The 72,089-nt window shown below is 47.8% G+C and overlaps 1 long non-coding RNA gene across 2 annotated transcripts; it reads left to right on the top strand.

The window, feature by feature from the left end:
• The first annotated feature begins 25,763 nt into the window (after positions 1-25,763).
• LOC105607413 (uncharacterized) lies at positions 25,764-32,805 on the top strand. Of its 2 annotated transcripts, XR_009595158.1 has the most exons (4): positions 25,764-26,192; positions 29,176-29,420; positions 30,114-30,161; positions 32,118-32,805. It is a non-coding gene; the product is annotated as an uncharacterized LOC105607413 (long non-coding RNA). The 2 variants fall into 2 exon arrangements; XR_003590512.3 differs by having other exon boundaries at positions 25,764-29,420.
• The last annotated feature ends 39,284 nt before the right edge of the window (positions 32,806-72,089 follow it).

Here is a 72,089-nt window from a genome sequence, read left to right as displayed (position 1 = left end):
AGAAGAAAGTCATGTTGGGACCAGTGGAGAGACAGGGAAGAAATAGAAAGATTACCCTCTGTTCTGAAAGTGGTGCTGTTTGTGTGCGTAAGGAGACAGAGGGACTTTGTGTGTGTGGCTCAGGAGTGCTCAGGAAGCCTGGACGGCTGAGGGCGAGTGCAGTCCGCGGCTAGCTGGGCTTTGCCGCCTGTCCCTTCTCCTCTCTCTGCACCACTGCCTCCTCCTCTTCCGCCCCAGGCAGAGGCCAATTCATAGGTCTGGATTCCAGCTCCATCACTTCCTGGCTGACTGTGAGGTGGGTCCTTAACACCCACTACGACTCATTTTCCTCAGCTGAGGAATAAAGATAATAGCGCTTCCTGCACCACACATATGTGGGTGAAATTCATTCACGTGAGATATGCCTAGAAATCACGGCACTCTGTGCCTAAGCACCACTCAGTCCACGTTAGCTTTGCTTTCCAGCTTATACCCATTTTTAAAGGATTTATTTGATTGAAGTATGGCTGATTTACAACGCTGCGCTAATTTCTGCTGTACAGCAGTGAGTCAGTTATATGTATAAATGTATATATTGTTTTTCACATTCTTTTCCGTGGCAGTTTATCCCAGGAGACTGTAGTTCCTTGCGCTGTGCCGTAGGACCCTGTCTCTCCACCCCATGCACACGCTTGCATCCTCTAACCCCCAGCTTCCATTCCATCCCTCTCCTCTGCCGTCCCCTCTGGCAGCCAAGCGTGTTCCCTATGTCTGTGGCTCTACTTCTGTCTCACAGATAAGTTCATCTGCGTCCTGTTTAGACCCCACATGTAAGCGGTATCACTCGGTATTGATCTTTCTCTGTCTGACGTACTTCGTTTAGGATGATCATTCAACTTACATCCATTTCAATGAGACAAACGAGAGCGCGGACTTGACCCTCGAGTTCGGTGGTCAGCAAGGCCCTAACCTGTGTGGGTGAAGGGTTCTGATTGTCCGAGTCACCGGCTCAACAGTGATCGGAAACAAACGGGGGACCGAGTCAGAGATGAGTCAGCGATAACTGACCCCCGACTGCTGCATGACTGTCTCCTCACGGAAGCATTTATGAAAAGGTGGGGGGATATTAGCTTACAAAAGGCAGAAGGCCCCAATACACTCCCCAACACTGACATCCTTGAAAACTCTAGCCAGTCACAAAAGAGCCTCTATCGTACGATTCCATGTATGTGAGATGTCCGGAGCTGGTAAACACAGTCAGGAAGCAGCAGCTTCCCAGGGGGCTCAGTGGTAAAGAATCCGCCTGCCAACGCAGGAGACGGGGCTTCCATCCCTGGGTTGGGACGATCCCCCGGAGGAGGGCATGGAAACCCACTCCAGTAGTCTTGCCTGGAAAATTCCAAGGGAATAGGAGCCTGGTGGGCTACAGTCCACGGGGCCTCAAAGAGTCTCATCCACAGATTCGTGGTTGGCAGGAGCCGAAGGGGCTGCTGAGGAGTCAGATCTTACAAACTTGGTTTCTTTGGGTAGGGAGGAGAATGAGGGAGCTGTGATGTTTACCCAGCTCTTTGACAGTCGTAGGAACCACACGAGGTACGCTTGGAAAGCATGGATCTTATGGGATGTGAATTCTGTCTCAATAAATCTGCTCTGGAAAGTATCAGAGCAGGGCCACTGTCAGATCCTGAGGTTCCGTGCACGGATGGAAGCTGCTGCTTCAGTCGTGTCCAACGCTTTGCAACCCCGTGGTTTAGAGCCCGCCAGGTTCCTCAGTCCATGGAATTCTCCAGGCGAGAATACTGGCGTGGGTTGCCGTGTCCTCCTGCAGGGGCTCTTCCCGACCCAGGGATCGAACCCGCGTGTCTTCTGTTTCCTGCATTGGCAGGTGGGTTCTTCACCTCTAGTGCCACCTGGGTATCTAAGCAAAGATCTTTCCGTGGTTTGGTAACTAATGAATTGTGTAATGGTTTTTCTTTCTGGAGTTGATTCACTAGAAATAAATCCAAATAGCATCCACCTCATGAACCCACATACAAATACACAGGACATGTGAGGGGCAATGTTTTCCTTCATTCTTATCTGCTGGCAAAAATCTTCCAGCAAAGCAAGACACCCAAACAAGTATTGACTAAGATAACACCACAACGAATTTCAGTACTATAAAGTATTTGAAGGATCAAAACTCCTGAAAGTTTTTATCAAAAAAATGTTGATGAAGCAAACAGAAATAGAGTGAACCACCAGAATTCTTAGCACTATTTAACAGTTAGAAATGATTGCGTGTTTTAGACACTAAATAGCAAATAGAACTTTTTAAAAGATTAGCATCAATAAGAGTGTTTCATTGAAAATTAGAGCGACGGACCCTGTTACCACAAAACTTTGATCTTTCCAAATAAGACAGTAAGTTTTTTGAATATCATAAAAATCAAGGCAGTAAAATTTCAATCATTATTGATGGCAAGTTTTCACCTAAAGCTCTTTTAATAATTTCATGTGAAATTCAATATTTTTGAACTTAGTGATGTTTTCCAGTGATCTTGGGAGCTGTAAGTGATGTTGTCGGAAAAAAAAAATCAAAACTTGTTCTTCGTACGTGGAAAAAATAAAGAGGCTCACCATAAAAACTTACTGGATTTTGTATAGATGTTGTCTAGACAAAGTAATAGAGACAATCTGAAGTCTCAACCAAAATTTAGAAACATACACTTTAAACTTCGGTGACATCAAAGTCATGATAAGATCACTATTCTGAATGTGTTTTAAAAGGTGCAAATTGTAAGTCTCCTGTTTGCTACTCCAGATAAATCTCATATTTGTCTGATGTGCCAAATAAGCGCTAGAGAAAATTCAGTAATATATCTGAGACAACTGGGATTTAAACAAGGAAAACTGGAAGACAATTCAATGTTGATAGTATATTAGGTTTAAAGTTGCAAAACTAATTTGAAGGTTGCATCACAATTTTTATACTCACTTTAATAGCAATTGAACGTGGAAACAGGTAAACATCAGAAAATATTAATCATTCCTTTTTAAATTTGACTTTGTTAAAACTCCTTATGAAAAAGATGTTACTGTCTCTGTTTTTTTCTTTAAAGCAGTAAAACCATCTCTTTCTGTTAATAGCCATCCAAAAGCATTAAAGCTACTCTCTTTGACTTCACAATAAAGAAGTGTTTTCAGTCATCAAGGCCGATCTATTTCTGCAAATCTCTTTGGATTGAGAGTCATCTATTAATAAAATTAAGTCAGCGAATGGATGGAGCATGCTGATAAACAGTGTCTGTGACTTGGATAACTGAGATATTGAATGTTCTATGCAAACCTCAGACTGTATAACCGAGGCTAGAAAATACTTTGGGTGTAGTCACAGTTTGTGAAAAAAAATCTGAAGGAGTAAGGATTGAGCAGTGAGATGAATAACGCGGATGATAATGTAACTTCTCTGCTTGCTGAAGCTGCAAGGAATCTAATGACTGTCCAGGGACCGGAGGTGTCAGTGGAAGATTTTGACGCATCAGTTCTGCCACGTCACGACAGACTAGGTAACTCTCGATCTGATGACTGCAGTGTCGGAAGATCGTAGAAACAATTCCTCACCTATCAACAAATAATCTGGAAATTAGTGTGATCATTTGGGAGAAAGTTATGCTAAAACATCATGTGATAAGCACTTTACAAATACGTGTAGTTTAATTCAAGCAGTTAATGGATAGAGAAAGACGTGTTTTTCACTGTTTGATTTGCATGTGGATTCATATGTATGTAATTCATACGATCGTGACAGTTTGAATTTGCAATGTCATTCACCGTATGACTCAGGGAACCTAGAGGGGTGGGATGAGGTGGGAGGTGGGAGGTGGGAGGCAGGGTCAAGAGGGAGGGGACATATGTAACCTATGGCTGATTCACGTACGGCAGAAACCAGCACGACATCGTAGAGCAATTATCCTCCAATTAAAAGTCAATCCATAAAATACCATTTCTCCAGAAAGAGACATCAAACAAACTGATAAGAGCTGAAAATTCAGAAAGCTGAATACGTTATTTTTTCTTCTCAAAAATTTTTAGTTTAGTGCAATCTCAAAGAAAATTCCCTATGGAAAATTTGGGCTGGGGTTATAGGCAGAGTGAGTCTGAAAATGATCAAGAAGATCAGCCACGTGAAACTGAACAGTGAAATTTTGAAATAAAGTAGCGAGAAGCATTTTTGCCTAGACATAGAGCTCTGATAGGCAAGTCACTTTGGTCCTGGAGAAAGGATCAGTGGATGAAATAGATGAATAAGAAACACAGTGGCATAGTGAGGTGGGAGGCAGGGTCAAGAGGCGGTCCTGGCGGTCCAAGAGTTAAGACTCCACACTCCCACTGCAGGAGGCCCAGAGTCAGATCCCTGGTTGGGGGAGTGGGATGCAGGGCGCAGCTAAGATCATGCACGCCCTGCAGAGTGGCCAGAAAAATAAAAGAAACACAGGGACATACTGCAAAAGCGGTAAATAATAGGAATAGCATCATGAGGTTATGAAAAACTGAAGGATCACAGTTTTCCGAAGCACTGTATTATCTGTTGAGAAAACAAAAACAAAACCAGATCAGAGTCTATCTTCACACATGGTGCAGAATGCAGGGGAAATATTTCTCTGTTCTCAAGATGGTCAAGAATTTTACAGTCAAAGCAACGGAAGAGAGCGTGATGGTTAATCAATACCGTCGGCTACATAAAAAGCTCCTCTGTTTCACAAATCAGCATAAATAATATTAAAAGGCAGCAACAACCTAGGAAGAACTGCAGCAAACACGGCAAACATTAGATTAATGACCGTTATGCAGAAAAACAGAGTATAAATCAATAGATGAGACAGTAATGCACCTAGAAGGGACGTTGGCAAAGAACGTGAGCCAGCAGTGTGTTAGAGGAAAAGCTTAGAGCCAATATATGTGAAGCCATCTTACCTTTGCTTGCAAATGAGCAACTTTTCTATCATGTTAATAAGATTGTTTTCCCCTGAGGACATTTACAAAAATATGCTGTGATTTGCTGTGCTTTCCACTCTAAAGTTGCTATTATCCCCCTTTGTGATCAATAAGTATCACATAGGGAGATAATTTGAGACTATGGAAATAACTCGATTCTCATCATATTTTGGGAACTACTTTTAAGATCCAGCCATGATTTTTGCTCAAAACAGTGTCTGCTGTGGTGCTTGTCAAATGGAGATTTTCTTCATTCATCATTTTCTCCCCCTATATTTATTAACTGGGGTTTTACTGAAAGGTCAGACATCTCCACTGGTGGAGAAACCTCCCAGACATCACCACCTACACAGTAGCATGCTGCGTTAATGGCTTAGGCATGTCCCAGTCTTTGGGACCCCACGGACTGTAGCCCACCAGGCTCCTCCGTCCATGAGATTCTCCGGGTGGGAATACTGGAGTGGGTTGCCATTCCCTTCTCCAGGAGATCCTCCTGACCCAGGAATTAAACTCAGGTCTCCTGCATTACAGGCACACTCTTCACCATCTGAGCCACCAGGGAATTCCCAATGGGGTCTACCGAATGGTGATTTTCTATTTCTAACTTTCCTTCTCCTTGTAATAATTGGATTACAGATTTTTTTCCAACAGTGGAGAAACCAGGCAGAAGCCACATTACCAAATGATCAAAGTTACCATCAGCAATGGAGCAAGTAGACACGTTTCTAGGCACCGAGCACATAGTGTCTCCTCTGTTAAGAATTTAAAACAGATATACCATTATGGGGAAATGCCAGGCACACCAACATAGAGCAATATTAGATAAAATAACTGACCACTATTCCTCCCAAGTGTCAAGACCTCTGAGGACAGACCCAGGAAAGATCCAGATTAAAGGAAATTAACAAAACACGGCAACCGACTTGCTTTCTTAAATTTTATCCTGGACCAGAAAATGGACATTGGTGTGTAACAACTTGTGAAATTTGAATGAAACATGAAAGTTAGATAACAGTATTGTAGCAGTGCTCTTTTTTTCTAATTTTTTAAAGCTATTATCATAAGAAGAATTGGGATGAAGGATATACAGGAATTCTTTAAAGTATTTTCCAACTTTTAAAATTCAGCAGATAAAAAATTAAAAAGGAAATGAAAACATAATACCTTTTTGAAAATAGTTTATTGATCTCCTTTACGACACTTGACACTGTTTCAGCATTTTTCCACGTCACTCTTCTGTATAATTTTCTTAAAGAAATAATCAGAGTTGCAGGCAAAAAACATATTACATACATTTTCAAAACCGTATTTTTATTTTTATATAAATGCAGTAAATTTATATCCAGACTGCCATTGAAACAACAAAAATTGTGTCTAAATATTATTTGATGGCTTGATATTTGGGAGCTGGGTGGAAGAGGTGTTATACACAGAGAAATCCTAAACCAGTCTGACAGCCTCAAAAAAACACTCATCCAAAGATAAAATATAAGTTGAAAATGTTCAGATCTGTTTCATTAGTAAACAGGCCTCTGCTGAGTTGCTGTTCAGGAGAACACCAGTGCCCGTAAAGCAGCCCAGGGCGCCAGGAGGGCCTGTGGCCGGGGCGGAGGGGTCCTCAGCCGTCAGAGGTGCGCAGGCGGGGCTCCGGGAGCAGAGAGCCGCCTCGCCCTCCCCACTCTCTCGCTGAGTCCGTGGGCGAGGAAGCGCTCTGACCGGGTCCATCCGGGTCACCCTCGATGAGCCTCCAGGCAGAGGGTGGGGTGGAGAAAGGCGGACAACGGGTGTCTCTGCTTCGCAGCTGTTTGATTCTCTCCATTTTTAAAATTTTGTTGAAGCACAGTAGATTTACAGTGTGTTAATTTCTGCTGTGCAACAAAGTGACTCAATTACACACGCACATATCCTTTCCCATCTTCCTTTCCCGTTCCGCTTAATCACAGGATATTGAACGCAGCTCCCGGGCCTCTACGGCAGGCCCTTGTTGTTTGTCCATCCTTTGTGTAACAGTTCACATCTGCTAAACCCAGGCTCCCAGCCCCCACCTCCCCACTTGGCAACCACAGCTCTTGGATCTTTTGGTCTTCCACTTCTTTCCCCATGGACCTCACCAGAAATTCCTGTTTATCTGGAGCTCAGAGAGCTCCACTGTAAACCTGAACCCCACTCCACCAAGGCTGGCACTTGACCTGTCAGAGGAGGAGGAGCCGGGAGTTAGCAAACCCTGTCTCAGGGCGAAACACTGATGAACACTCCCGGGGAACTTGTGAGGAGGGATTCACTGACCTCTCTGAGCCTGAGATGAAAACAAACACAATCCAAGTCTTTCTCAGCAAGGTCTCCTGGGGAAGGGGTTCCATTCTGAATGTCGGAAGCTACATTTTTTTCTGGGCATCTCGGATACAAAATCTTTGATTCCTCAAGGCAACTGTGTCTTGGGGAGACTCCAGTGCCTGTCTCACTGGGGAGATGAGAGATACCCAACATGTTTCTGTTTATGATTTTCAGACTATTCCTGTTTCTCTAGGAACAAATAGAACTGGAAATAACGTGACGCATTAATACTGGGTTTTAGTCAAGGGAGGGTATTGTGAGAAATTCTCACTTCTGTTACACCGTTATTTTTTTTCCAAAATGTTTTTACTTTTATGCTCAAGGAAAGAAACCTTTTTTCTTTTCAAGTGACCAGAATCATACCTGATAGGACACCGCGTTAGAGAGGTTATATTTGGGAGAAACAAGGCACGTGGCCCGTCATTGCCTAGGTACTCAAAAGGTGAGTGTTAGTCGCTCAGTCGTGTCTGAGTCTTTGCAGCCCCATGGACTGTAGCCCACCAGGCTCCTCTGTCCATGGGATGCTCCAGACAAGGACACTGGAGTGGGCTGCCATCTCCTTCTTCAGGGGATCTTCCTGCCCATGGGATCAAACCCAGGTCTCCCCCATTAGAGGCAAATTCTTTACGGTCTAAGCCACCAGGGACGCTCACAACGCTGATAAATTTTTATCTTTAGAGGCACACACAATTACGCTGTATTAGCTTTTTGCAGAGTCACAGTTTCTGAATTCTGTGACACCCTCACCTTTTGTTCAATGTTGCTACTCTTTGACGATTTATGAGACTTCATATGCATATGTTAAAAGATATAAAATAAAATTGCTCTTTTCTTTGGAACATCTGTCTCCCTTATGTGGCAGTTATAGGACAATTTCCTGGGAAATTTATTATTAAAAGAGAAGAAGGAAAAGAAGTCTCAGGATAAACTATGAAAATTATGTTGGGTATGGCATGCTTAAAAGATGAGGTGCCCTGAAACGAAAATTCTGGAAAGGCTTTTCCTTTCGCAATGTTTTCTTGATTTTACGCAATAATTTGAGCTCCCTTTTTGACTAAGTTTCTCAGGATGGGGTTAGTTTAAGCATGTTCTAAGACAGCCAAGCTCGAGTACACACGAATATTTGAGAATTTTAAAATATGAAGATACCCACTTTCTTTCCCAAACTGTCAGCTAAACTGATATTTTCTTCAAGACAGTGTAACATGTGCCAAATTAAAAGGCAGTTTCTGCAAGAAGCTGTTTTGTATCCCTGAGATGTCATTTTGTTAGACCAAATGACAGTGACTAGCCAAGAATTTGCTCCTTGGAAAAACTGGCCAGCAACTGCTGTTAAACAGTCTCCATCTTTACTTCCCTCCCTCCCTCCCTCCCTCCTTTCCTTCTTACTCCATGTCCCACTTCTTTCACGTGAACACACACACACACACACACACACACACACACACACAGAAGCAAGCAATTAAATGCCAGCAAAGTGCAAAGAACAACTCAGGACAAGAATACTTTTTCAGTTCAGTTCAGTCGCTCAGTCATGTCTGACTCCTTTCGACCCCATGAATCGCAGCACGCCAGGCCTCCCTGTGCATCACCAACTCCCGGAGTTCACTCAAACTCATGTGCATCAAGTTGATGATGCCATCCAGCCATCTCATCCTCTGTCATCCCCTTCTCCTCCTGCCCCCAGTCCCTCCCAGAATCAGGGTCTTTTCCAATGAGTCAACTCTTCCCATGAGGTGGCCAAAGTATTGGAGTTTCAGCTTCAGCATCAGTCCTTCCAAAGAACACCCAGTACTGATCTCCTTTAGAATGGACTGGTTGGACCTCCTTGCAATCTAAGGGACTCTTCTCCAACACCACAGTTCAAAAGCATCAATTCTTCAGTGCTCAGCTTTCTTCACAGTCCAACTCTCATATCCATACATGACCACTAGAAAAACCATAGCCTTGACTAGACGGACCTTTGCTGGCAAAGCAATGTCTCTGCTTTTGAACATGCTATCTAGGTTGGTCATAACTTTCCTTCCAAGGAGTAAGCGTCTTTTAATTTCTTGGCTGCAATCACCATCTGCAGTGATTTTGGAGCCCCCCAAAATGAAGTCTGACACCGTTTCCACAGTTTCCCCATCTATTTGCCATGAAGTGATGGGACCAGATGCCATGATCTTCGTTTTCTGAATGTTGAGCTTTAAGCCAACTTTTTCGCTCTCCTCTTTCACTTTCATCAAGAGGCTTTTTAGCTCCTCTTCACTTTCTGCCATAAGGGTGGTGTCATCTGCATATCTGAGGTTATTGATATCTCTCCCGGCAATCTTGATTCCAGCTTGTGCTTCTTCCAGCCCAGCGTTTCTCATGATGTACTCTGCGTATAAGTTAAATAAGCAGGGTAACAATATACAGCCTTGACATACTCCTTTTCCTATGTGGAACCAGTCTATTGTTCAATGCTTATTTTCCAGATTAGACAGAAACAAGGATGTATAGGTTTAGGATGTGAACAAAAAAGTTGCAGTCTTTCCTGTTCTTTCAAACAGGTTGCATAATCCTGAGTCCTAACCGTGTATGTCTCTGCATTATTATCAGTCGGATGGGAGTAAAAAAAAAAAAAAAAAAGCAAATGACTTCATGTTGGTATCTGCAAGTATCAAATACTTAAGAAGCTGGTCAAACCTGTAGTGTTCACATTCATATGTGAGAAAGACTAGCTAAGAAGATGGGTAATTGGAAAGGGCAGCAGCAGGTACCCTCCTCACAACTGAGGAGCAGGTCAAGGCCTTAAAATGCACCCATATGGTGATATTTTAAAATTAATTTTGCAAATGTAGAGAAGGAATTAGATACCGTAGATCTTATTGGGCTGCACGTTCTTATCCTTTCCTGACATAAAGGTAGCTAGTTGGCTCTTTTTTCTAAGTGAAAAAGAAAAGACCTCTCTTTAAAATTTATTCTCTAAGAAAAATAAATGAGTTCTATGGAGTAGGTTTTATTTTTAGCTCACTAGGAGCTATAACAAGATGTCTTATGCCAAATATCTCTTCAAAATGTACCTTTTGGGGAATATTAGTTAGTTCTTTGAAATAGGAACCTATGATGAGTTCAAAGGGAACAGGCCATAGTTTCTTTTTCCTGAGAGATCCTTTAAAAAGTCTGAGTTCTGAATTTTTGTCTAAGTACCATGAAAACTAAAATAAAAACTCTTTCACTCTGAACAGTCAAAAAAAAAAAAAAAAGCAAGTTATTCGTCCCACGGTGTCTGATCTGGAAAGTCTGTTAGCCACGGGGCATTTTCGTTCTTTGAAGATTTCATTATAGCAAGTGGAATAACACGTGACAGAGAGAATGCGCACACAATGTAGGGAGCACGCAGCATATAAACTTTTATGGAGCTAATTCCCTTCATTAAATCGGAGAAGGCGCTTTGAACGGCTGGGTTAACACCTGCAGAGTCATAAGCTTCACGTGGATTACAATATTTCTATTTGATGTTTCATGGTTTTTGAAATCACGGGGCACATCTAAGGTTTTGACTTTTAAGGTTAAAGCTGGTGTATTTACAGCCAGGCCTAATTGGGAACTGGGCACCTCGAACTGTGTTAAAGCCACCGTGTTTTACCTTCGCCTCTGTCTTTTTTGGATAATCAGGCTCACTCTCCCACCCAACAAGGAAAACTGTGCTCATCGCTTGCAAGCAAAAGGCTCTTTCACAGATAACAGCGGTGCTGCGGGAGGCTTTGCAGGCAGCCTGCCGCTCCCTGGCGGGCAAGGCCAAGTGCTCTGCGAAAGGAAGGGACGCACACTGCATATGGGATCCCACGGCGACCCTCGCGTCATTGTAGCCACAAGCGCTTTTGGAATTTAAAGAGTTTTTTTTTTTTAAAGGACGTCTCAGTGGAGGGTTATAGGAGGCCGCTTCTGGTGTTGGGAAAAACAACCAAAATATGTGTTCTCTCCCTGTCTAGACGGAATGGTACTGTCCCAGACAGAAAGGTCTCCACAGGCCAGACAGTCCATGTAGCAGCAGTGCCCGGAGCACTGTGATGCCCTGGTGTGAGGCTGTGTCCTCAGGACAGTTAACAGGACCGCCAGGGAGACAGCCGCGAGCGTGTGTGTGTGTGTGTGTGTGTGTGTGTGTGTGTGTGTGTCTGTGTGTGTGTGGTTCTCAGCACGAGGCTCACGTTCTTGGACATGCATTCAGACATGAGCCCAGGGCGACAGCGATCCACGTGGATGTGTAGATGCTGTGAGTGCACGCAGAACATTATTTTGAACCCCAGATTGGTGCTAATGGAAAAACACAATTTGGTCTCACTATTTTATTTTTGAAAAATCAGTTTTCAAACTCAGAATTTCAGCCATGGTATCATCAACATCTAACATTTACTTGGATTTTGTGTCCAGAAGAAAAAAACAATGGTTCAAAATCCATATCATTTGGAGTGTGCATGTTTTTAAATCTTAACGTGGTAAATTGCACACTTCCAAAAAAAAAGCTTTTCTCCTCATTTTTCACCTGGTTCCCAGCCACAAAAGACAAGGATGACTTAGCTTCCTTGTGGGGGTTCCCTGGTTTTCCTGGGACACAGGCACCCTTTTATCATTCCAAATCACTATTTGATGTTAGGAGGCCCAAAAGAAAGTTTGTGTGAATTTGGGGTACATTTAATTCTTAAGGTCTTACTTTGTTTTAAACAGACCCCTCACTGAAGATCAGAGAGAATGGCAATTTAGTCCCTTTTTGCATATTTTTCTGCTTTAAGAGCACAGTAAAATGCACCTGGCTTTAAATAACTGAAGTGTGCTGCTCTGTACATGGAGAAGAAAGTCACAGTGTATCTCAGAGTTTACTCTGATTGGTCCCTTTAAATGATGGAAACGGCTTCCTCTGCTTACAGACCAGTGCAGTTCACCTCCTTTGTCCAGAGATGACAGGATTTGAGAAACACTGCTGGGAATAAGGCCGTGGGGCTCGGCCAGCGTCCCAAAGACGCTCGCTTGATATATCATCAGATTTCAGAAGATAAGAACTGTGATTTCCAGGTGCAATTCTGAGTCTTCACGAGCAGGTGCTTCTGCTGAAAGCTCCCTCCAGGAAATCTTTCCTGATGTATCCCAGTGGATGCACTTGGTAAAGAAGCTGTGTCCAGGAACAGAACTGGCATATTGCCATCTTGCGGCTCTGTGTCCAGGGACAGGAGGGAGCCCAGCGGTGGCTTTTGGTGGAAGGTGGCCTTCTCCCCCCAGCAGTCCTGGAGTCAGTGAACAATTTCATCACCAGACAAGCACAGGTTCTGTGATGCAGAGCACGGAGGAACAGGCCGCTGCCTCTGAGATGAGGTGGTAGGTGTGCAGACTTGAGCCCACCAGGAAGGCAGCCTCACCAGGTCCTGGAAGAGGTGACCTGGGGGAAGCGGAGTGGAGGGTGTGCCCCACGTGCCCAGGAAGCAGCCTCAACTCGGTCCCCAGGAAGAGGGTCTGCCTCCACGCCTGCCCCACGTGGCAGCGTTGTTTCCTGGCCTTTGGGCTGCCACCAGGTCTGTGTTTGTCCTTGGTCACCTCGCCCTCCAGAGTCCAGCCAGGGACAAGCTGAGGATGTGCACAAACACGCCAACGGCTCCCTGAGCTGCAGATGGCTACCAGCAGCCCAGAGTCTACTTTAGTCTACTCTGTAGACTCTGGACGTGTGGACCAGCACTTAATTTTATGCCTGATGTGTAATCTGAAATTGTCCTTGCAAAAGAAATGCCTAGAGGTAGGTTATTAGAATGGGGAAAGATATAAAAACAAACAGATGGATGAAAGCAGTGGAAGATCCCCAATAACAGCTGTATCCCCCAAATCACAAGAAAAAGCCACTGGACTGAAACTGAACCTTCAAATACCAGTTTGAAAAGTACAGAAAGGTTATACCTGACTCAGAAAAGCTGAAAAATTGGTTTCTTTAAATCTCAGTCTACAAAATTTAAACTCTATTTTTGATGTTTATATCTTTAAGAAGGATATTTTAAAGTATTTGAGTAGAAAAATATCCACTATCAAAATCAGTTTCTACAGATAAGAAACAAGTTCTCTACCATGTAGCTTTCTACATGGAAAGATTTCTCATTGAGCACTAAAATAATAAATGTATTTTCTCAAAAACTATACGTGTCCAGCAGTGTATGTCAAAGTACAGTCATTAAACACAAAACCCTAAAAGGCAAATCCTTCCCGACTTGGATATTTCAGGTTTTTTCCAAGGTCTGTACTAGTTTGAGTTGCTGTTTTGCTTTTTAGCTGCTAAGTCGTGTCCCACTCTTTCGTGACCCCACAGACTGTAGCCCACCAGCCTCCTCTGCCCGTGGACTCCCCCAAGCAAGGATACTGCAGTGTGTTGTCATTTCCTCCTCTAGGGGATCCTCCAGACCCCAGGGATCAAATCTACACCCCTGCATTGGCAGGCGGACTTTCCCACCGGGCCACCGGGGAAGCCTGTACTAGTTTAAGGGAGGCATCTAATTGGGAAACTCATGGAAAAGTGTGCAAAGTGGTTATCCTGGAAGGATAGGGTTCTAAGGAAACTGTACTTTCTTCTGTATGAGGTTTGATATTTTCTAAGTTTTAGACAATAGACTGTGTTCATTTAGAAATCTTAAGAGTACTTATTTTAAACAGAGATTGTGTGTTGCTGGGCTGGAGAGGAAGCATCCTCCTCCCTCCCTCCTCCCCTGGTTTCCAGGCTGCTTCTTTCCCTTCCCCTTCTCACTCCACGCTTTTGGGCAGTCCTGGGCTTATTGCTCTTGGGATCCATCTCTGGGGCTCCTCATCTTATGCCCTTGATCCCAGCACATTCAACTGACTCTCTGTACCCTGACCGCCTCGATGACGCCTGAATGGTCAGCCAGCCTCCTGCACCGTCCAGCCCCTCGGTGGAATCCCTTAGGCACATCACTAGAACCCCTGAACTCCAATTTCGGAGCGGCATTCACCTGCCTCGCCCTACCTCTTTCTAAGGCAGTGTTCTCATCTCCACTCGCCGGAGCTGCCGTCCAGTGGGGGGACTTTGATGCGGAACCTCACCGTCCCTCTACGTCTGCCCTCAGCAATGCCATCAGTTCCTGCCTGTCCACCAACTACAGGGCTTTCTCCCGTCACCGTTGCCAGGGCCCCCAGATTGGTTTCCTAGACTTCGGGCTCATCTTCATTTGCCACCAACTTATTTCCTCCCAAGCCTGCCAGAGTGACTCCTTTAAAAAACCACCTCTGATCACGCCATTCCTCTCTGCCACGCCCTTTGATGGCCCCGGATTGCCCCTAGATGAATTCAGACGTCGTGGTCCAGTCAGCGAATTTCAGCCTCTGCAATCTCCTCTCCTCACGCTGGACTTCCTGAGCCGTCAGGTTATTAATTACTTGCTGTTTCTATAATGAGCCTCATGTTTTCAAACCCACGTTTTCAGGGAATGCAGCCCCTTTCCCAGAATGCCCTGCTTGACAAAACTCCCACTTCTTATTTCAGAACTCAGACCTATTGTCCCCTCCTCCGAAAAGACTTGTCTGAGCAGAGTTGGGACCCTCTCCAGGATTTATCACGCCCAAATAATTCCCTGCAGCCACTGTTCTCTGCTCCCCATCTAGAGCTCTTTAAAGGCAGATTTTTAAAAAAAAAAAATAATTCACTGTGCTGTTTCCAGCCTTGTTCATAGTGCCTGGCACATAGCTGACACTCAATAGACACGTATTGAGTGAATGAATGGCTGTTGTTGCTGCTCAGCCATTAAGTCCTGTCCAACTCCTTGCAACCCCATCGACTGCAGCATGCAAGCTCCCCTGTCCTTTACTATGTCCCAGAGTTTGCTCAGATTCATGTACATTGAGTAGTGACACCATCCAACCATCTCAGGGATTCTCAATACATGTTTAAGACTACAAGTAACTAGGTTCGGAAACCATTAAGGGGACAAATATGACCCCTTATTGTGCATTTCAGGACACACCATGTGTTTCCTGAGCAGCTGTCCCATATTTAAAGCATCTCAGGCCTAAGGTAATAATAAATGACATGGAAAGGCAACTAAATTTCAGACAGAATTGTTGGGCAGGACGGCCGCCCCCGAAGAGACTGAAAAGCTTAAGTCTTGAGGGTCACACAGGGCTCACGGGGTGACTGACTGCTAGCTGACTGTAGCCAAACTGTTCAGTCTTTTGGCCTCCGTTCCTTCATTTCTGAAACATGTCTGTAAGGTTTATAAATAAAATGCCTGCACTATGTGGCCATCTCTTTGGCTAGGGTGGGAACCTTAGAGAAACCAACATCCATTTGTAACCACTCTCAGCTTAAGAATTTCTTCTTCCCCGTAAACAGGTCATCTCATCTCAACCTTTTCCTTCAGATTCTCAGTTTCACTGAGTACGTTTTGTTGGGGACTTTTCTTCAAACAGCTCAGCACCTTTGCGTCACTTCTTGTCTCAATGCGGCATAGTTCCAGGCTGCTGGCATCGGTATTTCATTTTCCTTAACTTAATGTCAGCTATCTGCGATGCCTAGTTACACCTTTTGAAACGAAATCAATGTTTAGAAACAGTCACCAATAATCCTGAACCGGTGTTTATCGCTTAAAATCTGAAGATTCACTGAAAAAACCAGTAACACAGACGGAATGTCTCCGTCTCGCTATTTAACATTTTTTTTTCCTTTGAGACTGGTCTACTGTGCACTTAATTACCAATAATTGCCCACCAGGTATGAGATTATAAGAAGTAAATGTCAATAATTAGCAATCGTGTGAGACAGTTTAATTTTTTCCTTCGGAGAGATTTATTTCTAACTGTCTCTCTGGTGCGTAGCCGTTGAAATATTAGATAATGGATTTTTATTGATTTTTAGCTGAACACGGAAGAGGTATGAAATACATTTCCATAACTTTGATGGTCAGGAGACTCAGAGTATATTGATTGGATTGATGTAATACATGGGTTTGTTTAGAATATTCACGTCAGGAGAAGAGAAAGCACGTTTCGGCAGTTAGATGCCACGCTCCGCCCCAGAGGAGGAGGAAGACGAGGGGGAGCAGAGGATGAAGGCTGGGCGGGGGGGTGTTCGGGATCTGACGCCAGGCGTCAGCCTGACTGTGTGTTTCAAAGACCCGCTCATCACGCCCACTGCGCTGTCCTTCTGGGCAACCGGAATGCATCGCACAAACGCTCGGTAACCTTAGCCTCCTCCCCTTTAAGTGACCGAGGCCAGGAAGCAGCAATTGCCTCTTAATGCGTTTGTGGGAAGAGAGCTTAGGAGAGCGCACGACAGCTGAGCCTGACGGCAGTGCGGCCAGGGAGGCTGTCTCATCAGAGTCACTTTCAGAGAAATGGTCCTCCCAGTGAGGTGCCAAAGGTGTCCCAGGGGCCGAGTTCTGTCCACATCTTTTCTTCCCCAGAGACACCTGAAAAGCTCATTCAGAGGTGACTGGGGCCGGCCAGAAGTGCGGTGTTAAAGCATTTATCAGAGAGACGGTTTGGGCTGGATCGTTCAGGCCTCTTGTTGCTCAGTCGGGGAGTTGCGTCTGACTCTGCGACCCCATGGACGGTGGCCCGCCAGCCTCCTCTGCCCATGGGATTCTCCAGGCAAGAGTACTGGAGTGGGCTGCCGTGCCCTCCTCCAGGCGTCTTCCCGACCCCGGGGTTGAAGCTGCGTCTCCCGCACTGCAGGCAGATTTTTTACCACTAACGCCACCTCGGAGCCCACAGGTTTCAGACACGTGACTGTACCTTCTGTTCGCTGTGTCCTGTCTTAGGATTGGGCTTATCTCAATATGATGATTCCAGGCTCACGCGTGGTTCTATCTTTGTGAATCTTTTCTAGGAAAATGCACTTTCCCACAACTTCCAGAGGCACAAAGTAATAATGGACTTCGGTGTTGCCGAGTTCCTTGAAGATCTAGTTCAAGCCCTGAAGATGGGGTAGCGAGGTTCAGGGCTTCTTGGAGGCGTCTCTTGATACTTGCTGGCAGAACGGCTTCCCTTTGGTGTCCTTAAGTGTTGTCCCTTCCATGGGGTGCACAACCCCTCGGGCCTCTCTGGGGTTGGTCTGTCGTTCTCTGCCTCTGTGCCGAGTAACGCTGGAAGGCCAAGTCACACGATTCTGTGTGGAGATTCGGGAAAAAGAGAAAACGTCGTGGGACGTGTATGCTATCCTTAAAGCCTCCGATTTAGCTCTGGGTTGCCTGCTTTGATGACTTATCTTTATTTTCTCAGAAAGCGGGTTTTATTCTTTCCAAAGCCTTTAGGAGATAATAAAATAAGGATGGAAATAATAAGAATATATTTAGAAACCTAAAGTGACCCAATATCATCAGGGTTTAGTCATTTCAGAGGAACATATCCAAGAAATTCAGCCCAGAATTAAACTTGGGGAACAAAAATAATATCTTAAACATTTGTGGTAGACCAGGGCAGGGAGTATGATTGTTAAGATGGCTCTTCTAAGGGAAGTATCCCTGCATTGCATTAAATATTTTATTGTTGTTGCTCTTTAATCTCTCAGTCGCGTCCAACTTTTGTGACCCCATGGACTGTAGCCCACCAGGCTCCTCTGTCCATGGGATTCTCCAGGCAAGAATACTGGAGTGAGTTGCCATTCCCTTCTCTATGGGAATCTTCCCAGCCAAGGGATAGAACCCGATCTCGTGCATTGCAGGTGGGTTCTTTCCTGCTGAACCCCCAGGGGACCCCTTGAGGAATTCTCGTGACCACTGTTTCCCACAGCATAAAGGAGGCGATGCAGGTATAATGCTGTGATTGAATCAAAGACCTATCTGCTGACCTGTATGCTAAGTGGAGCGGCCCTGATGGATTTAACTAAAGTCAAATTTGAAAACACATGAACAAAAACATCTGTTGGAGTCCTTCCCTTTGCCTTCCTTCAGTTTTCCTGTGTCAGGAGGGGAAAAAGCAATAGACCCAAGGGCTCAGCGTCGGATGCTCGCTGCCTGGCCCTCCCCTGCTGTGGCTGTGCACACGTTGCCGTCTGGCCTCTCTGTTTGTTTTGAAATTTCCTACTGTTCATTATCGATTCCTTGTTTATGTGACTTCGCCTCTCATTGGACGATGATCCATACCTTTGGAAGCTGTCTGCAGCTTTCTATCTGAGTTGACTTACGTCAACAATCAGAAAACAAATTGCCACCTAATATTGTCTCAAGATGAACCAAGGATTAACATCTGGAAAGACAGTTCTGTGCGCAGCGTGTCAAGGTTGTCATCCCCCCCTGTTGTTTGTAGAAATGTACGAGCCCTGCACGCCAAGATGAGGCTCTAGGCGGTGGGAATAAATTACTCGGAGCCCGTCATCCTTTCTACCGGGAGGACCTGTGCCCTTGCTTTTTCTGCCCTGTGGTTGCAGCGGTGGCCCGTTTCCAGAGGTGTTTCCTTTCCCGTTGCTGGCCTGCTCCTTGGCCTCTGCCCTTACTGCATCTTCGGACCGTGCGGCCCAGCCTGTGGGCTCCACATGAGTTTGTTTTTCCACTAGCTGTTTCACGGTCACATTATTTCAAGATGTCTCACCATACCCTTGTCTTTCTTTTCTTCGCTTGCCCATGCATGCTGAGTCGCTTCAGTCATGTCTGGCTCTTTGCAACCTATGGACTGTAGCCTGCCAGGCTCTTCTATCCATGGGATTCTCCTGGCAAGAATTCTGGAGCACGTGGCCATGCCCTTCTCCAGGGGGTCTTCCCAACCCAGGGATCGAACTCAGATCTCATATGTCTGCCTTGGCAGGCGGTTCTTTACCACTGACACCACCTGGGAATAGTGTTTCTAATTTCCCTACTGGAACCTTCCATGGTGCCTACAATAGTCCTGGCTTCCTACCTATTGCCTTATTGTCATTACCAATGGTCTTCCCTTTCACACTGAAAAGGGAAAGTGTTGAAATGAAAATTATAGTGGAGGTGTCTCTACCCCCCAGATCATGATGTCTCTCAGATTTTATAACCATCTTCTGAGGATCTTTATTCCAGGTAAAGACTGATTTGATAGGTACTTAACTTAGATCCACCATCCTCTGCCATGTATGAAATCATAAAATGGAGCCAAGCTCTGAACCTAAGACTAAGTAAGTCCTAACGGGTGATTCTAAATGACAGACAGGGCGGGAGAAACATTTTCGAGCCTGCTAAACTTTTCTAGTCATTGCTGTTGACGCAGAAGCTGCTAATGGTTCTGGGCTTGGCAGCGTGATCACTGGTAGTGATCATGTAGTGATCACTTTATTTCCCTCTTTCCCCAACACATTTATTATATTTGCAGAGACTGCACCAAACACTGCTCATAGCATAAAGCTGTATCCATGAGGGTATCAGATAAATCCTCTACTGTTCATTCTGAGGGATGGAAGTAGAGTCACAAAAGACAGGTTCAATAATTAAATCTTGAAACAAACAAAAAAATCAGATACTATTAAGGCTTGGGGAAAAAAAAAAGTGATATGATAGAAGCTGAAAGCCACTATGGAGCATAGCTAAGGATGAGAGACCCAGGAAAGGTCCTCAGAGATGGAGGTGGCATTTAAGAAGAGCACCAAATGGTCCATCCCCTTACTTGTAGCTGGACAGGGCTCACCCATCATCACCTACATTTTTCAGACTTCCCTTTGGCTAGCGGTGGTGTGTGAATAAGTTCTAGTCAATAGTTTATAAGATGAAGCATCATGTGCAGCTTATGGAATGCAGCCTTAACGGGAGGCATGAGCCTCACTGTTTATCTTTTCTGTTTCCTTATTCTGCTGCTTAGAACAGAGCCTTGGCTCCCGGAGTTCAAGCAGCCATCATGCGGATCAGAGCCCAATGCGGAGTCTGATGAGAGGAAGGTCCTAGAAGGACCCCGGCTCCCTGGTTCTTCCCTATAGCTCCCTGGCTCTCTCCAGCTCTGCGCTGTGCTGAGCTTAGTCGTTCAGCCATGTCTGACTCTTTGCGGCCCCATGGACTGTAGCCCGCCAGGCTCCTCTGTCTGTGGAACTCTCCAAAGAAGAATACTGGAGTGGGTAGCCCTTCTCCAGAGGAACTTCCTGACCCAGGAATTGAACCGGGGTCTCCTGCATTGCAGGTGAGTTCTTTACCAGCTGAGCCTCCCGGGGAGCCCCCTGTTCAGCTCTTGATGCTTTAAATAAAAAATTGATGGTATTAAGCCACTGGCATTTCAACTTTTTTGCCACACTCAGTTATGTCTGATTAAAATAAGCGCTAACAGCCCCAAATGCAGAACACTCTTGCAATGCATCATGTCACCAGGCCAGCAACTCAGAGGAGATTATCTGGGGTCAGAGACTTGGACCTGAGCTCAGGAGAGGATTCCGGTGGGGTGGGCTGGGGGCAACAGTATTTTGAAGACTCTAAGACAAGAAAGAACACATATCATCAAAAAGCCCAAAACTGTGGCTTGAGCAGAGGAAACCCGTGGTTAGCAGGAGCCTGGAGAAGCCGGCAGGGCCAGATTATCCGTGACCTTGGAGGCCATGGAGCAAATGTTGATCTTTATTCTAAAATAAAATGGGAAGCTACTCCAGAGTTGTATGCAGGTATTTTGGCGATCAGATTGGGGCGTTTAAAATATCACACTTATCGCTGTAGGAGAACTTACTGGACTTGAACAAGAATGGGCAGAAGAAGACCATCTAGGAAGTTAGTTGGGTCACGTTTGGTCCATGGGCCGGGGGCGGGGCCAGGAGGTGGCATGGGAGGGTCAGCAAGAGGGCGGGGCTCCTGGCTTCATCTGAATTTCCCTTGGATGGGAATGGCCTTCTCTGTTCCCTGCACATCTCCGTCTGTAGCGTGCCTACTGTCTTCTTTCCATCTTTGCATTTTCTCTCCCATGCAGCAGAGTGCCTTGCTCACAGTAGGTTCTCAATGCATATTTACTGATTTAGTTAAAGGGTGGGTGAAGAAAGCACGGTTGTAAAATTCTCCCCAAAGAAACCCAAGGATGCTCACAGATCTTGCTGCAAAGCTCCTGGGAGCCGTTTTTCTTTGCTGACTCTGTCGATGTTGGTCGCTATGGCAGCATCGTCTGGAAGAGGGGTCTGATGTTGCAAGCCCGTTTGCCTATGAAAACACCTCCTGTTGCAGAGCTGTCAACATGAGCAACAAGGATGGTGCAATCCTGGCGCTTTGGCAAATGGAATTTCTGGAGGGAAAAAAAGAAAAAAGCACAACTTTAACCCACTTGCTCTTTTGCAACCGTGTAGCAATATCTGTAGGAAGCAAGTGGCTTTTCTCCTTTGGTAATAAAGTAGGTTGAAGTAACAAGGTTTGAGTAACAAATGATTTCGCTCTGTCTGGTTAATTATTATGGGTGGTTTATCCCTGGAATGAATGCTCTTTGCAAGTATCAAGAAATGAAAATGGGAACAGAAAACTCCATCCTGTATTCTGAGAATTGCTAGGGGCTGGGTGAACCAAATGTTCCGTCTGTAACAGTGTCGTCCCTGGGCAGTGTGGGCTTTCAGGGTGAGACATCCAAACCACAGAAGCTCAGGATAAGACAGGGCCACTTTCAGAAAGGCCCCCAGTGTGATGTCAGCGTGACCCACCAGACAGAGATAAAGGAGGGTGCACAGACCACCACCGGGGGCTGCTGCAAACCATGTCCTCACAAGATCTCAGAAGGAGCCCACTTTTAGGGGCTCCTTCAGCACCCATCAGCACGTTCATGGAAGAGAAAAGTCAGTGACCCTGCTAAACTCTCACAGTGACCCCGAAAGAGGCTGACACTGCAGAGCCCCAAGGGTCAAAGACACCCACCAGAGGCCTCGGAGCAACCTGGGGGGTGGGGGGTGGCGTTTCCTCCCAGCAGGCCACTTGGTTTTCTGCTTATGCATAATTGGTGACAGCTCATCAGGAATCACTCCGACTTCAATACTTCCTGGAACCAGGTAAAATGCACTAGTTAAGAAGAAAACGCACAAATGTATGTGTTCTCTCTCTTTTCCACACACACGTGCACACACATACACAGCTTATCCCCAATCCATACATTTGGGGAAGTCACAATGTCTGAATCACGCAGTGTCCAGCTATTAATCAGCAAATTTAAATAACTGAAAACATCAGAATAATTGTCATCCAGTGAAACGAACAACCTCTGAAAGACAATCGCTCCATTTGGAGGCTATATTATGGCTTTTTTTCACTGCATGCTTGCTTTGGTTCTAAATCTCATCTTGTGAATGTCAGAATTCATCCTTTGTCATTTAAAAAAGAATGTGTAACTAAGCAGATGCAGTTCCCCTTTTTTTTGGTCACAAATTTTATTATTATTATTATTATTATTATTTTTTACTTTATTTTACTTTACAATACTGTATTGGTTTTGCCATACATTGACATGAATCCATCACGGTGTATACGAGCTCCCAATCCTGAATCTCCCTCCCACCTCCCACCCCATATCATCTCTCTGGATCATCCCCATGCCCCAGCCCCAAGCATCCTGTATCCTGTATCGAACATAGACTGGCACTTCGTTTCTTACATGATAGTATACGTGTTTCAATGCCATTCTCCCAAATCATCCCACCCTCTCCCTCTCCCTCAGAGTCCAAAAGTCCGTTCTATACATCTGTGTCTCTTTTGCTGTCTCGCATCCAAGGTCATCATTACAAATGGCCTATAAACTCACTGCAGCAAATGTACACAACACACAAGAATAAGAATACTGGAGACGCTATTTTGAAGACTTTGCTTCACATTCTGGGTTTTCTGAAACGTGCACCTGGGGACTGGCTGAGATGACAGTGAACTTTGATTGAACACGTGTCAGGCATTATTGTGATATTGTACCGGCACCAACTCAGCTCTTTATCCACTTCTGCGTGACTTTGAATTTTCTTATTATGACTTTCAGACGTTCTTCTGAATATTCTTTTCTATATCTTTAAAAATTCTTAGTAAACATAATTTTTAACGCCTGTGCCTTTTATGGGGTAGATATATCAGGGCAGGTTTGTGTCATGCAGACCAGTAATGTTTCCAGTTTTCCATTAATGTGAATAATGTGAACACTGTCGTTTACTATAACTGTATTACAAATATTATTCTGATGAAAAATCACAAGTTATTTTTTATATAAATCCTCAAATGTGTTTCTGATTGTGGAATTAAAATAGATTCCCAGAAGCAAAATGCTGGCTCAAAGTCTTGGAATATTTTCTATATATAGTATTTTTAAAAGGGAATTTTCACAGCAGAAGGTATTTCAGTTTGACCAGATTGGCTAAAGTGCAAGGCCTGAATATCAGTTAATTACTCAGTTTCTCCCCAAACAGGGGAAGTGGGTGATTTGGAGCCCCTGGTGGGCTGGATATTTGCTTCTAATCCTGTTCTGGTTTTATTCAAATTCCCTAAGGAAAGTCGAAGAGAGCACACACAGTGCTCAGTGTTCCAGCGATTTCTGATGACTGGGGCAAGGGGGCCCAGGCTTCCACGGTGAGCCCCCAGAAAGGCATCCCGCTGGCGGGGCCTCGTGGGAGCCTGGACGGGACGCCTGGGAGCCGGGCTTGGGCGTCTGGGGCGCAGTCAGCCCCGCCTCACGCTCTATGCCAGAGGACAGGGTTTCCAGGTCCGCCCCCCTCAGAGCACGCTGGCGCCAGCAGCGCTGGTCAGGCCCCGGGGAGCATCTCTGAGTCATCGCGCCTTTGAAGCCTCATCTGCGCCTTCCACCGAGAGAGACCAGGTTCGGGGTCCACGTGCAAAGCCGCCGGCTTCCTGCATTGCTGACGCCATCTTCCTTTTCTGCTGCTCTTCCTTGAAAGTCAGGACCGTGCTTAAAATAGAAATGAGTCAACTTGATATAGATGCAGCGCAACCGAGTGAGTCTTCACACGGGAACCGAGACCAAAAGGAAATGAGATGGATGTTCATACACAGAAGCCGGTTTGTTCACTGCGTCCCACGTCGCGCGGACGAAAGCCTCCCGAGATAGTGGAGTGGTACTGAGAGCGCATCCCCGGAACGTGAATCGAGTGCCTATAACGGCGATGGAGGAGGAAGTGGCTCTGTGATTCAGAGTGTGACGGGCCCTCGGATAAGCTCTGGAAACTTTACTCTGAGCTCATCATTAAGTGATAGAAGTGCTGGCAAGATTTTGGATGCAGTGAGCTATTTTGCATATTCGGTGACTGAGCCAGACCGTGCACATCAAAACTCAACTCGCTCTATGAGAAGAAAAACACTTGATTTTAATAGATTTATTGGCACGCGATTAGCAATCACAAAATGCACATATTTAAAGTGTGCAGCTTGCTAAGATCTGGCCGAGTGCACACCGGTCGCCACCCCTCAGTGAAGCTGATGCAGGTCCATCATCTCCAAAGCTTCCTCCTGATCCTATGTCATTCCTTCCCACCCGACCCCCCACCCTCCTGCCCCAGCAAGTACTGTTCAGTGTTCCATGCTTATTGATTGAACTATTGAAATGTTATGGAAAGGACCAAAAGTAGCCGTTCATCCGCTGCTTTAAGAGTAAATAATACCCTAAACAACACGTGTTTAAACAATAAGGATGGTTGATGCTATAGAAAACCCATCAATCATCTTGGGCGCCGGAGAAGTCCAGTTGATTGCTCCATGAAACATCGCAGTGTTCTGAAACTCGGGAACCTGAGTTTCCTAACCCTGTCAGGACGTCCTCTTGACTCTTACTGGAACTTAGTGACCATTGTGTTTGGCTGTTCTCAGACGTTATTATAATAACCTGCTAGATTCTTTCCAGGGATCGCTTTGAATCCACCCACCTGCCCTTTGCCTTGCGGGAGTCTCGTTTCCTTGGGGGTTTGAAATGCTGTTTGCTCACTTTTGTTTTCTGCCGTCCTCCCTTGTGCTCTGTTTTTCCAAGACCACGAAGAAGCCGCAGCGATCACCCTTACAGAAGTTCTCTGGCCCCTGAGACTTCATCGCGGGAGCTCACAGCTTGTGTCCCTGCTTCTCCCACGGTGGGTCTCTAGTCTCCTGATGTGGCGCTGAGCCGCTGGCCTCCTGTGGGTCTCAGCACGCCATTATTTCCAAGATTATCCTCAGGACAGACAAAGAGGGAGAAAGAAAGAGAGAAACGAAGGAAGGCACGAGGGGGAAGGAAGGGAGGGAGGAAGGGAGGAAGAGAGAGCTGCCGTGCTGAGCACTCGACGCCATCGCCTCACTGGCAGGTGCTACTGTCTCTCACTGGCCAGGGGCCACTCTGAGGCACGAGAGTCTGGGCCTGGCTTTCCAGACTCTCAAACACATCCTTTAAATCTCTTCCAGCTCTTCTCGGCCGTGCTATTCTTCTCCTGCATTTTCTGCTTTATTGGGCCCCTTAACCAGCTCTGCGCTCTCAGCAGCTCCCCACGTGACTGCTCCTCACTAAAAGATTCCCACTCTTCACAGCTCTGCCCTGCAGTCCATGGCGGCGACCTAGAACTTTCAGCAGCATTCCAGCCTCATTCAACTCGCGCCCAGGCCCTTTGTCTCTGTCTTATTTTGTCCCTGAAAAAATAGCAGTTTGGGTTGTGGTTGCTCCGGCTCAGCTGGGGCTGGGCAGCGGAAGGCCTGCAGGACGGAGAGGGGTCAGGCGCTGTGAGCATCTGGGGTGGAGAAAGGGTTTTCTGGAGCCACTCCCTTTCCTAGCGCAGGGGCTAGGTTTCAGTTTACAGAGGGACACGTTGAACAAAGGCCACAGTCTATGAAGCCCGCGTGTATTCCTCACCACAGCCACCCAGGCGCTCTGGGACCCCATGCAAACGTGCAGTGGCCTCTGGAGAGGAACTCACGGTGAATATTTAAGAAACAGCAGTAACAGAAACAAGAACAGAAGCACCGCCGGCTGGCAGAGCCCAAAGCTCAAAAGTCTCAAGGCTCTTCTGCATTTTGAGACCTTCTCCAACAACACGAACATTCTGCTTGGTGAGTCGGTAAGAACGCTCGCCCTTTGACGCAGTGAATCCCTGTCTTTGTCAGACTGGGGGGCTGCCATGGTGGAGAGAGTCCGTGATCTGAATTTCTCCAACCAGGTGAAACCTAACAAGCACGTGGCTGGGGTCAATGTTGGGTGAACACCCAGGATTACCGGACAGATGTTAGCCTCCACCTGGCTGGGTGCTCACAGAATCCCCTTTATCCCCTGAAGAATTGCTAAAACCAGCAATTAGGAACAGTAAACGCCAGTACTTTGCCTTGAGGGGACTGGGAGCTTCAAGGCAAAATAGCTAAGAGATGTGAAATCTGTCATTAAACACAGCCTTGGTCTTAAATGTCCAGAACCCTCTCCTTGCCCTTGAGTTTTGGCAACAACTTCTTTCTGAATTTCTCTGCCTCTGTTTAACAGTTTGTTTTCTTAGGGAATAAGCTCTGTAAGCAACCAGTTGTTTTTCATTCCCGTGTTGTTCTTCCAGCTCTCTTAATTGGATAAATGAACATATGGCTTGACTTTTAACCTGATTTTCCTTGCGCTTAAACCAAAAGAGGGTACCACCATTTGTGTGTGTTCTGTGCACTGGTTTATTATCAGTTCCAAGGACCTTACCAGTATGACCTGGGAGATTCTACAAAATGAGAAAAATTGCTCTCACCCTTTGCCGTACCTAAAATCAATGGTACGACGAGGGTAAAATGGAATATGATATGCCAGACAGTACTGTCTTTACTGAAAGACTGCTTGCAGTGGTATTTTGGACAGGGAGAGTTTACTAAGTATCTTTTGCTGAAAACTTTTCGTAGTACAAATTATGTTATTCATGGTGGTTAAGCTCTGTAGTCACCATGAACACAAAATTAGTGAATTTCAGGAATACTTAAGAACCATCATTCCTGTAGAAAACAGTTCCTGCAAGCTTCTGCTTATGACATTTTCACCAGCCAACTGATTCCTACCTTTGTTTTATGTACGTTTCTGTTTAAAGGTACCTTATTTAACAGACACCGATGGTTCAATAATGATAAGGTTGAACTCGTGGTCAACCGCCTTGTAATTCAGTCCCAAACAAAGCTGAACTGGCAAAGGTTTTCTCCGCAAGGCTTGTCCCAGCCTTCTCATACTTAGGGAGAGCAGACAGCACTCCAGGGCCACACTTGAGAGCCGTTTTAAGCAGCAACATCACCCAGAAAAGCACATGACGTGGAAAGTGTGGTGCTAAATGCCGTGAAAGGACCCCGGTCTCCAGTCTGAGGGCTGGTGCGGGAGGGCAGCTCCGTTCAGACCAGTCACTCAGTGGTGTCCGACTCTTTGTGACCCCATGGACTGCAGCACGCCCGGCCTCCCTGTCCATCACCAACTCCCGGAGTTCACTCAAACCCATGTCCATCGAGTTGGTGATGCCATCCAGCCATCTCATCCTCTGTCGCCCCCTTCTCCTCCCACCTTCAATCTTTCCCAGCATCAGGGTATTTCTCAGTCAGTCAGTTCTTCGAATCAGGTGGCCAAATATTGGAGTTTCAGTTTCAGCGTCAGTCCTTCCAATGAATATTCAAGACTGATCTCCTTTAGGATGGACTGGTTGGATCTCCTTGCAGTCTAAGGGACTCTCAAGAGTCTCCTCCGACACCACAGTTCAAAAAAGGCAGGGTGTCCCTTGTGTGTTCTCACCTGGGAACACGCCCGCCAGGCCCACTTCAGATTTTTCAACTACGTCCATGTCCGTAAGTGAGTGAGTAACACAGTATTGGGGGTTACAGAGAAGTGTAATGGGCTGATCTATTTGCAGATACGGAATCCATGGCTAATGAGGACCAGCTGTGCTTCTGGAAGACTCACTGAGGGCATCTGTATTCTTCCTGTACTAATATATATTTTTTTGCCAATACTGATTATCTCACTTCTGACTATTCCAGCCTTCCTGACTTAACTTTCTCTTCTTAAAAAATTTTGTGGAACTAAAAAAAAAAATTTTTTTTTTCTGGTTCCTTATTCTCCACACCCAGCCTTCAATTCAGAACGATTGCATTTTGGTTGTTTGTGTAAACATTGATGGGAAAGGATGCTCAGAGGTTGCTGTGGGTGTGCCCCTCCCCCAGCTTGCATCCCCATACCTCGACATCCCCCAGCTCACCCCAAGTACAGGTGCAGACACACGGGAGGCTGGCTGAGTCTTTTTGCCCGTAGACATCCTCTGTCCAGAGGAATACGCTACATCCCCAGAGGGCAGAGCAGGGAAGGGGCGGACAAGGCGCCTGAGACGCGATCAGATGCCCAGCTCCTCACCCCTCAGTGGAGGATTCTGGGGCCTCTCCCCAGCAGGACTTGGCCCCCCTGGCCCCAGGACTCACCTGCACCCTCCCACCTCCTCATGACACCCTGTGGCTTGCCTCTGGGACTGAGCCCGTTTCAGGCACTGAAATGCCAGGGTTCCTGCATCGCAGGCAGATTCTTTCAGATCCGCCAGAGAAGCTCTCTCAGTAACAACCTTTATGCAAATCCTTAACGCAGGTTCCTTAATGCAATGCCCCTAAGGTAACTCATACAAGGTGGAAACACTTTTGGGGTGGGGTGAGAATCTTAAGGAAAGATTTGCATTTCTGTGTGATGGTTTGAGCTGAGAGACACCAGAGGGCCCAGTGGAGAGGCTGCCCTCCGCACCTGGCCTCAGCTCCCACGAGACCCTGGCCTCCGTTCCCACTGCCGAGTTCCCTGGTGCCCTTGGAAGTTTCCTGGGCTGCGCTCACAGATCCCTGCGAACTGGTGCAGGGAAGGCAGGGAAAGCCTTTCTTTCGCCACGTGGACGGCCAGGAGCCTAGAGTACAGGTGCTGGCAGGGTCGTGAAGGCTCTGACGGCCTGTCCCTTGGGCTCCGGGGTGGCCAGCAGTCTTGGGTGTCCCCTGGGCCACGGACACATGACTCCAGGGTCCGTGTCATTACCTGCCAGTGTCCATGTCGCTGCCCTTCTTCCTATAGAGACACCAGCTGCTGGACTCGGGCCCACCCTAGGACCTCATCTTACCTGCATTCCACCCGCAAAGTCCCTGTTTCCAAATCAGGTCCCGTGCACGGAGGGCTGGGGCGTGAGCACGCCTTCTGAGGACACCCTTCAGCTGGGAACCATGCCCGACTCCCTGGACTATGAAATGCAGGCGCTGGGCGGCAAGACGATCTCCGAGCTCCACTCTAAATCATGCAGTCACAGGATTCAGGCGTCAACGGTAAGTGTTGCTACCGCTTTCGTGGCTGATGTTTCTCTTCCTCTCTCCCTTTCCCATTATAACCACAGTAGAAATCAGACTGTTGCTGTTTAGGCGCCAAGTCGTGTCCGACTCTTGCGACCCCAGTGGACTGTGGCCCGCCAGGCTCCTCTGTCCATGGAATTTTCCAGGCAAGAATCCTGGAGTGGGTAGCCGCTGCCTTCTCCAGGGCATCTTCCCGACCAGGGCTGGAACCAGAGTCCCTTGCACTAGCAGGCAGATTCTTTACCTCTGAGCCACCAGGGAAGCCCAGATATCATATTACAGTTCCTCTAAAAAGAAAAACGCATATCACCTCACATTAAAATATAGAAAAAAGAAAGCATACATCAAATTGACGTCTCTTCCAATAATTACATTCTCATCTCTAAGCATTTAACTTTCGAATTCAACTTCAGATACTCACTGAACATTTATAAAATATTTTGAAAGACTGGGTGAAGGTAACAATTAGTCATGACACAGATTTCCTGAAAGACCATTATGTTACTTCTGATCCCTCGCTCAGGTACAACGTGTTACAAATTTAATGTCAGAATGTTATCTGCCCAGGACTCCAGTAGTTTGCAAGGTTAAGGGTGCCTTCCCCACAGCTTAACTGCTCCTGCCAGGGAAGGGATGAATAGAACTGACTGTATTTTATTTTTCTCTAAGCTGTAGTGTGTTTTCTGCACGACGGGGGACCGGATATGAGAACAACAGGTATGAATCATATCATTAACCCCAGGGAGCAAAGTTTGAATGAGTCTGCTCTCCTGGAAGGCTGGTTTTTCTTTTTTTTAATTCTGTTTATTTTTCGAGATTTTCACTTTTTAAAAAGATGCTCTGTTTACGCTATAGCCACCAATGGAAATAAAAGCAAATTATCCTTGGAAGGAGGTAGGAAGTATTTGTAGCGCTGTGCAGTGGGGCCCCCAGTGTGTCCACTGCGAGGAGAGACGACGCCCGGCCCAAGGGGCTGATGGAAGCTACGTGGCCACCGAGCCCTGCCCCAGTGATGTCTCCCGGGTCTGAGGACAGGAAGTCACGTGTGGTGTCATTTTCAGCTGCAAAGGGAGGCAGATGCTCCCAGATCGCTATCGTGGTCCAGTGTCAAAGGGGTCTCGTGATCTTACCAGGCGTCTTTAACCAAAGATAACAGCGGAAGTTTTATCCATTGGGACCTGACAGGGGCCTCCAAGGCCTCTTCCCTTGTCTCAGTCAGAGGGGTGAATGTAGGCTCAGCAGGCGACGGGATTCCTTTTTTAAAAAAATAGTTTTATTTATTTATTCCATTTACTTTGGGCTGCGCTGGATCTTCGCCGCTGTGTGGCTAGGCTTTAGTTGCCACGAGCGAGGGCGCCTCTCTGCTGAAGAGTCCAGGCTTCTCACTGCGATGCCTTCTCTGGGCGTGGCTCCCAGGCTCTGGATCACAGGCTCACTAGCTGTGGTACCTGGCTTAGTTTCCGTGAGATCTTCCTGGATCAGGGATCTGACCTCCGTCTCCTGCATTGGCAGGCGAATTCTTTCCCAGTGAAGAAAGAGGCCCTGGGGTTCTTAGCTATTTGGAAACCTCCTTCAGCTGAAAGCCAGGACCATCACTTTGATCTGATTATATTGTTTGTTGGGGTCACGTGGAGAATGAGCAGACAGCAGCAGTAACCCTTCTGGCCTCTCCTGACTTGAATGGAGAGTCAAGCGGTTGATCCGTTCATGTGCTGACGAAGAAGCTGGTCAGCATCCTGCCGTTTCACGAGGCTCATAAGCTGTCTTCTCAAGATGAACAGTTATATACGAGGAGTCTCAATGCATGATGAATGCGACTCTCGCCTTTAGAGGTTACCCAGGCAGTCAGGTAGAGAATTGAGGTGATCTGCTCTGAAAGACAAAAGGGGAAATTTCCTTTCTGCATGAACAGCATAGTAGGCCTAATCTTTCACGTCACACCGTGGTCGCACAGGAAGGTGGACACTGCCAACGGGAAGCCTTCCAGGCTTTCACTGGTATTTTTCCCAAGTGCCTCAACCATCAGACCATATTAGTGTTTCCTGGGCACATGCAATGCGATTGGAATGTTGTAAGAGCCTTCTCCGTTCCCTGCAAAGTCATTTTCTACAGGTATTTCCCCAGGTAGCAGAACATGGTCTTATTGCCACATGCCCAGAAAGTGAGAAAGTAGCAGCGTTTTGCACACTATACATTTTAAGAGCTGGAGGTTTAATGACATCCCTGAGGTCACCCCAGGGCAGGAACGGTGGATACTGTTTGCTTAGTCTCCAGACTCACTGCTCACACGACTGCCCACACGGGGAACCCAAAAAGCCGTGGTTTTAACTCAACTAGATTCAGAGGGCGTCTGGCTCCCCGAGCTCTGGGCCCAAAGTCAGAGACACATGCCTTTCTCAGGCAATTGGAAACATTTCAGTCTCTTGCATCAGGTTCCTTAACATGTATCCCTTCATCACTCAGCTATGCCGGGGACTTGTCTGGGTGAGAACACATTCAGAAGAACAGCGGTGTGCTGGGACCCCAGTTCTCAGCCTCATTTTGCAGGTCTCACCAACCCAGCACAGAAGGCCCCTTATCAACACGTTTCCATTTTTCTTGCAAGGAGGGTTTTCGGTAAGAGAAAACAGGCCAATAGCCTGATTTAATAAGAAATAACAGTACATTTTTCAGGTCCAGCTTTGGGTCATGCAAGCCTTCCAGCCAGGACTGGAAAATGGGCCGACCTCCAGCACCTGCTCTTAAATGTCCCAGAGCCCGGAGCTGCGTTGAACGGACACACCAAGGACGTAAACGGGATGCCCGGTGTGCTGATTTGAATCCCCCAAATCTGGAGGTTCATCATTCCCAGAGTCTCGTATCATGTCGTGTGTGCAGTGAGCTTCTCTTCAAAGAGCCCTTAAACATTCACTAACCAGACAGCGTGTTCCTGCCGCACTCTCAAGTCCAGTTCACAGCTGCATCAGGCTTGTGGCGCCGAAGGAAGGCGTCCAGGACGCTTGTGGCATGCACAGAGCGGAGAGAGGCGCGTCGCCACGTGGCCCCGGTCCCCACAGGAGCGCACGCAGGGAGCCCTGTGCAGAGAGGGAAAGAGCCACACGCGGCTGCGGAGCTCCGGAGAGGGCCTGCAGACAGAGACGACGTGCTTTGCCTCTTTCATAATTAGCCCCTGTGAACATGTACCGCTGCTATTGCTGCTAAGTCGCTTCAGTCGTGTCCGACTCTCAGCGACCCCCTGGACTGCAGCCCACCAGGCTCCTCCGTCCATGGGATTTTCCAGGCAAGAGTATTGGAGTGGGGTGCCCCTGTGAACATGTAAGGAGTGGTTTTATTTTGTGTGGGAAAAAACCCAACAAAACTATGCTGTTCATGGGACGGTTCATTTATTTGTGAGGCAGGCACCAGTTGGGTTGGAGGCGGCCTGGGGATGCTGCTGGCGACTGAAGCCAGGGATGAGGAGGTCACACCCTGCAGGCTGTGGTGGCAGGTGGAGAGGACCCAGGCCCGGGAGACACAGGAGCGGGTGTGGCTTTATTTGAGGGGAGCTGGTGCAGTCAGAGGCCCAGGTGTGGGGGCCGCTGAGAGCTGCCCAGGGCCCTGGGGGGCAGGGGATTGTCCCCCACCGCTGGGGGTCCCTGCCTGGGAACTGCTGCCCCTGGACAGAGCGGCCTCAGCCGGGGTCAGCCCTGCCTGCTGGCAGCCTCCTGCCTCAGTCCGCTGCTGCGGCTCTAACAGCGAGGTCTCAGGCCGGGGCGGGCACCACCCGGGCTTAAATTCACACACCTCCAGAGGCTGGGAGTCTGACGTGGGGGTGACAGTGTGGCGGGGTCCTGAGCTCGGAGGTCAGGGGGATCGTGTGGTGGGTTTCTGCTGCAAGCCCCCCCGCAGCCCCGGGTGCCCCACTCCTGACTTCACACTGTGTCTGCACGTTGCAGAAAGGTGGCAGGGGCTCTGGGTTCCCTTTACAGGGGCCCTGCCTCAGGGCATGGGGCTCGACCTCCCCAACCTGCTTGTCTCCCCAAGGACCGACTCTCTCATTCCACCACCAGGAGGTGAGGATCTCAACGAGTGTACTCTGAGAAGACAGGAGCGTTCAGTGTACACACCTCTGTCCAACGGCTGGTCAAGGCGGGCATGCACACTTTGCCCCTGTTGCTCACCTCCTGACCGTCACCCAGCCCCATCCCAACCACCACTGAGCCCCATCCCAACCACCACTGAGCCCCATCCCAACCACCACTGAGCCCCATCCCAACCATCACCCAGCCCCCTCCTGACCGTCACCCAGCCCTGTCATGACCATCACTCACCCCCCTCCTGACCATCACTGAGCCCCCTCCTGACCATCACCAAGCCCCGTTCTGACGGTCACTGAGCCCCACCTTGACTCTCACTGAGCCCCCTCCTGACCATCACTGAGCCCCACCCTGACCATCACTGAGCCCCCTCCTGACAATCACTGAGCCCCCTCCTGACCATCACCGAGCCCCGTCCCGGCTCCAAGGCCCTGGTAAGCTCAGTGCACCTGCCACCCAGCTCTGCCTCCCTAGACACCGTCTTGCTTCCTTCCCCCTGCGGGCTCTGCTCCTTCCCCTTGTCCCCAGTGGACTTCCTCTGTGCAATATGTGTCTCGAGTCTGCTTCCTGGGGAACCTGAGCTGTAAGTGTTCTGGTCAAGGGTGGCCTGAGAAAGCGACGAGTCAGCTCGCTGTGAGGGCAGAGACTCAGGGCGACTGGGCCACAGGCAGCGTCCGGCATTGGCAGGGCTGCTGCTGCTGCTGTGACTGCCTGCACAGGCGACCTGGGCTGGGGGGAGCGGGAGGGTGGGGGACCGATTCACAGCCTTAGTGGGTTTCCAGGCTCCAGGAGCAGAAATCACAAAAGAATCCAGTGTCCTTGCTGGAGGGAACTGATGCATTAGAGCAGAGGTTCTCAGCAGGACTGATTTTGGCTCCCCAGGGATATCTGGTGATATAAGACTCATCACAACCGAGAGGGGACAGTTGCTACTGACTGACATCAAGGGGCAAAGCCCAAGGATGCTGCTGAACACCCTGCAGTACACAGGATAGCCCCCAAAACAAAGAACCATCAGGACAAAGGTCAACAGGACAAAAGCCAAAAAACCCTGCATTGAAGACAGTGAGAGGCAGGGAACTTCCCTGGAGGACCAGTGGTTAAGACTCTGAGCTTTTAATGCAGGGTCCACCGTTTCAATCCCTGGTTGGGGAGCTAAGATCTTGTGTGTCCCACAGTGCAGCCAAAATTCTTTTTAAATAAATAAATTTAATAAATTTTAAAGATAGTGAAAAGCTAAGAATGATTAAGTTAAGGCAAGTGTGAAAGTCAGAGGCCTATGTTGCTGAAGCTGAAGTTCCAATACTTTGGCTGCCTGATGCGAAGAGTTGACTCATTGGAAGAGACCCTGATGCTGGGAAAGATTGAGGGTGGGAGGAGAAGGGGATGACAGAGGATGAAATGGTTGGATGGCATCATCGACTCAGTGGACATGAGTTTCAGCAAGGTTCGGGAGTTGGTGATGGAGAGAAGTCTGGCGTGTTGCAGTCCATGGGGTTGCAAAGAGGTCGGACATGGTTGAGTGACTGAACAGCAACAGTGTGTTATTTACTGAATTTTTGTGTCCCCAAATTCCTGTGCCGAAGCCCTAATACCAATCAGCTGTTATTAGGAGGTGGGGGCTTTGAGAGCTGATTAGATGAGGTCGTGAGGGTGGGCCCCCACCATGGGATTAGTGCCCTTATAACAAGAGGAACTAAAAAGCCTCTTGATGAAAGTGAAAGAGGAGAGTGAAAAAGTTGGCTTAAAGCTCAACATTCAGAAAACCAAGATCATGGCACCTGGTCCCATCACTTCATGGGAAATAGATGGGGAAACAGTGGAAACAGTGTCAGACTTTATTTGGGGGAGCTCCAAAATCACTCCAGATGGTGATTGCAGCCATGAAATTAAAAGACCCTTACTCCTTCGAAGGAAAGTTATGACCAACCTAGATAGCATGTTCAAAAGCAGAGACATTACTTTGCCAACAAAGGTCCGTCTAGTCAAGGCTATGGTTTTTCCAGTGGTCATGTATGGATGTGAGAGTTGGACTGTGAAGAAGGCTGAGCAGCGAAGAATTGATGCTTTTGAACTGTGGTGTTGGAGAAGACTCTTGAGTGTCCCTTGGACTGCAAGGAGATCCAACCAGTCCAAGGAGATCAGCCCTGGGATTTCTTTGGAAGGACTGATGCTAAAGCTGAAACTCTGGTACTTTGGCGACCTCATGAGAAGAGTTGACTCATTGGAAAAGACTCTGATGCTGGGAGGGATTGGGGGCAGGAGGAGAAGGGGATGACAGAGGATGAGATGGCTGGATGGCATCACGGACTCGATGGATGTGAGTCTGAGTGAACTCCGGGAGTTGGTGATGGACAGGGAGATCTGGCGTGCTGTGATTCATGCGGTTGCAAAGAGTCGGACACGACTGAGTGACTGAACTGAACTGAACTGAACAAGAGGAAGCGGAGAAGGCAATGGCACCCCATTCCAGTACTCTTGCCTCGAAAATCCCATGGACAGAGGAGCCTGGTGGGCTGCAGTCCATGGGGTCGCACAGAGTTGGACTCGACTGAAGTGACTCAGCACCAGCAGCAGCAAGAGGAAGTGGCACTGGGGCTCCTCCTGCAAAATGTGGACACAGAGATGGGGGCCACCTGCAAGCCAGGATGAGGGTCCCCCAGGGGCTGAATCTGCTGCAGCTTGATCTTGGTCTTCTAGCCTCCAGCACTGTGAGAAGCCAGTCCAGTCTACGGTGTTAGAGCAGCCTGAGCTGACCATGGCAAAACATAGAGAGACTACCCTCTTCTCTAGCTGGAGGTCAGAAGAAGCTGAGAATCGAGATTAGCTCTTGGGGGTTAGGATAGCAGATCCCAGAGGAAATGGGATTCCCACCTCCAAGAAAACCTGCTGAACTGCACCCCGTCCTGATTTCAGAGCAGCTGGGCCTTAACATATATTTCTTGGTGGAGAAATATGGTTAGTGGAGGTTAGTGGCGCTATTTACAAGATGAACAGGGAAAACAATGAAGGAGCCATGAAAATCTTATTCATTTATTCATTCGGCAGAATACCGTTTTGTCCCTTTAACGACTCTGGAAACGTTCCCACACTCTGAAAACATGGGTGTAACAGTATTGAAATATGGTAGATGCTGTAAATGCCGTATCAAATGTAAAAAGTTATACAATGTAGAGAAAATGAGTTAAAGTATGTAAGATGTTTTCCTAAGAAATGAAAAAATATATAAAAATACTATTTTTTAATGTTGTTAGAATGTTGGAACTGTGCCTTGTGACCTAATAAAACGCCGTTTCTGAAATATTTTTCTTATTGACTGTAAATTAGTAACAGTACTACCCCCTTAGGGCTTCCCGGGTTGCTTAGTAGGTAAAGAACCTGCTTGCAATGCAGGAGACATAAGGGAAGCAAGTTCAATCCCTGAGTTGGGAAGATCCCCTGGAGGAGGGCATGGCAACACGCTCCACTATTCTTGCCTGGAGAATCCCACGGACAGAGGAGCCTGGAGGGTTACGGTCCACAGGGTCACAAAGAGTCGGACACGACTGAAGTGATTTAGCATGCACGCACACTACCCCATTGCCGTAAATATAATTTGTATAGCCATATGCCCTGCACAAAGGCTCCTGGCTTTGGAGGAGGGCTAGCATCCAGCCCAGAGAGGGTCTCCAATTCGCTTTCCTCACCTGCGGCAGGATGGATTTTCTAGCTGGCAGACAGGCTCAGCTATGATGAGAAAGAACCTATAGAAAGTTTCAGGATGTGCCCAAGAGGACAGCTCTAGACTTACTTGGTTTGCAAAGGGGTCCCACAGACACGTGATTAGACCCCTACCCAGAGAGGACTTGACCGTTCAGACTTGAGTCACTGTCTTCCCTTCTGTGAACCGGGATGCATTCGTGCATCAGGAGACGGCAAGGGCTCCACCTCTCCTCCTAGCCCGGCTTTCTAGCAAAGATCCTGCTCTCCTGCTCTGCTTTTCAGGCCTCTGCAAACAAGCGCCAGGGTGAAACGTGGAGGGCAGGTGCCAGGAAGCCGCTGGCACGACCCTCCCGGGTGCCGTGACCCACACGAGCAGGGCGGGGGAGAGGAAGCGAGACAGCACAAGTGCCCTGGGGCTGCGGCTCTGCATCCACCCGCTGCCTGGAGAGAGGAGGTCGCCACGGAGCAGAGTTACACTGCGGAATGCTGGCCGCGCTCCGGTCGCCCTTGGGGACACGGCCGGATGTCAGAGGAGCAGGACCCGGGGGACGTGCTGAAGGCAGAGAAGTAAGGTGCATGGCCCCTGACAGGTGCTCCCGACAGGTGAGCTCGTGCCCCATCCGCTTTCCTAAGAAACATGGTGGGCTAGTGAGGGTGGGTGTGGATGGCCGCAGGGGCCTCTTGTGGCCCTGGGAGGTGATCTGGGGGGAAGATGGGGTGAGGGTGAGGAGGGGAGGTTTTACTTTCACCCCCAGGCCCAGGGAAAAGCTGCTGCCTGCAGGGAGGGCGGGGTGGCAGCTGGGCTGGCTGAGAGCCGGGCTCTGCACACGGCGTAAGGCGCATCCTTTCCCTGCCCGGCCTCGGGGCGCCCCTCCAGTCCCGCGGGGTCCACAGATGGCACCACGGGGGCCCTCTTGGCCCTGGTCTGCACCTTCTGGTTGCTTCTCCATCACTGTCAGGTGGTTGCTCCTTAAGGAGACGACCCGGGGGTGCTGAGCCCCTGAATTAAGCAGGGAGATCTCGGAACTGGGAGGGTTTCCTTCAGACTTGGAGAGGAACAGGAGGCCCCCGAAGCCCTTCTCCAGGCTAGTGGTGTTTCAGAGGCTCCTGTCCCGGAAGAGATGGGAAAGGGGCTCGGCCAGGACCCCCTTGGAGCCCAGCAGAGTCCTGTGGACTGCCTGAAGCCCTCCCTTGAGTCAGTTCCAATTTGGGAATTCTAAGTCCAGTGACCCAGTTGCTTTCAATGGATTTTTCTATTTTTGCCACTGCCTCTGTGGCTGATCTCCAGCAGCATAGTGGGCACCTACTGCCCTGGGGTGTCTATCTTTCAGTGTCCTATATTTTTGCCTCTTCATACTGTTCATGGGGCCCTCAAGGCAAGAATACTGGAGTGGTTTGTCATTCCCTTCTCCAGTGGACCACATTTTGTCAGAACTCTCCACCATGACCTGTCTGCCTTGGGTGGCCCTGCATGGCATGGCTCAAAGCTTCATTGAGTTACACAAGCTGTGATCAGATTGGTTAGTTTTCTATGATTGTGGTTTTCATTCTGTCTGCCCTCTGAACTAACTCATTTGAAAAGACCCTGATGCTGGGAAAGATTGAAGGCGGGAGGAGAAGGGGATGATGGAGGGCCAGGTGGTTGGATGGCATCACCGACTCAATGGGCATGAGTTTGAGTAGACTCCAGGAGTTGGTGATGGACAGGGAGGCCTGGCGTGCTGCAGTCCATGGGGTCGCAAAGAGTGGGACACGACTGAGCGACTGAGCTGAACTGAACCTGCTGCTAAGGACAGATTGGAGCATTTTCCACTCTTTTTACAGCTCTTGCTACCTAGATGGAGATGCAAATATTATATACTGGCGCAGGCTGTTCAAAATCAGGGCACCAGAGAGATCAAAAAGGGAAAGAAACAACATCTTTCTGAGGTGTGTTGTCTTTCCTCTGCCAGCCAACGACACTTAATGTCACTGAGGTGGGCATGTGGGCGTGTTTACTACAAATTGGCATTCTGGGGGCTTCCTCATTTCAGTGATCTTTGAAACTAACCCACTTCTTGGGCTGAAGTGTCAGCTGAAGAGGTTCTGTACACAGGACACACACACACACACACACACACACACATACACGGAAGATTTTCTTTCATGAGAGCAACCTTGAATATGCACCAAAGTTGATTTAAAGAGTATTCTGAAGACTTTTTAGTAAACTTCAGCATAGACCAAGGGGATGGGACACTGAGATATTATCTGATGGATTTAGCCAGAACGGAGAATGAGTTGAGATAATTTTTCAGTCGGATGGAGAGAGAGGAATTGCCCCAAACGTGACCTCACGGCTCCTCTTCTTTTGGCAGATGGAGACCAATGCCCAGATCAGAGCATCCAGGACCAGAGGGAACGCTACATCCCCTCAGCCTCCCGGGGACCTGCTGGAGTCAGAAGCCATCTAGGAATTAAATGACAGAGGAGACGAAACCAGAGTGGAAGCACCCGACGTAGCGTTCGTCTCTCGTTCCCTCCTCGATACCTGCCGTGGTATCTGATGTCCAGTGCCTGCTGGACATACGCTTCTCCAGTGAGTGGACGCAGAAGTGAGCACACTTCTCTGTTTTCTCTCTTTTTCTTCTTTCTCAGTCCTGTTGGTCTGTTATGCTCTGTGCTCAGTGGCACAGTCGTGTCTGACTCTGACCCTTTGGACTGTAGCCTTCCAGGCCCCTCTGTCCATGGAATTTCTTAGGCAAGTATACTGGGGTGGGGTGCTGTTTCTTCCTCCAGGGGATCTTTCCTGCCCAGGGATTGAACCCGAGTCCCCTACATCTCCTGTATTGCAGGGAGCTTCTTTACCCGCTGAGCCCCCTGGGAAGCCTCGTTTGTCTGTTTTGACTGCACGGAGGCAACCCCCTGCGTGGCGTTCTCTTCTCACTGGACCACCTTGTCCCTCGGGGCCTGGCCAGAGAGACCTGCCGTGGTTATAAACCTCCTCCTCTGGGCTTCTCCCGACACTACGTGTGCTTGCTAGTGAACATTCCAGAGTCTCGGTGAGAAGCTGAGCGGGGGGCAACACGAGGGGGCAGGTGATGGAAAGGGCCCCCTGGGGACCAGATCCTGGAGATTTACTCTCCCGAATTCTGGGAAGGGAAGGGCTAGATGAGCTGGTGGTTCCCACAGTGTAGGGGTCCAAGAGATTGTTCCAAAGTAAGCCTGGCCCTCAGCTCCAGAGCCTCGGCCACTGACTAATAACTTGAGGGGCCATGTTAGTTCTCTGGGGCTGCTGCAAACAAATGTCACGAACCAGGCGGCTTAATAGACATTTGTTCTCTTGGAGCCCAGGAGGCCAGGATATTGAGCTCAGGGTTCTGGGCAGGGCTGGTCCCTCGAGAGGCTGAGAGGGAAGCTCTGATCCCGCGGTTCCTCTCTCCCAGCTCATGATGGTTTCCTGGTCATTCTTGCTCTTCCTGAGCGTGGACACGCATCCCTCCCAGCAATGCCTCCATCCACGTGGCTTCTCTGTGGCCAGACTTCCAGGCCCCATAAAGCCACCAGCCTTACTGGATCAGAGTTCACCCTAATGGCGTTATCTCACTTTGATTATCTCTGTAAAGATGATTTTCAAATATCATCTTCAGAGGTTTTAGAGAGTAAGGTTTCAACCTGCTTTTGAGGGGGCTAGGGAGCTGGGCAGAGGGTGAGACTGCTCAACCTGTGACAGCCAGCAGGGAAAACTTTGCTCGGCCAGCTCACGACCTGCCCCAGGGACATGTTCCGCGTCCCTCATTTATCGTGACCTACCTGCCAAGGACCCAGAGAGAGCTGGCTGTTCAATCGAGGAGTGCTTCAAAGCAGCTTTAAAATTAAATATTTATCTTGATCTTTTATAACCCTACTCACACAAGGGGCAATTACTGTGATGCTAATTAGTTTTACCAGCATATAGTTCTTGGCAATAAAAGGCCTTGGTGCATAATTAGTTTGCAAGAAAAAACAACCCTGGCAAATATTAAATATTTAAGAACTCAAAATAACTACCCGTTGTACTTGACCGTAGGCTGGACGGTCCAGACTCCAGAATGCGCTGATGGTTTAAAGTGTTCATAAAGCAAGCGCGTGTGCACCCCTTTAGATCTTACCTGGAAGCAGCCCAGCCTGCAGGTGACCCCCTCTTTCCAGCAACTCCCCTTCCATCCCCATGCTCCCAGCCTGTCCACAGGCGAGATGGAATGAAGGACGGTGCCACTTCAGCCGGATGGCAGGTGTGAGTGCCGTGTGGACAAGCCTTATCACGACCTTCAGTTTCACCCGGGAGCTCTTGAGATTAAGGCCGTGTGTTCTGCCAGAAGCTCAGTTTCTTAGAAATAATCTTTCTGAAAGCACTGGCTGTGCTTAAACTGCAACAAACGGGACCATTATGCCATTATTATTGTCCTCATCATTTCCATGACCTCTTTCAACACTGCTAGAGTGACAATCTTGGGTCCCCGTGCCCTGGACCTGTACAGGCAGGCCACGGGGCAGGCGGCATTCCCCTCACATCCTCTGCTCCTGGATCTGTTGGTCTCTGTGTCCCCACCCCGAGCGTGGCCAGACTCCCACCCCTCACTGAGGAGGATGCCCAGCAGAAGCGCTAAGTGAGGTCAGCTGGTAAAAGACATGACCTTCCTGCCTTCCCCTCCTCTCCTCTGTGCCTCCTCAGTCGCTGACTCTGATGAAGCCAGCAAGGCCCACGGGACAAGGTGCTGAGGGCAGTCTCAGGGCCACAGCCAGAGAGGGAGCCTCAGGCGTGAGTTCACCCCCTGACTGAGCAGGCAGGTCAGTTCTGTTCAGTCGCTCAGTCATGTCTGACGCTTTGTGACCCCCATGGACTGCAGCACACCAGCCTCCCTGTCCATCACCAACTCCAGAGCTTGCTCAAACTCACATCCATTGAGTCAGTGATGCCATCCAACCATCTCATCCTCTGTCGTCCCCTTCTCCTCCCGCCTTCAGTCTTTCCCAGCATCAGGGTCTTTTGAAATGAGTTAGTTCTTTTCATCAGGTGGCCAAAGTATTGGAATTCCAGCTTTAGCATCATCCTTCCAATGAATACTCAGGACTGATCTCTTTTAGGATGGACTGGTTGGATCTCCTTGAAGTCCAAGGGACTCTCAAGAGTCTTCTCCAACACCATACTTCAAGAGCATCAATTCTTCAGTGCTCAGCTTTCTTTATAGGAGACCCTCTTAATAGAGCTTACAATGATCCGAGACCTGGGTATATTTCCTTGGTGGTTCAGTGGTAAAGAAGCTTCTTGCAGTGCAGGATTTGCAGAAGATAAGAGTTTGATCCTTGGGTCGGGAAGATCCTCTGGAGAAGGAAATGGCAACCCATACAAATATTCTTGCCTGGGAAATCCCATAGACAGAGGAGCCTTGGAGGGCTACTGTCCAAAGGGTATCAGAGAGTGGGACACGACTGACTGAGCGTGCACTCATAGCCCTGGGGGACATCTCAACTGCAACCTGGGTGGTGTCCAGGCTCCTGATCCATGGGAATAGTTTACATCTGTGAGGAACTGACTTGTGTCCCTGCAAAATCTACCTGTTGAAGCTGTAAGGCTCATCACGGAGCTGCCAAGACTTGCACTCAAGTCTGCGGGGTAAGAAGAGATCCTTGGAGGAAACCAGCTTCTAACAAGTCAGACAAAGAAAAAACTGAAGAGACCACTGAGAAGGGGTCATGTGTGAGAAGAGAAAAATCAGTATTGTCCCAGGGGTTTTCTAGGTTGGAAGAGCGTTCGATGCCAAACACAGTAGAGACATTGCGTACGTTCTGGGCTTTTGGGAAATCCACAGTGACAAGTTTCAGAGGTTTAAGGACAGAAGCGAGATCCCTGTTCACTGAGTGATAGGTGAGCAACTTGATTGTAAAGTGAAAGGGAAACAGGGCGATGGGTGGCCTGATCACCCCGTGGTGAATTCTGGTGTGCAGACCCTTCCCTACGGGATTCCTTCCTGATCTGATGCTAGAAGTGCCTTAGTTCAGTCGGGTTTTGGATGTCCACACGCTGCTCTCCTTGAACTTTTTCTTCCTTTTTCCTCCATCTAGAGGATCACTGTGGAGCACGCCATCAGATGCTGCCGGCAGGCAGCATGTGGGGGAAGTGCTGAGGTCCACATGGGGCCATAGAGATCAGACTCGTGTATGTACGCAGAGAGAGGGTATCTCAGAGCCCAAGCGCCCCCCAGCCAGGTCTTCCGTCACCCACCCGCCCAAGTCTGTGAGTGCGGGGCTGCCCGATTCTTGAGCCAGAGCAAGTTTGGATTGGAAAAGATGGAGCTCAGAGTTGCCTGAGATTTCCATCTTTGTAAGATTTTGAGAGTTCAGCTGCTCACTTCTCAGTCCACCGTAGAATGCAGCATGGCAGGACTGGACCGCAGCCTCGACACAGCATGGCCCGGGTGGGGGCAGCGGGGGCCGTGGAGGGGGCCCTGGGGTGCGGCCAGCAGCGTGTGATGCCCAGGCAGTAAGTAGTGGGAATTCCGAGACTCTCAGAACAATCACAGGGACCTGAGATCCACTCTTTGTAAGCTGGGACCATGTCAGCTGGCAAAACGCCCTGGAGGTGAAAAAGATCACAGGTGTGTCTCCTGATGGAGGGACCTGCCGTGACCCCAGTTAGCCACGCCCAGGGTGCCCGGGCGAAAGGAGGGTCTGGTCCTGCCCTATCACTCTCGCTGCTGTTTCTCGGCCTCGTGCTTATTGTGAACCCACCCTTCTCTGCTCTCTCTCGTTTCTGCGTACTGTCTGCGGGCCAGCTGTGTCCCCAGGAAAGTGTTGTCTGAGTGATGCTGGAGCCTCTGTCCCACTGGACCTTCACTGGGTCCCCGGCGTTGCTGCCCTCTCCCCTCTCCTGGGGCAGCCCTGGACTGCTGGCCTGTGGTTGCTTAGCGTTGTCAAATGTGCGGTTATGCCCCAGCCCCCTCTCTCCCTGCTGTCCCCGGGTCCCCTTCCTGCTCTGCCTGGGGAAAGGCTGTAAGGACACCAGGGTGAGAGATCCAACTCTGGGTCGTCATCAGGCCGTTAATTTGCTCGATTATTTTAGACAGGTATTCTGGGCTGAACCGTGTCCCTCATACAAACAGGGAGCTAGTGGTAAAGAAGCAACTGGCCAGTGGAGGTGAAGTCAGAGACGAGGGTTCAATCCCTGGGTCAGGAAGATGCCCTGGAGGAGGGGATGGGAACCCACTCCAGTGTTATTGCCTGGAGAACCCCAGGGACAGAGGAGCCTGGAGGGCCACAGTCCATGGGGTCGCAAAGAGACACGACTGAGCGACTAACACTTTCACTTTCCCTCCTAGCGTTAACATTAATGGCTATCAAGTAGATGTTTCTTTAGTTTCCAAGTGAACGTGTCAGACATCCTATGTCATCAATGGGATTGATTAATCCTGCCCCCTCGGGCCTTGTGTCCAGCACGTATGGAGTAAACAAGGATGCCAGCCTGGCCTTGTAACATCCACCCAACCTTACCATCTTGTGTGAAATATTGAGTCACACAAGCAGAAATAGGAGGCAGCACCCAGGTAAGCTGAAAACTGAACAAGGATCAGGGACAAGGCCGAAAGAGAGCCAGACTTCAGTTCAAGGGAGATCTTAGGACCACTGAGAAAGGTCAAGGCCACACATCATCACGGGACGTCACAACTGCTTCTCCTTCTGAGAACGCATTTCTATGTCCTGAAGAATTATGAGAGTCGGGTGTCAGTTCTCATAGTTACTTTCCGTATGTACAGCTATCTATATCATTTCAGTTGGATAAGCATTAGGTATCTGGGATATGAAGACATAAATAAATACCATGCTCTCTGCACATTAAGTCATATTTTGCCCATGGGTCTGGCTATAGTTTTGTCTTAAGAGTAGCTCAGGTTAGATCTACAAATAAAGGGGGAAATTCTGACAGATCTGGGTCATGTTCATTATGTAGAAAGCAAGAGCTGGAGCTCCTTCTGAAGGTACACTGGAATCTGGTGGCCGGGTGGGTAGTTTGAGTTGGAGTCTTTGATGAGACAGTCTATAATGAAAAGTGAGCTAAGAACTAGCGGCCTTCTCTAGTGATGAAGCATGGCGTAAAGTAGAAACGTAAGAAGGGGTAGAAAGTGATTGACTGTCTCCTTTCAGTTCTCTGGACACCGCGGTGTTACACGTGTGACACCATCCCCCATTTATCTGCCTCTGAGCAGACAGAGGCTCTGGATATACCTACATGCAGTAGCGATACAGATACGTTAACCACTGATCCATGGCCGGCTAGTGAGCAGGCCATATTTCACAGCTCCAATGTAATCAGAAGCTACAAAATTTCATCAAGGTCTACAATATTTCATGCTTGTGAGGCCATTACTTTGAAATACTATTGCTTTTTTTTTTTTAAGCACCAAGAAAAGACCAGTACTTACATTGGATTTTAAAACCAGCACTATTGAAATATTCAAAAGAACTTAGATGAACCATGTAACACTGAGTTCAAATGATTGGAAATCTTAATCTGAAGACATTTTCCAAGTAGGAGATGAAGAGCAAAGTTGTCAGTTGTTTTTATGTTCACTGCTTCCTCAAGTAAAAGATGACTGGCCAGTGGCCAAGGTATTGTGCTCGGTCAGAAAAGAGATAAATATTTCTATTATAATTATTGCCTTAAATGTTTCAGGGAACAGATAGCAGTTCAATTTTATAACAATTATAAGTAAGCCTGTCAAACTTTTCTGGACAAAAAAATATCGCCTTAATGTAATTGTTGTGAATTGTTTTAAAAGCCAGAATATCATGGAGTGCTGCTAGACTAAGTGTAACATACTGACGCAGGATACCACTGCCAACATCCTGGGTCCTGTTCCTCCGGCACCAGAGCGTTCAGCTTAGGGCTTAGAGACCTCATCTTTATGAGGGATGATTTATAAAGACCTTTCAGAAAGTCACTAGAGTTCTTTGCAAGTTAGCAACAGATAATTCCCATAGTAAAGAGAAAACCATAAATTGAAAAGATGCGTGCTCCCTGACGGTCAGAGCAGCACCGTTTACAGTAGCCCAGGTGTGGGAGCAGCCTAAATGCCCATTGACCAATAAATGGGTAAAGACAGTGTGGTGGAGATACACAGTGGAATATTACGCAGCCATAAAAAAGAATGAAATAAGGCCTTTTGATGCCACATGGATGGAACTTCAGATTACCATACTAAGGGAAGTAAGTCAGAAAAAGAAAGACAAATATGGTATCATTTAAATGTGGAATCTAAAATATGACACAAATAAACTTATTTATAAAGCAGAAACATAGACACAGAGAACAGACTTGCGCTTGCCAAGGGGGAGGGACTGGGTGGGAGGGGGTGGGTTGGGAGTCTGGGATTACAGATGCAAATATTAGACACAGGCTGAATAGCAACAGGGTCCTACTGCATAGCACAGGGAGCTATATTCAATATCCTGTGATAAATCCTAATGGAAAAGAGTATGAAACAGTGTGGATATATATATATATATATATCTAGGGGCTTCCCTCATAGCTCAGTCGGTAAAGAATCTGCCTGCAGTGCCGGAGACCTGCTTTCTGTCCCTGGGTTGGGAAGATCCCCTGGAGAAGGAAATGGCAATGCACTCCAGTGTCCTTGCCTGGAAAATCCCATAGGCAGAGGAGCCTGGTGGGCTGCAGTCCATGGAGTCGCAAAGTCAGGCAGGACTGAGCAACTAACACACACACACACACACACACACACACACACACACACGCACACGTACACACACACGTATATAAAACTGAATCACTTTGCTGTACATCAGACTATACAGCAAACAACAGCTAAGCTTCAATTTTTGAAACAGAAGCACGTCAACACTCCACGGATGGATGATTTCTAAGGTTTCTTCCAGCCCTTACTGCTTTAGAATTCTGCTCCCTCCATCAGGACATTTTAAAGAGCCCCGTGTTCTCCTTTCCCAACTTTTGGCTTTGCCCGTCTCTTCCTCAGACAACCTCTATCTACAGATCATTCACGGGGGAGATTTATGTGGAAGTATTGTCAGAAAGACATGCTTTTGTAGCAAGTGTCTTTCACAACACACCAACCCAAAGCATTAAAAAGAAAAAAAAAAAAAAACAACTTCAATAACTCTAAATCAGAAGCATGCGTCCCTCCTTCACAGCTCAGGACCGTCTTCAGAGCGTCGGGCACACTTTCCCGTTGTGGGTTCCTGCAGGAGCGAAGGAGTAACTGTCTTTAAATAGTGGCTGATCTTCGTATCATGAATTTCCTGCTCCGAAAACTGAAATGCCTTGTAATTAACCAGCTGTAAGAACACATAAGACGGTACTAAATTTTCCTTAAGTACAGCCTATTTTGAAAACGGAAGCCAAAATATATAATTAGGTTGGCATTAGTATTCGCTAGCTGTGTGTCTGGGAGGGGCACCAGGGCTGGGGCCCTTGTGAAGGGCAGGCTGCCTGGGTGATGGAGCAGAAAACATTATCTGAGAGAAAGCGTGCCCTCTCTGCCCCCGTCTCCACACCAGCACGGCCATCCTATGACCAGCCTGCCAATACGGTAGGATTCCACTTGGCAGGCTCAGCCAAGAGAAGCAGCCTTGCTCATCTTTGGAGCAGACGCCTGCCCAAGTAAATGAAAGCAAGGGCTAATCAGATCACTGGCTTCCAAGATGACTGGCACAGAAAAACAGGCCATTGTGCCCATTTACATGAATGAGCATCACACTCTTTTTTGAGGAGGCTGCTCACCGGACAAGGGTCAGGCTTTTCTGGAACGAACTCCAAGAGAACTCTTCAGCCAAGGAAGGAAAGGCACGTGCTTTGACCTCTGGTCTGTCTGTAATTGTGATTAAAAGTCACTGTGATTCTGTGACAAATACATTGTGTCTATGTCATGCTTAAAAAAAAAAAAACACAAAAAACTCTTGCGATGTGGTTGCTGTCAGACCAATGTGAACATTTGGACAAGAAGAAAATAAACGTTTTCTGCTCACAGGTGGCTTCAGGTTTACAGCATAGTCTTCAGCAAAATGATATTGGCCGTTGCTAGGGTGCTGTCCGATAATTAAGCTCTTTTGACCAATAAAAGGGAAAGCGTGTCGGACTTGGTAGCTGGAGAAACAAATCCTAATTACTATTAATGAGATTCATTATAATATGGAGTCTCCCAGCAGTGAATTTTAAATGTCCCTTGTCAGTTTTTCTATCAATGTGGCACAGCAGAAAGCATCTGCTCAGGAGTGCCCATGGAATTGCATGCTTATTAGCTGATATGGTTAATCTATTTATTTGGGGACTCGTCATGTTGGTAGACAAGGGATCAATCCCTCCCTCAAATCAATTTTTCCACATAAAGCTGAAAGCTGGGGTGTATGTGTGGCATGTTTTAAAAATCATATATTAAAAATAATTGAGAGGAATTAAACTCTAATGGCTTTTTTCTTCTTTCTTTTCTATTTTTTCCCTGTTTGGACTAACACCAATGACCCTCGTTGCTTCTTGTTATCAGAGGGAGGGAAGCCCTATGCTAGTATATTTCAGAAAAATCAAGTATTTTTGTGAACGATACAATTCTGACTCTTTAATGGAGGGTGAATATTCGAAAAGTGATGTCTACTAAAAATGAAATGTGACCCATTAAGAAATTTTAAATTCTCAGTAGCCACCTATTCAAAAATAAGAAGAAACATGTGAAATTGGCTTCAATGATGCTTTATTTAAGCCAACACATCTAAAAGAGCTTTGTCAACACGGAATCAACATAAACATGGTGACTGACTCTTCTGCTTTCTCTTCTCATATTTGGCACTTACAGACCTTCATCACCCTCCTTTCAAGGCCTCCACAGACTGACATGTTAGTGACATCACCTTGTACAACCCTGGTCCTGAGGAAATACTTCCTCTGATTCTTATTTGAGAAACTAGAAGGCAACGCATTAAAAAAGAGAGACAACATTTAAAAAAGAGAGACTCCATTTCATTGAAGACGTTCAGTGAAACATTTTTTAGATAAAATCTTTGTGATTATGCAAGTGAAGCATCTTACAGCTGTCAAGCCTCACCCTTCTAACATCTGAGTGACGTGTCATTGCTAAAACGCAGACTTTTTCTTTTAAAGGTTAAGACTTAATCAAATATATTCGGGATGAATTCAGCAGCCAAAATTGCTTCAGATCTTCAGACTATCTAGCCAAGCTTCAGTAGGTATAAAACAACTTAAAATTTCCACGTGTAGAGACAAGTAACTTTTCTCTATGTATACTGCATATAGAAATTAAGCAACTTAACACAATAACACAGCTATTTATAGTACTTTTAATTGGTCAAACAAATCTGAAAATATGTTCATAAAAATAATTTTTAAATTGATTAATTTCATTCTCCATCTAAATCCTATTAATTTTTTAGTGTTATTTGAGAATATGACCCGGAAACATTGCCTGCTCCAGTCTTCCTGACAATTTCACTGCACCTAGTTCTAACTGGTGACAGCCAACCACGTATGCTCCGAAAGAGGCATTTTTTGGAAGACATGGTAGAGGTGGGGGGTGTTTTTCTGTTTTTTAATTTTTGTTTTATACTGGAGTGTGGTTAACAGTGTTGGGCTGGCTTCAGGTATCCAGCAAAGCGACTCAGTTATACATATACATGCATCTGTTCTGTTTCGAATTTTTTCCCACAGGTAATTACAGAGCAGTGAGCAGAGTCCCAGTGCTATACAGGGAGTCCTTCATGGTTATCTATTTTGTGTGTAATGGTGTGTACACATCAATCCCAAACTCCCAGTCTATCCCTCCCCACCGCCCTTCCCCTGGTAACCATAGGTTCATTCTCTAAGTCTGTGCCTCTGTATCTGTTTCGGAAATAAGTTCACGTGTATCTCTTTTTAAGATTCCGAACAAATGTGATACCATGTGGTATTTGAGGCTTCCCTGGTGGCTCAGCATTACCGAATCTGCCCGCAGTGCAGGAAGTGCAGGACACCTGGGTTTGATCCCTGGGTGGGGAAGATCCCCTGGAGGAGGGAATGGCAACCCACTGCAGTGTTCTTCCTGGAGAATCCCCACGGATGGAGGAGCCTGGCGAGCTACAATCCATGGGAGCACGAAGAGTTGGACACAACTTAGCAACTAAACAACAACAACAACTCCAACTCTTATTGAGACCACTCTGCGCTCCACCAGATTCTCTGATCATGACCCAGTAGTAGCTGTGAAGAAACCAGTATTGGTTTTTAGCTATGTGAGGCATATTCTAAAATTTTGCCATAACTGCTCCTTTGTGGGCCTTTAAACATCCTCTGAGTATGATGTTAAACATACTTCACCATTAGAAATGGCTTAACTGTCCAGATTTGGCAGTATGTGTATGGGAACTCTTGCTGGTAAATGTCTGTAGAAAACCAAGAATCATGTTCTTAGCATTTAAACAATGTCGACACCTTTACCATCATTATTATTTGCTGCTGCAGAGAGCCCTGTGAACTACAGAGGATGTGAAACAGTACGTTTGGCTGTGTTCAGGCACCAGTGCCAGGACTAGGGCAGAATTCAGACCACAGACCACAAGAAAGCTGTTCCCACTCCGGATGATTTACATACCCACTCAGGGCTTCAGGTGTATTTGTAAATATTAATATATATTTACTAATGCTTTGATTATCCTCACATTCTGAATACTCATTGGAAGGACTGATGCTGAAGCCGAAGCTTCAATACTTTGGCCACCTAATGCAAAGAACTGACTCACTGGAAAAGACTCTCATACTGGAAAAGACTGAAGGCAGGAGGAGAAGGGGACAAAGGAAGATGAGATGGTTGGATGGCATCACCAACTCGATGGACATGAATCTGAGCAAGCTTTGGGGGATGGTAAAGGACAGAGGAGCCTGGGTACAGTCTATGGGGTCACAAAGAGTCGGACATGACTTAGCAACTGAACAGCAACAACATCGTCATTTTCAAGGTTGGAACTGAATCACCAGAGGAGAAAGGACTCGCCGCAGGACCAACAGCCACAGGATGCTGGTAGGAATGCTCACAGGAAGGGTTATCAAGACCAGTGGGAGCCCTTGGCTCCAGTTCAGGGTTAACAGATGATAGAAGGCAAAGCCCCCCCTCTCCAATGGTTTTTTCCAACCTTCTCTGTTAGGAGGATCGATCTTTCCAGTGAAGCTGGGGAAGGAACAGGAGTTGCATCCCAGACAGCTAAGGGGAGGGTAGCAGAGTGCTGGCCCCGTGCCAAGGATGGAGTCTCCAGGCCAGGGGACTTTTACTCCAAAGTGTGCAGGACGTAAACGTGTGATTTCGCTGCTGCTGTTTTGTCTAGTTGTTCAGTCATGTCTGACTCTTTTGTGACCCCATGGACTGCAGCCCACCAGGCTCCTCTGTCTTTGTGATTTCCCAGGCAAGAATACTGCAGTGGGTTCCTAGTTCCTTCTCCAGGGGATCTTCCTGACCCAGGGACAGAACCCATGTCTCCTGTATTACAGGCGGATTCTTTACTGCTGAGCTACCAGGGAAGCCCAAATGTGTGACGACGAAGCCCATTTCAGCTACATTTGGAGAATCCCAGTGAAGATGAAAGGTCAAAGTCATGGGTACCGGAAGTTTCCAATAGACTTAATGACACTTCCTGGGAAAACTGTGGAGTGAATTATTAGACCATAGATTTATAGCTCCTTTGGATAAAGAAGAAATGATTTTTGAGGAGTCAGCGTGAGCTCGCTTCCGGCAAGTCATGCCTCGTTTTCTTTCTGAAGCTCTCACTAGTCTGGCAGCTCCTGGGATGACAGGGACACGGTGTATCTGGCTCTCATCAAAGCAAGTGACAGAGCCTTTTTAATGCTCATGAAACAGCAGGATGCCATGATCTGACTGATAGTAAGATTGGATGAAATGTAAAGGAGCGGATAGCCGTTTAAAAAAAAAAAAAAGGTGATTAATGTACTGATATCCACCTGAGAGGAAGTTATTAGCAGCAAGGCGAAGGGCCCTGATGTGATTAAGTTCAGTCAAACGCTTTTATCATTCACTTACTTGAAGGCATAGAAAACATGCTCCTCAAATGAGAAAGTGATCTAATGATCGGGCGGAAGAATCTACTACAGGAGATGAGTGTGTCAGATTCAAATAACCCAGACACTCTAGAGTGAAGCTGGAACAAAGTGTCAGGCCCTTCTCCCTTAGAAATCCTTCTGAGCAAGGGATACGCCCATCAGCTCTAGGTTGCTGAGGATTTCCGCTTTTATCATGGCAAAGGGAGGCTGGCACTTCTCTTGTAAGAAATAACTCCGCAACAAGGGGCAAAAGAGACATAAGTAAATTTCACTATTGATGAAAAGGAAGGAAGGGGCAACATAGGAGAACAGTCTGTCAAAAGCAACAGACATCAAACTTAGAAGTCATGGAAGGTGACCTCTGTGGTCTCAGGTCCCAGAAAAGTCCAACGAAGTCCACAGGTTTGCAGCAAACAGCAACCCTGAGGAGCAGACCCAACCACACACCCACGAGGTCTGCAAGCTAGTCTCACCAGTTGTAGGAGACTTTACCCACCTGTCTTAGTCCCAGAGTGAGTCTGGCTCTGAGAAGTGGCTGAGCACACAAATGCACGTTGGTGAGTTGGAGTTCATTATAAAACAGCAAACATGGTGCAGTCACGCTGAGGTTCTTTTTGGTGAAATTCAGGGCGCGCTGTAATACACAGTGTTCTCAAAGGTGTCATGAACCATTTGCTTTCCTACTTTACTGGGGAGAGCATGCCTGTGAATCACATTTAAAGAGGGCAGTTTGATCCTTTACCAAGATTTGAAGTGTACATAATCTTTGATTCAATAATTCCACTTTTGGAAAAAATCTACTGATACATATGCATGTTGGCAAGATAATATGAAAAAATATAATATATAAAGTAGTATTATTATAAGCCTATAAGATATAGAATAAATATCAATTAGCCCATGCTGATATAAAAAATGATTGAATAATCCTTCACTGTCGTGTGGATAAAATAATTCTGCTAGTATGTAGGTTAGCACAAACATACTTAATGTTGGAGTCAGAATGGAAGGCTGCAGCTCAGGACCGTGTCTTGCATGGGGGCCTTCCTCTCAAGGCCGTTTTCAGGAATTTCATTATGATATCTTTTCAAGCATCTCCCATATAACAAGCCTAGCCAAATGGTATGTTATTGTTCATTTGCTAAGTTGTGTACAACTCCTTTGCAATCCCATGGATTGAAGCTCACCAGGCTCCTCTGTCCATGGGTTTCCCAGGCAAGAATACTAGAGTGGGTTGCCACGCCCTCCTCCAGGGCATCTTCCCAACCCAGGGATCAAACCTGTGTCTCCTGCACTGGCAGGCAGATTCTTCACTGCTGAGCCACCAGGGAAGCCCATTGGCTAATTGGTCTGACTGTCTGCAAAATCAAACTATTTGAAGAAGGTGATGTGTTTGTATGGGACCCAGAACATGAGTACAGGCTCACACATTGGCAGTAGAACCACTGACACACTGACATCTTGAGAAATTATTTCGCATGCGTTTTCTTTATTTGTGGTGAATCACCGAGGTTTATACAAGTTAAAATACATGAGAGAATGAATTGTATGGTTTGTTTCTTGTCTATTTTTCTTCTTCCCAGGGGCAACACAAGCCTATAGAGGATAAAAATTCCATGGACCAGAATGTGACTTTTTATGAATTGAATTCCAAGAATAGGATCACTACAACTGGAACTGAAAAAAAAAAAAAAAAGGCAAAGACTGCAATCAAGCAAGTCACTCACATCAATATCCATGTCTGGGCTTTCAGCCCATGAGCTGGCTCATCGTCAAGGCCAACTTTGCATGACCCTAAATTCAACAGGTGTGTTAAAGCTATGAGCACCACGATTTGCTGTTTCCCGGGACGATTTGGTTACATAGTTCCTCCTCTCTCCAAAAAGGCTGAAGTGTTTATACCCTCAAAGTTAAAAACCTAATCTTCCTCATCGCCTGGTAACATCCCCTGGCTTTTAACAGTTGTCTCAGGAAATGCCGCTAAGAGCGGCAGACACGAAACCACAAGAGATGGCAGAACCTCCCCAGAGGTGCCACTCTGGGGCTCTGCCACGCTGCTGGCCTTGCATTTCATGTGCACAGAAACAAAGTCCGGATGCACTCTTCTTTTTGCAGGAGCGCCCCAGGATTTCAACTATGACTCTAAAACAGGAGGCTCAAAGTTCATATCTTACAAGGGTCTTTGTCTTGTCATGGTGCGGAAACTGCCCCTTCAGAGTGCAGGCTTTGTTCCTTTTTTATTGCAGCAATGTTCAGCAGGCTGCTAAGTGTCCCCCCACCCTCCCGGTCTTTAAGGTCCTCATCACTCTTCTCTGAACAGAGACTTGCCTGCAGAGTTATTTGCTATTGACCAGGGCTTCCCTGGCAGCTTAGCTGGTAAAGAATCCGCCTGCAATGCAGGAGACTGGGTTTGATCCCTGGGTCACGAAGATCCCCTGGTGAAGGGAATGGCTACCCACTCCAGTATTCTGGCCTGGAGAATTCCATGGACTGCAGTCCACCGGGTCACAGAGTCAGACACTCCCTCCCTTTCCCTTTCAAGGTTCTAAGTTTTTCCCAGAGGCTCAGACCTTGGGATTCAAGGCAGCGGTCCGGCTTGTGATTCCATGATCCTGCCCTGATTACCTTTCAAATGCACTTGGGCTAAGTTTGTGTCCATCCTTTGCTGACAGATATATCCTGAATCTTTATAGACTTAAACTCATTTTCTCAGAAAAACCCAGCCATAATGTCATATTAACGAAGCTTATTCATTAGGTTATGTAGGATTCTTTCCTTCCATCAATGTGAATATTTAGTTCCCATTCACGGTGAATTATATGGACATATTGATGCAAAAAGGGCTTCCCTGGTCGCTCAGATGGTGAAGAATCCGCCTGCCAACGCAGGAGATTAAGGTTCCACCAGGGGTCGAGAAGATCCCCTAGAGGAGAAATGGCTACCCACTCCACCATTCTTGCTGGAGAATCCCATGGACAGAGGAGCTTGGCAGGCTAGAGTCCATGAGTTCGAAGAGTCAGACACGACTGAGCGACTAACATAACACATTGACGTTAAGACTGGACTGTGCAGAGAACGTTTGTTAATAAGTACTTTCTTAAAACAAAGAGTCACAAATCAGAAAAAAATTACTTTGGGAAGAAAGAGGAAAACCCTTTTGCTAACTTGGGAAGAATAGGGTTTGAAAGAATGCCAAGTTGCGGTTCCCAAGAATAAGCTCAAGGACTGTGTTTCCCAGTAGGAGGCATCCAGAAGGAAATGTGCCTTTGTTCCAGCCCCCTCCTTTCCCTCCCAGTTCCTACTGGCCATAGTCTCCTGGGGCAAAACCATTCCCTCTGTGCTGCTCTGCCTGTGATGGATGAAGGGAGGGGCGGGGGAGGTGGGCGTCCAACTTCACTGGCCACACGGGCCCCTTTGTGGACCCAAGCATATGCTGTCTGTGTCATCCTCACTTAAGTCCCCAGTCAGACTATTTTCCTTCTGGCCTTTTACTGACTCCTGAGGGTTGTTTGGGCCGGTGGGCCTGGACCAAACCTCCTAGGAGCCGGAAGAGAGGAAGAGGGGGCCGGAGCTCGGCCAGCGGCAGGCCGTGCGGGTGCGGAACGGCCCCAGGGCGGCCAGCGGCCGCAGCGAGGCCTGGAAGTGCTCCACGACGGGGCGTCCTCCGACCCCAGCTCCAGCCTTCCCCGGACCGCCTCTCCCGGCGACTCCAGCAAGGCTTTGTCCGGGCCCAGGGCGGCACCTAGATTGAGCCCCGGCAGCGGGTGAAGGTTTACAGGCTCAACAAGGACCAGCTGTGCGACACCCGGGGCGCCCGGCATGTCGTCCTGCCGCAGCGAGTGGCACATGGGCACGTCCCTGCCAGTCAGAACCTGGTAAAACGCGGTCCCCCGGGGGAGGGAATGGCAAACCACGTCAGTGTTCTTGCCTCAAGAGCCCCGCGAATGCAGCTAAAAGGGAAAAAGCCACGACACCGGAAGACGAGTCTGCAGGTCAGGCGGTGTCCAATGTACTTCCGGGGGAGAGCAGAGAACCCGCTCCCGGAAGAACGCCCAGGCTGGGCTAAAGCGGAAACGGAAGCATCTCTCAGTTGCACGTGTGTCTGGCTGTTTCAAGGAGCTTGGCTAATCGAAGCTGCTCTTCCCTGGCAGTTCCTAAAAGGGTCCCTTTTCAGCAAGTGGCCAAGCCTCATAATTTCTTCTAGGCAGCTCTTTTGCTTGCCCTGTGTGGGCTCGTGGTGATGGCAATGGACTTGAACTTTTGAGTGATAATTTTGCATAGCACGGGGCACATGATTCAGAACCCACACCGGCTCTTCCTGTTCCTCGTGCGGTGCCAGGCGTTGCCGTGGACTCCAGTTCTGCCAGACGTGTGAATAATCTCCATCACAAAGGGAAGGAGCCGCACAAAAGAGTCAGCGCTGCTCTGAGAACGGCCTCTGCCCCCCTGGGGCTTCCTTGCGGCCTGACAACCTGAGCTGCGGTGACAACCTGCCCAGATGGTGTCGGCAGCTGCGGGAACCAGGTGCGGACCTGGACCGACTTCAGGAGGCCTATCGTGTCGTTAGGACGGTGTAGACGCTCTCTAGAGAGGGGTGGGGAGGAAAGGGGAGTGGGCAGGGGTGCCAGCTGTCCCTCTGGTCTGCCTAGGTTGGTACCTACCCCCCCCCACACACACACTCACACACACATGTCTGTAATATGACCTTTGTGTCACCTGTACAAAAGCCTGTCTCTCTCTCTCTACCCTGGAGATGGCACGGGAGCTGCAAGGGATGGGGAGAGAGTTAAATTTTCACTAGAAGCACAGGAAATAGTAAACAATTGCTCTCCTCTCCCGCCTCCTTGCCCCCGATTCAATTAGAGATGTAAATATATTCAAATATTCTGCCTGGTACACCCTAGGGTGGTGCTGGAAATGTGCTGCCGTAGGCAAGATGGGGGAAAAAAAGAGCCACAAACCCACCTACCCCCTCACAGCTTACAGACCCTCCCATAATAAAGTCACTAAAACATTTTGCTGCCCTAGGCAACCACCTGCTTTTCCTGTAAAACCCATCCTAGGCCTGAATCCAACTCAACCGGGTGGATTCAGATCACAGGAAGACAACCTCAGGTCAGGGCGAAAAACAATTCAAGTGCATTCTAATGAATCAGTAAAACAGAACAGTCACCCCTCCAAACTAGACTGCTTTCAAGCTCTTCTTGTTAAACCATGGATCTTTAGTTCTTTGCTGTCAGGAAAAGACTGAAGGCAAAAGGAGAAGGGGGTGGCAGAGGATGAAATGGTTGGATGGCATCACTCACTCAATGGAGACGAATATGAGCAACCTCCGGGAGATGGTGAAGGACAGGGGAGCCCGGCGTGCTGCAGTCCAGAGGGTCACAAAGAGGCAGACGCAACTTATGGCTGAACAACAAAAACAACATTGCTGTCATATTTCCTTTGGGATTAGAAATTCTAGATTACTTAGGAAGAAGCAAAGAGGAATGAAGTGGGTTTTTTGGTTTGTTTTACCAGAAACAAATTTTATCTCTATTTCCTTCCCTTTTGATCACTTTTCCAATTTTCGTATTATTGTATCACACGTCCCTTCCAATGTTACCTGGCTGGCCACTGAAAGTGAAAGTCACTCAGTCATGTCCGACTCTCGGCAACCCCATGGACGTCCATGGAATTCTCCAGGCCAGAAGGGAATAGCCTTTCCTTTCTTCAGGGGATCTTCCCAACCCAGGGATCGAACCCACATCTCCTGCATTGCAGGTGGCTTCTTTATCAGCTGAGCCACAAGGGAAGCCCGGTTGCCGCACATTTTTAAAAATCCCTTTGAAAAAGAACAAAAATAAGCAAGTCAAAGTGATGGCTGCATCAAATAGCTTCTTGGTGTCCATATATGTGCTGTGCATCTGTGAGACTTGCTTGCTGTGTGTGTGGGCAGTGAGCCCCTCCATTTGTGGGGGCCAAGTCAACAAGGCAAACGTAGCCTTCACACCTGTTATAAAAGGAGCTGGCAAATAGTTCATTCTGCCTGCCTACCCATACCCAGAAAGGTTGGATTTGAACTGGATATTCTCAGGTCCTTCTAACATCTAAGCTGGAATCAGGACTGGACTTCATGACCCGGCACCTCTTCTAGCTTCTTACCTTGGTCTTTGGTGTGGAGGTGGGCCCCAGCCTGCAAGTCCAGGTTCTGTCCATTCCCCACAAACAGTGTTGGCTCCCTGGGGTTGCAGGACCCCTCGGGATAGTGGATGGGAACTTGTTACAAGCTTTGAAGGTGAACTCAAGAGTGCTTCCTCAGGATTTCTGGATCCAGAGGATGCAGAGTGTGGACTAGAAAAGAAAGCATCTCGCCCTTTGGAAGGACGAGGCCAGAGGAGGACCAGAGGGGGACCTCCTTAGCTCAAGCCGAACAGTGACCTGCACTGTTGGGACTTTGTAAACTTGATTCTAGCCAGGAGTCTTCACTCTGATCACGTATCAAGTTCATTATCTCATTTAGTCCTTGGAACTCCTGCAGGGTGGGTGTTACTCCAAGCAAGGGAAGGCACCCTGGGGGAATTAGCTCCCATAGGGGTGAGTGTTCAGCAGAGATGACCCTGAGAGGGGACACATGTCCCACTTCTCTCCACCACACCCAGGATGTGGGGCACTGAGTGAGCATCACATAAGGACGGAAGAGGAGCAATGAGAGCCCAAAGCTCTCATAGAAGAACATTCTTCCACCAGCCTAGGAAGGAAGACAGGGTGTTAAAATGTCAGGGACTCTCCAATAGGAGATCAAAAACTGTGGTGCTGGAGGAGACTCTTGAGAGTCCCCTGGACTGCAAGGAGATCCAACCAGTCCATCCTGAAGGAAATCAACCCAACTCTTCATTGGAAGGACCGACACTGAAACTGAAGCTCTGATGCTTTGGCCACCTGAGGTGAAGAGCCAGCTCCTTGGAAAGGACCCTGATGCTGGGAAAGATTGAAGGCAGGAGGAGAAGGGGACGACAGAGGATGAGATGGTTGGATGGCATCACCGACTCAATGGACATGAGTTTGAGCAAGCACCGGGATTTGGTGAAGGACAGGGAGGCCTGGCGTGCTGCAGTCCATGGGGTCGCAAAGAGTTGGACATGACTTAGTGACCGAACAACAGCATCTCCAATAAGAGGGGGAGGGGCCTGTAAATGATGCAGAAGAGTCAGAGTTTCTGCCCGAATCTCAGGACAGTGAAGCCACCTGTCAGGCGTGAGGGACTCCCCAGCCTGCTGTCCCCCGAGCCGTCCTCCCGAAGCCCTGGCTGCTGCAGAGCACTGGTGGGCCCGACCCATCCGCTGTGTTCTGTTCCCAAACTCCTCGAGCCCTCGCTTTCAAGTGGAGTCACACACCTGCTGTGCACCTCATAGCTGCTGCAGAAGGTAGTTTTTATGGCCTCTGTAATGAGCTCATTTCTGCATTAGGAGGCCTCTCAGTCCAGTCAGGAAACTTAACACCTGGAGTTCCAGGTCTTTCTGAAATGCCCTGTATTCTGATACGTAGATTTAGAGTCAGATTCCAAACCTGAAAGTCAGGGGTTGAAATGTCAACATTTCTCAGCCCAGGAGCCTCCTACCTAGGGGCAGTTTGGGTAGCGTTGCCGTGGTAACCTCCAGCCAGCTTCAGATAGCTGACTGTTACCCAGGGCAGGACAAAGGAGGAAAGATCAGCTTTCCAGGCCAGGTCCGGTATGAAGGCTGAAGAATGAGGAAAGCCCTATTTCCCAGCATGGAGGATTCTGCGGCTCGGAGTGGGGATACAGCACAGGTTTGCAAACACTGACCGTGAGCGCCCTCCAACTAGCACATGCCAAGTGTGTTTTCCTCTTTCTACTCTGCAGTCATTATCCTTAAACTGTAAACATCAGTGCAAAGAAATCCAATCTGTGAAATCCTTCTTTTGTGTTTAGATGGAAAAACAGGAGCGGTGGCTGAGAAACATCGTCTTCCCTTCCCACCTGCCTCCTGCCTAGTGGGCTTCCGCATCCAGGCTGAGAGCTGATGGGGCTCCAGTGGGTGGAGCTGCCAGCAGACACTGGGGACTCCAGTGGGGAGAGGCAGGAAGAGTCCCACATGGAGAGATGCCCGGTGACGCAGTGGCCTCCAAGTGCCATATCCATTGGCACTGCCGATACTTGGAGCAAAGAAAAAGCTCTCTAGTCCTCCTTATAAAATCCATTTGTCTCAGAAAACATAAGAGGACAACATTTAGGGTCGAGCCATCCGGTTCAGAAAGAGATCCACTCTCTGATTTTAAAGGACCACAGATTTCTCTGTACTTGAACGGTAATATTGATGCTTTGAGTATTGACTTGCACAGGGCACACCCAGGAAGGAATCCTGATTAAATGTAACGGGAAAATGATGACCTGTGTACCCCTTGTTGACATCATTATGACATCAACCAGTTTGTCATCTTGCTAGATGAACAAATTTGTATATTAAAAGAAAAACAAACAAACAAACAAACCCAGGATTGTGGTGAAAGCAAAGCGGTTGTTAATTAAGAACTGAAACCACAGCAATGATGCATGGTTATGACTCATCCAGGTCAAAAAACAGATTGTGAGTCTCGAAACCCTGCCTTGATTGTTTGATATCATATGATAATGCATCAGGCAGTGTTCGCTAAGTGCTTGCATAGGAACTAAAGGCTGCAGGCTCTGGTTGCTCAGCCTCCGGGGCCTCCTCCTATGTGTCAGGAAAACGAGGCGGTGCATACAGGTGATTTTCAACCTCCACTGCACGTTAGAGTCCCTGGGAAGTATGCTTACAAGCGGGAGGCAGGAGTCCCAGCCCAGACATGGAGAGTTAAAATCCTCAGGCAGATGGGCTTTGCACTCACTCTAAATATTTCTAAGAGCATCCGGGCTTCAGAACTACTGTACAACTAGCTCAACTTGTCAAATTTCCATTCATTCCAGAATACCATGTCCTATGGCAGTGATTGGGCTTCCGAGGTGGCTCAGTGGTAGAGAATACGCCTGTCAATGCCAGAGACTCAGGAGACACAGGTTCGATCCCTGGGTCAGGAAGACCCCCTGGAGAAGGAAATGGCAATCCATTTGAGTATTCTTGCCTGGGAAATCCCATGGACAGAGGAGCCTGGTGGGCCACAGTCCAAGGAGGCTGCAAAAGTCTAAGCAACAGCAACAAAGACAGTGGCTCCCGCCCCCGAGAACATCTCATGAGCATCCCTTGGAGGGCCTGGCACCCGGCAGGCAGCTCGGGCAGCACTTCTGAGCTCCTGACCCATTTGCCTGAGTGTGGGTCTTGGAAACTGGGGTTTCTAACAAGTTCCTAATCAGTCCTGATGCTGCTCTCTGGGTACCAGCCTCTGAGAGTCTCTGTACTAGGGTATATTTACACGCCCAAATTGCACACAAGCAGCTTGCAATTTAACAATATATATGTGATAGTCTGATGTTATAATTTCACAGCCTAATGACTTCCCATAACACAATCCCCCAGTCAAATGACTGCATTTCTGTGGTTGGTTCTTGGTGACACAGCCCAGGGAAGGAAGACCATGGGAAGCGTCCAGAGGGTTCCCTCCCTGAAGGTGTCTGCAGATGGTCCCTAAGCATCACTGCTCAGCCTTTACTTACGATTACTCGAGTCTTCACCCCAAACTGGCAGCAACATTTCGTTCTCCCGACACACTTTCTACCTTGCTCCCCCCACCCCATCCATTGTCTGTGGTGCTGGCTTTGGGACCAGCACACACACGATAAAGCTGACAGGCAGCCTCACCTGTTCTATTTCCCAAACCTTCTTGGCGCCCCCGCTTCTGGTACCTGGAAGTTTCCTCCTCCCGGGTTCCCATTGTGGAGCAAGGGCCGTGTGACAGAGGCCGCCAGTGAGTGACGAGCTGTGTGTCCTTGTCAGGCTGAGCGTCCATCACCCATAAAGGAACACTTTACATCGCCGCCTTCCCGAGCACTGTCTCTGCTCTCTCAGCCTCAGATGCAGAATGAGGAGACGCTCCAAGTGACGGGCGTGGAAACGGGGATAGAGAAATAAACGACTGTTTCCAAACCTCCGAGCCCCCCGGGCTGTTTGTGACCCCAGCAGAACCGAGCACATCCTGCCGCAGACGCCGGGGGCCCGGCTGCCTTTGCCTGTATTCACACCAACCAAGAACGCTTCCAGTCCTCGCAGTGACCGCTCAGCGCGCAGTCAGCGCTCTGCCCGCCTCTTCCGTGGGTCTGAACTTCTGCCTTGTGGACCAGGACTTGCATGCTTGCTACTCTAAAAATCTGAATACAAATTGCTGCACCTTCATTTCAAAACTGTTGAATGTTGACAAAAGAATAGTCAGTTCTGGTCTCCTAGTTTTCCCAGTTAATGTCTCTTCCCCTGTCATGTGATAACAGACACAGAAGCCGCCTTCGGAAGGCTTGGTGTCAAAGGTCTATCTGAGTTTCAGTGGATGTCAGATTCCCAGTGGTCCAGAGCCCTGGACTTGGGGCACCCGGAGTCTTCTGGTGTGTGCTGGGTCATCCCCTCTGTGGTATGACTGTGCCCTGGGGCCTCCCCCACACATGGCCTTCTCCACGGCCACTTCTCTTACCGCAGCCAGCTCTCTGCAGAAGAGCTGGTTTGGAGGAAGTGTTGTGTGTTTTCCTTTCAATGTATCTGGGTTAAAACCTGTATGCTATATGAGGTCCATCCAAACGTCTGATGTCATCATTTCCTGAGTGTCCTCTAGGTAAGTACTAGGCACAGAATTCAGAGCTCGACATGAGTCATTTGACCTTCACAACAAACTGGGAGTAAGTATTGAACCCATGTCACAGGTTAGGAAACTGAACCTCAGAAAGGGCAGGCTTGCAGCCCAAGATTCAGTCTTCACTGCTCAGTAGCTCAGTCATGTCTGACTCTTTGCGATCCCGTGGATTGTAGCCCGCCAGGTTCCTTTGACCATGGGGATTCTCCAGGCAAGAATACTGGAGTGGGTTGCCATGCCCTCCTGCAGGGGACCTTCCCAACCTGGGGATGGAACCCAGGTTTCCTGAAGTGCAGGTGGATTCTTCACCGTCTGAGCCAGCAGGGAAGGCCATGTGTGTCCCCGCTTTGGGGGATTCGCTTCCCATTCAGGCCCCCGCAGAGCGCTGAGCACAGCTCCCTGAGCCGCAGGTCCTCTGTCACTGCCTATTGTACACACTATCTGTCAGCAGCACATACGTGTCAGCCCGCCTCCCAACTCAGCCCGCCCTCTTTCCCCGCCTTGGTATCCATGCCTTTTTTCCTTGGTGTCGTGTCTCTATTTCTGCTTTGTAAATAAGATAGTCCATACCATTTTTTTTTTTCCACAAGAGGTTTTAAAAGTGCAGAATATAGTCCTGAGCTTGGGAGCTCAAAGTTCTTTCAAAAACTGGAATGACTGAACCTCACCCCAAGCAATGCTCAAAATAATAGCCCTTATGACTATTCTTGTTAGTGACCATCCGTGGTACAGTATTTTCTCCGGAGTCCTCCTGTCGAATTCACTTTACGTATCAGCAAATGGGCTCTTTCAAACAGTCGTTCAAATGGAAAAGATGAGCCGCTCAGCCACACAGTGAGAGCAGGAGGGAGCAGCCTGGATCAAGTATGTACAACGATCTTCATACACTCTGGATCCAAGGCTAATTTGCAGAGGTATATGTCTATTTTCATTTTTTTCTGGAGATAATCCCATAATACAAAGCTTCTCCACAGGGAGAAAATTCCATGGTAGGGGATGAGGGGGCCCAGCTCTGCTCTGAGGATTCGCCTCTGGGACGGGAGACCCCATGTCAGGGCCCCGTTCCCCTAAGCCCCCACTGCACACAAAGGAGATGGGAAAGCCCTAATGGGCTTCCAGGTAAAGCCAGGCTTTACCTGGCTTCCAGGCAAAGTAGAAGACAGCTGGCTGATTTTCAGCTTCCAGTGGGGTGATTCATTAGAGAAACCAAATTAATGCTTGTGAAATTTGGGAAGCAGATTTATTACAGTCTGAGGACCTGCTCATTAAAATTTAATTTCTACAAAGTGGAAGTAAATACAGATTTACTGAAGATCTCAAAAAGAAAACGACTGGGGTAAGTGTTGGGAGGAAGGAAAAGATATCAATTTCTTTGTCCTGAACCAAAGTGGAAACTAAGAATTGTTATGAATTTTCATCTCTGAAAGCTTGAGTTTTACAAAATGCTTTGGAGAAGGGAATCTCTTTTCAAATACATAATCTATTTTGCTTTCAGTTTTTTCCTTTGTTTTAAAATGTGTACTCAAATCACTTGCTAAATGAATATTATCAGTCTTGGTTTACCTTTGAGTATGAGGGTCTTCCCATCCTATAACCCCACAGTAATGTCTGTGAAGATAAAGGCTGGGGAGACTTCCCTGGTGGTCTAGTGGTTAAGACGTTGCCTTCCAATGCAAGAGGTGTGGGTTCAATCCCTGGTCAGGGAGCTAAGAGCCTGAATACCATGCCATTGGCCAAAAAAGAAAAGAAAAAGGAAAGTATCAAGAGAACTTGAAAAACCCCAGAGGGTTGGAAAGTTGAGAAAGGCCATAGAAGCTGCCACAAGGGATGACTTACTCCAGTTCTGCACTCGAAGGAGCCTTCCTGGAGGAGGGAGCACTGGCTCCTCTGGGTTTCCTTCTTTCTGGTGGTTGTGAGATGCAAGTAAAATGTAAGACATTTAAAGCACTGCCCTGGCCTATCCTAAGTCCTCAAGTGATGGTTGTGGTTATGTATTAAATATTCTATGACACACCAGTAATATATGTGGTCCTTTTGTTGTTTTTTGTTTAGTCCGACCCTTTGCAACCCCATGGACTGTAGCCCACCAGGCTCCTCTGTCCATGGGATTCTCCAAGCAAGAATACTGGAGTGAGTTGCATTTCTTCCTACAGAGGGTCTTCCTGACCCAGAGATAGAATCCAAGTCTCTGCTTGGCAGGCGGATTCTTTACCCCTGACCCACCAGGGAAGCCCACACGTGGTCCTAACATGGGAGAACTTCCCACACTTTATCTTGAAGATCATCAAGATCTTTTCTCTAACATGGAATCTGGTCTCATTCCTACTTGCTTTGTTCATCACAGGCCATGTTGCAGAGATGGGGAGGTTTGTTTAATTAGAGAGATGTGTGTAATTTTGGCTAGTGGTTAAACATGCCCTATAGTGGGGCTCATTCCAAAGTTAACAATTATCTCAACCTTGGGGCTTCCCTTGTAGCTCAGTTGGTAAATAATCTGCCTACAATGCAGGAGACCCGGGTTTGATCCCTGGATTGGGAAGATCCCCTGGAGAAGGAAATGGCAACCCACTCCAGTATTCTTGCCTGAAGAATCCCATGGACTGTAGCCTGCCAGGCTCCTTTATCCATGGGGGTCACAAGAGTTGGACACGACTTAGCAACTAAATCACCACCACCAATATTTACTTTACTGGGGGAGCTGCACTCTTTGCCTGTTCTTTCAGAGAGCTCTTCTGCTGAATAAAGCTCAGCTCAGGGCTTCCCTGGTGGCTCAGAGTTTAAAGCGTCTGCCTGAAATGCGGGAGACCCAGGTTCAATCCCTGGGTTGGGAAGATCCCCTGGAGAAGGAAACTGCAACCCACTCCAGTACTCTTGCCTGGAGAATCCCATGGAAGGAGGAGCCTGTTAGGCTACAGTCCATGGGGTCACAAAGAGTCGGACATGACTGAGCAACTTCACTCACTCACTCAGTCAAAGCAAGTTTTAGCTTTTCAGAGCATTGTGCTCTGGACCTGGGAGGTGGGTTGCAGGTCTCGGGTTGAGGGTCTCCTCTGAGACCCTCTGTCTTCACAGTGACATTGTCTCACCTTGCATATCTGCTTGATAGCTTTCAGCAGGTGGCCTCTGCACATACCTGTTTTTCTTCCAAATTATGTCAGCATGTGGCATAATGGATAAAGCCCTGATAATTTTCTTCCGCTAAGAACAAGTGAAACTTTCTGAAAACCTTACCAAGAAGTGACTGTATTGATCCTTTTTATTATTTTTGTAGTTGACTGTTTTATCTTATCCAAGTATACACTCACCCACCACTGAACTGAGTGTGGCATACAGCCAGTCTTGGGACGTGGGCCCCCTCCTCCAGTGGGTTGCAACCAAGGTCAGTGTGAAGAGACTGGAACACGAGACTGGCCACCCCAGAGCCACAGCCCAGCCTTTAATAATGGCCGGATGTACAAGCAGGACGTTATACCTGTTATGTACAAGCAGGATGTTTTACCTGTTATATACAAGCGATTCAGGCCTCTAATTGCACCTGATTTCTGAATTACTTTGAGACAGAGGGGTCCATCCATCACACCGCTGTCCTGTTTTTCTGTAACACTGAGTTGCATTATGTGACGATGATGCGCCAAATTAAGAGGTGAATGTTGAGCACGGAAGCTTATGCAGATCTCAGGGTTAACTTACCAGCCCCGTCATCAACCCCCAGGAGAGAGAGCCTCTCCGTGAGGACCCGGCTGTGGAGGATACGAGGACATGTGCCACATCACACCTCTCGGGAGGAACTTCGGACCTGGGTGAGAAGATTTATGGGCAAGAAGTAATTAGAGAATAATACAATTCACTAGATAGTCAAGCACTTAACCAACTATAAATAGGACCAGATTAATGAGGAAAGGTGTTCAATGGCACTGAATAAGAGAAGAGCCTTTTTGAAAGAAGGCAAAAACGGGTTGGATTTGAGATAGTTTTACTCCCTATATATAAATTCTTGGCAAATAATCCTTATTGATATATATTAGTTTTGACAATGTTACATGCATTTTCAGTATTCAGTATTGTAATATATAGTGCCTCCCTGGTGGCTCAGATGGTAAAGAATCCATCTGCAGTGCATGCGGGAGATCTAGATTTGGTCCCTGGTTCAGGAAGATCCCCTGGAGAACGGAATGGCTTCCCACCCCAGTGTTCTTGTCTAAAAATCCCATGGACAGAGGAGTCTGGTGAGCTACAGTCCATGGGGTGGCAAAGGGTTGGACAGAACTGGGCAAACAGGCACACACACATTATAATATGTGTGTTTGCATTGCCAAAATTATTTGCTCAAAATTTGTATGTCTCTGTATGTGAGCATGCTAAGTCACTTCGATTGTGTCTGACTGTTTACGGCCTTATGGACTGTAACCCGCCAGGCTCCTCTGTTGTGTGTGTATAGCTTTGCCAAAAATTATTTATGCAATAAAAGCAACAGAATATAACACATACGACACTGCTACTTAAGGTACTTTATTGCACACGCACACACACACACACACACACACACACACACACACACCCCACTATATGCTCCAGCATCACTGAACAATTTGAGGACTCAGAAAAAATGTTGTGTGGCTTCAAAATGTTATTGTACTAATTCTCAACCTTGACCACACAGATAAATCACAGGGGAGCGTTAAAGATTACTAGTGTCTGAAAAGAATCAGGTGCAATCAGGTGCATTCAGGATGGTATAGCCGTAGACATCACTGTCTGAAATAATCAATCTCTTGTTTGGGTGACAGCATCCAGGCAGGACCTGCATTTTAGGGCTTTGGGTGATGCCAGCGTGCAGCCAGGGCTGGAGCGACACTCCTCCAGGCAAGCGTCAGCTATGTTTTCTCTCAAATTCCCTCTCTCAAGGGTCTGTCTTCCAGGTGAGCCTCTTTGGACCTGTCAAAACTGTCACAGAGTTAAACTTTGCAGTAAAACCCCTGCTCCTCCCATCTTTCCAATGCTGGTGTAGAGAGTCACTCCTTTGTGTCTTGAACTGAAGAATCGTTCACATTCTGCCACCACCAAACCAAAGCAGGTGACATCCGTGACGGTTGGTTTCGTGGTGTGGAAACTGGGACACATTGGAGGCATATTTCAGACTCCACAGTCCCTCAAGGGGCAGGCTGAAGCAACAAGCTTTCTGCAGTCACACCCGCCTGGCCTTCTTCACCATCCCTGCTCTGGGCTCACTCCCTGCCCAGGGAGCACATCCTATTCTTGGCTGATTCTGCAAGAGACTAAGACATAAGACCTAAGGCATTCACAGTAGTATTTATTCCAGGGGTGGACTGGAGCTGGCTTGTGTGTGTGTGTGTGTGTGTGTGTGTGTGTGTGTGCGCGCGCGCGTGTGCAGGCTCAGTTGCTCAGTCACTCTGTCTTATCTGACTCTGCAACTCAATGGAATGTAGCCTGTCAGTCTCTTCCATAGGATTATCCAGGCAAGAAAACTGGAGTGGGTTGCCATGCCCTCCTCCAGGGCATCTTCCTGACCCAGGGATCGAACCTGAGTCTCTTGTATTGGCAGGTGAATTCTTTACCATTGCACCACTGGGAAGCTTCCACCAGCTTACAAAAACTAATTGTGAACATCTTGTCTCAGATCTGTACTGAGGGAAGTCATATTGATAGCTTGAAACCATCCGCAGTGGGATGTGGGTAAGGATCTAGAGAGAGACTGAGGATCTAGAGAAACTGTATGAGTAGAAGCCATGAGAGCAGTTGCTGGATAAAGGAGTGTTACAGATAATTTTAAGACAATTCTGACTCAGGTAAAGGTGGTTCCATCGTGCATTTGGTCTTAAGTGCAGAGATGTGCAATTTGAGAATCCAGGAAATGAACCAGACCTCCCACCTTCAGAGGTCACAGGCTCACCATAGCAGGTCAAACCAGAACCGAAAAGATGGTTGTACCATGGGGAAGGGACTTTGGAACTTTCCAAGATACATGAGACCTTAGTTACAGGTAGGAAGTGACCTGGCAAGAGCAGAAAATAAGCCCATTCCCTGGGTCTCCTTCTACCGAATTAGACACGCTTTCCTAGGTCATTGTTTCTCCTTCTCCCCTGGGCGGTTCTCATTGCCATCCAGACATGCAGTTGCCTCCTCGGGGTAGCACCTTGGCTACCTCCCCGCCTCTCCCGTAAGTTCTGTACTGTTGTCCCCCATACGACTGAAGTGACTTAGCAGCAGTAGCAGCAGCTGCTTCTATTCACACGAGAACCCTCCCCTGTGGGGCTCTTCCCCAAACCCCAAAGGTTTTCTGACAGCTCCTTTCCCAATGAGCAGTTTGCGATCTCCATCTCTCTGTTCCCAGTGATGGTTTGACACACTCGATTACTCAATCCACAAAGAGAGGCATTCTGGTTTTGCTCCGACATCATCCCAGGTCGCTCCTTCCGAGTCTCCTTTGCTGGAGGATATTCCCCATCACTCAAACTCTCTCACATGGGAGGGCTCCAGGACTCTGTTCATGGTCTTCCCCCCACCCTTACATGAATTAACTCCATGACCTCAGCCAAGTGTACATCTTTCAATGCCAACCATACCCTTTCAGTTCAGTTCAGTCGCTCAGTTGTGTCCGACTCTTTGCGACCCCATGAATCGTAGCACGCCTTTAGGACTTCCAAATTCCTATTAGGTCCAGACTCCCCCGTCTTAACCCTCAGATTCATATTCCACTCAATATTTCCCCCTGGGTGCCTAAGAAGCATCTTGAATGTAACAGGTCTAAGACAGAAGTATTGTTCCCCTGCCCCCACACACATATTCACGTCCTTCCCTCCCTTTGTTACCTCCTGTCTCAGAACACCATCATTCTGCTTCCTCATCTCTGACCTCTCCTTTTTTCCACACTCCACATCCAGTCCATCAGAAATTAATTTGTCTCTACCTTCAGAGTGTATCCAAGATCTGACCTCATCAGTGACCTCCACAGTGACCTGTCTGGTCTAAGTCTCCATCGCATCCCAAGATCATGCCTTAGCCTCCTATCTGGGCTCCCAGGGTGCACTGTGGCCCTCCTGCAGAACATGCTCAGCACAGCCATTCCTCTGAAACATGTCAGACCATGGTCGTGCCTCTGCTCAAAACCCTCCACAGGGTCTCCATTTTTCTCTGAAACCAGAGTCCCTACACAGTCTGGTGCAGGAGTCTCCAACCTCCAGGATCTAAAGCCTGATGATTTGAGGTGGAGCTGATGCAATAATAATAAAAATAAAGTACACAATAAATATAATGTGCTGGAATCTTCCCCAAACCATCCCTTCCCCCTGGTCCAAGTCTGTGGAAAAATTGTCTTCCACAAAACTCATCCCTGGTACCAAAAATGTTGGGAAGGCTGGTCTCATGGACAAAGTCCTTCATGATCAGGCCCCTGTGTTTCTCCCCTCCTCAAGTCCTTCAGACCTCATGAGCCACCTCACAGGCCCCCAAACCCTTTCCTGGGCCCTCTGGTACTTGCTTCTCTCTCTGCTTGGAAATTCTCCCAGGTATCACGTTTTCATTGAGGCCGCTATTTAAAGTTGCAGTTCCTCTCCCTCTGGGACTGTTGCTAGCAAGCTCCCTAGTCCATTTTCCCATGGACTTTATCACCATCTGACAAACTGCCTGAACAGCCCCGTCACCGCACTGCTACTTGGTTCCTGAGTCGGGAACTCAGAGCAGCATGAGATAAGACATTATCAGAATTTATTTGGTGCCTGAATTTCAGATAGCAAGTGATGAGAATTTGGGTGACAGGAGATTTACCCAGACATTTACCTGTAGATGTGCAGTTCCCATCTTTGGAAAGCCAGGAATCCTTACTAAATTTGCTGATTTATTTTGCTTACAGCACTCTACAAGTGAGATCATAAATACATGGATTTTTCCTGTTTAGCTCACAGCAATCTTCTAGAACAGCACCAAGCACAATGCAGGCATTCAACAGATAAGTGTTGGCCAACTGAACGAAGGGAGGAAGAAGAGAAAGCGAGAGACGTCAACCAAACATAGATGGACATGGAGGTCAGGATATTTAATACCTTACATCTCCTCCAACCCTAAAATACTGCATTCAACAATGCAATCCTATTAATCCCAAAAGCAAACAGCAACTCAGTCCCAAGATCAGGCGTGAAGCGTCATTGCTGTTTGAGGTCTCCATTAGTTTCCATGTAACTCCACTCACTTTGGAGGGTTCCAGGTCATGAGTCCCATCTTCTGAAAGTAGGTATCTATCTTTCTCAACCGGCCTTGAAGCTGAGAGCCCACGTACCCCGCGGGTCCTCCATGAGATGTGCCTGTCCCAGACCCTGATGAAGCTTGCACAGAGAGCGAGAGGCCCCCGCAGGGCCCCCTGTCTGCAGAGAAGCTCACAGAGGCCGAATCTCTGGACCACTTCCCGGTGGCAGCAACAGAGATGAGTGTCTGTCTCGGGCCCGCTCTGCCATGTGGCCACAGCCCTTATGGGAGCTCAGGGTTACCCTCTTAAAGCAGCCCTCATGAGGACTTTTTGAGCAGTTTAATTTTCTTTGAGAAACTTAATTCTTTGGGGCTTAAAATAGACAGAGGTGGGCTTTTGGCTTTTGCAGGTTGGTACCAGGTCTTACTGGGAAAGACTGAGGGTGGGAGGAGAAGGGAAGGACAGAGGATGAGATGGTTGGATGGCTTGACTGACTCAACGAACATGAGTTCGAGTAAGCTCCAGGAGTTGGTAATTGACAGGGAGGCCTGGCATGCTGCAGTCCATGGGGTCGCAAAGAGTCGGACACGACTGAGCAACTGAACTGAACTGACCAAGTCTTAAAGGGAGAAGTTCTGGTTACTAGGACACTTCCTGCTTCTTCTGGGAGAAAAGGACAGGAAGCAAATTTCCTGGTAGGTCAGTCTTTTTTTATTTTCCCATTTGTGCTTATATTCCCCCCCCCCTTTAAAAAATTATTTATTTTTAATTGAAGCATGATTACTTTACAATAGTGTGTTGGTTTCTGCCATACATCAAGGTGAATCAGCCAC

The sequence above is a fragment of the Ovis aries genome, chromosome 10 (assembly GCF_016772045.2).
Source record: "Ovis aries strain OAR_USU_Benz2616 breed Rambouillet chromosome 10, ARS-UI_Ramb_v3.0, whole genome shotgun sequence".
NCBI lineage: Eukaryota > Metazoa > Chordata > Mammalia > Artiodactyla > Bovidae > Ovis > Ovis aries.
The sequence above is the reverse complement of the archived record's forward strand: the minus strand, read 5'-3'. Positions and strand labels throughout refer to the sequence as shown.